Source organism: Gigantopelta aegis, chromosome 6 (assembly GCF_016097555.1).
Source record: "Gigantopelta aegis isolate Gae_Host chromosome 6, Gae_host_genome, whole genome shotgun sequence".
NCBI lineage: Eukaryota > Metazoa > Mollusca > Gastropoda > Neomphalida > Peltospiridae > Gigantopelta > Gigantopelta aegis.
Window position 1 is genome coordinate 24,365,421 of NC_054704.1, and position 72,089 is coordinate 24,437,509.

General features: G+C 38.3%; 2 protein-coding genes across 4 annotated transcripts; both read right to left on the bottom strand.

Moving 5' to 3' along the window:
• Positions 1-25,991: 25,991 nt before the first annotated feature.
• LOC121376092 lies at positions 25,992-38,319 on the bottom strand. 3 transcript variants are annotated; one of them, XM_041503872.1, is made up of 4 exons: positions 37,637-37,669; positions 36,996-37,058; positions 33,444-33,510; positions 25,992-27,890 (listed from the first exon to the last, which is right to left on the bottom strand). In XM_041503872.1, exons 3-4 carry the CDS (start codon positions 33,482-33,484, stop codon positions 27,386-27,388), a joined length of 546 nt encoding a protein of 181 aa, XP_041359806.1. In that variant the 5' UTR covers positions 33,485-33,510; positions 36,996-37,058; positions 37,637-37,669; the 3' UTR covers positions 25,992-27,385. The 3 variants fall into 3 exon arrangements, with proteins under 3 accessions (XP_041359806.1, XP_041359804.1, XP_041359805.1); XM_041503870.1 differs by lacking the exon at positions 33,444-33,510 and having other exon boundaries at positions 37,637-38,317; XM_041503871.1 differs by lacking the exons at positions 33,444-33,510; positions 36,996-37,058 and having other exon boundaries at positions 37,637-38,319.
• Positions 38,320-59,280: 20,961 nt separating this feature from the next.
• On the bottom strand, positions 59,281-69,504 carry LOC121374435 (NF-X1-type zinc finger protein NFXL1-like). Its single transcript, XM_041501536.1, has 2 exons — positions 69,371-69,504; positions 59,281-60,865 (listed from the first exon to the last, which is right to left on the bottom strand). The coding sequence occupies exons 1-2, from the start codon at positions 69,502-69,504 to the stop codon at positions 59,281-59,283; spliced, it is 1,719 nt and encodes a 572-aa protein (XP_041357470.1).
• Positions 69,505-72,089: the final 2,585 nt, after the last annotated feature.

Sequence of the window (72,089 nt, forward strand, 5' to 3'; positions counted from 1 at the left end):
ATATATATATATATAGGCGCGTGCGCCAGCGCGTATGTATTACAATAAGGTAATTTCTAAATTTGTTTATTTTACGTGCGCTGTGCTATCTACTAGTATTTAGAAAACAAACAGTATGTGTAAAAATAGAATGAATGAATGAATGAATGAATGAATGAATGTTTAACGACACCCCAGCACGAAAAATACATCGGCTATTGGATGTCAAACTATGGTAAATGTAAAAATAGAAGTCATGCAGCGGTCTGTCAAAATTGAACTTTTTATTCGTGAATTATCCAGGAATAGCCTGGTATTTGACAATGCAGTCGTGACGAGATACGGAAATTGTATTCTTAGACTAAAGAATGATTGCCTGCGCTCATAATGTAACTTAGCTGGGCATACAAAAATACTTCTATTGTCAAGTTTTTCAAATATATTACAATTCATTTTAACTGGATTTTCATGCTTAAATAATATCCAATTACTGTTCAAGCACGCTGTGATTGACACACGCCCAGCTATAGTGTCTGTCTGTACAGGACGGGCGTTAACCTAGTACTCTGCTGTTAGAGAGTTAGTTAGAATTGTTCTCTGCCGTCAGAGACAAAACTATAACAAAAAATGCGTTGATTTTTGCCTAACACCGAGTAAGCAAAGATTGCCACTGTAATGCAACACTAATCATGTGTTTGGCGTTAAACACCTTTCCATTGATCATTTTCGAGTTCGCCGATAAGAACTATTTCACATATTAATCGCTAATACACATCACAGGCAGATACGAATTTGAATACTGGGCCCTCCTAGGCCAGTAATTATAATATTTTTACGAACACTCCCTCCCCAACGCCATAATTTTAACACGATATAGGTAGTACTAAACCAAATAACTTCCGGCTGGGTCAAAGTTCGAGGTGCACCCAACTTTTGATAGAGAAGTGAACACCACAAGTCCTGTGATTGGTTATAAATGTGAGTGTGTTGGTTGTAAAAAATAATAGTTTCATCTGGGTAAAACAAATATGCAATTTTATTTCATCTAGTACCAATGTGTCAAGTAGCCTTGTGCTTGAAACATGTATGGGGTACCTGTAAAAAAAAGTACTCGAATTTTGTGCGGAACTAGGGTAGACATAGACACTACCCATTATCTCAGAAACAAGCAGCTTGACCCCCAATTTTTTTCTGATTTACTTTAAGTGTGAGAGGTAGTAATATTTATATCCGTGGCTTTTATGTCGATTGATACGCTGCAGGTAGGAGTTTTAGCCACATATGTTACTATTGTCGTCTATGGGATTTGATTTGATAGTATACACCCTGTTGGCTGTACATAGCCAGTTTGCTTGCTAGGACAGTTAGACACTGTACGATGCACACCCAGGCCTGTATGAACGATATCTGGAGGGGGTGAGGGGGCACAACCTCTAGTGGGGGTCACATCCTTCAAAGTTTAGGGGTGGGGGGGAGCACAAGTCATATTTTTACTTTTATGTAGGCCTACATAGAGCAAAAAAAAGAAAAGAAAAAAAGAGAGTACATTGACTCCAGTAAACAACCTCAGTTATGGCAACTTCAAATATAGACCTTTTACTGTGCTAGAATAGATTTGACATGTAAATGAGCCTTCCCCCGCGATAAAACCTTGATACTGTGGAAGAAAAGATATTGCCTCATGGCGACTACTGTAGTAGAATATAATGACCGATTTAATCACCAACATACTGACAAATTAATTTATTTTGTTCATACACAAACAACCACTTTTACATCTTGATTTACTTGTGCCAGGGGTGGGGTGGATAGAGTATCGTATGGAATAAAGATTAGATTCTACTACTTAGAGAAAACATTTAGGGATAGGCGGATGAAGATGAAGTCGGATTAATCTGGAGTAGATTCAACAATTTTGTGAAAATGTGGAATTTCGTGTATTCTATTAATTCCATTAACACAAAAAACAAACACCCCCCCTCCAAAAAAAAAAGAAGAAAAAAGAAAAAAAAAGCCCCACGAATTTTTATTGAAGTGTTTGTTGCCCCCTAAAAGTTTGGGCCCTAAGCCTGGGCCTAGTCCACCTGTGCACTAATACGGCACTGACTATAGGAAGAAAATCAACAGAACCTACGTATTTAACTAAAGCATTGTAGAAAAGGAGCGGTATCTTGTTTTCCCCTGTAGTGTGTGTATTAATGATTAATCTGTGAACTGTTTGTAACAAACGATACCAGAATGATCAGTGTAAAGGTATTTAACGTCTAACATAGGAATGATGTTAGAGCGGGAATCTTTATTTGCTAGGTGGGAGGCAAAAAACCCACGTTTTAAAGTTTGTTTTGTTTAATGACGCCACTAGAGCACATTGATTAATTAATCATTCGCTATTGGATGTCAAACATTTGGTAATTCTGACTCGTAGTCATCAGAGGAAATCCACTAAATTTTCCCATTAACTGCGAGGGATCTTTTACATGCACTTTCCCCACAGACTCTACCACGACCTTTGACTAGTTGTGGTGCACTCGTTGGAACGAGAAAACCCCCCAATCAGTTGAAAAAATCCACCGAGGTGGTTCCATCCTCAATCTAATTAAAATTAGCTCCATTATAACATGTGGATCTAACAGCAGCCTGTTGGAGCTCATGTCCAGTTGACCTTTCATTCGACCAATCAAAACCTTACTTGCAAAATCATGCCAGTGATTTGAAAAGAATTTGAAAACATTCGGGATTATACCGAGGGTATACGAAATGATTCGGGTGAATTACAAAGTATGCCGAAAACTAATTTCAATATAAAATTTTATATAAAACAAAAAACGTGATGGCATAGTCATAAAATCTGTTTATACTAGTATACAATCCAGAGTTTATTACTGCACTTTCCCCCCTGTTTTTTAATGTTGGAATAGACCAACAAGTTCGCCTATTGCATAAATAGTCTCGCCCGATATTTTTAGAATTTGTATGATCCCGAATAACGCTATAAAAAGCGAAGTGTAATTGGTCGATATTTAAATTGTTATTTATAGATGAAATGTCACCTGGACATGGGAGTCCACGCAATGCTGTTAGATATACTGGTATATACCAGTAGAACTAATTTTAATCAGATTGTTCCATCCTGTGATGCAAGCACCTCAGGCGAGCGCTCAACTGACCGAGCTAAATACCGCCCCCGCCCCGCGTGTTCGATATAGAGTTATCTCTGACGGCAAATACTACAGGTAGTACTAAACCAAATAACTTTTGATAGAGCAGTTAATACCACAAGTCCTGCCATTGGTGATACATGTGACATGGTTTCATCTAGACAATATATGTATTCGATTTTATTTCATCTAGTACCACTGTGTCAAATAGCATTTTGCTTGAAACATGTATGGGGTACCTGTAAAACTACAGTTTGTGCGAATCTTGGGATGTTGTAACCACATCCCGTTTTATTGAAAGTGAATCATGAAAGGTTCCACTTTCTTCAATTAATACTTTGAGGGAAGGGTTGTAGTACTCATATTTATAGGTCATTACATAGTTGGTTGATATATTGCTTATGTTGTTTTAACCACATACGTTAACATTGTCGCCTATGGGATTTTATTTGGTATGGTACAACCTATAGCCGTCCTAATGTCTCGGCAACAATGAAATAGTAATAAGTAGAATACTTCAAAGGGTAAAATGTATGACTGTATTAAACCAGAATTTAGTCAAGAAATTTATTCATATTTGCCAAACAATTTGTCACTTCCATTACTTAAATTTTGAACTGCTAATTATTCTTTGTCAGTAGAACGAGGATGATGGAGTAACATCCCTTACCATGAGAGATATTGTACACTATACCAGATTCAGTGTGTAGGAGATGAATACCATGCCCTGTCTGAATGCCCTGCATTTTTGACAGAAAGACAATTATATCTCAAAAAAGAATTTATTATGAGATCAAATTTGTATAAGTTTACTTTGTTATTTAAACAGAAACAGCTGTCACAATTGAGAAAACCTAGCAAACATTCACCGTTGGTGGTCTTTATGTGAATCAAGTTGTTGTGGTTATTGTTTAGCTTTCGAACGGCAGAGTACTCGGGTTACGGCTAATCATTTGTTCATGAGAGTAAAGACAATTTTGTGTTGTTTAACGACATCAGTAGAGCATAATGATTAATTAACTATCGGCTTTTGGAGGTCAGACATTTGTTAATTATGACTCGTAGTCTTCAAAGAAAAAGCTAAATATTTGTGTTGTTTAACGAAACTACTAGAGCATATTGATTACTATATTATCGGCTATTGGATATCAGACATCTTGTGATCCTGAGAAATAATTTACAGAGGAAACGCACTACATTTTCCCAATAGCAGCAAGTGATATTTTATATACTCTTTTCAACAGACATAACAGCACATACCACGGCCTTTGATATACCAAGTCATGCCTTCTTCTTGTCACAGGGTGGTTAATCCTAACAATGAAACAAATAAATAAATAAGTCATGTCTTCAAACGAAACCCACATCATTTCTTTATTAACAGCAAGAGATCTTTTATATGCATTTTCCCACAGACAGGACAACACATACCACGACCTTTGCTCCTAGTAGGGCACTGGTTGGGATAATAAAAATATCCAACCGGTCCACCCAGGAGGTTTGATCCTACGATCCAAAGACCCCAAGCAAGCGCCCTACCAACTGAGCTGAATCCAATACTGTTGAGAGAAACGTCGTAGTAGTAGCCCGTGGGTGGGCCCATTTGGCCTATTTCTCGTTCCAGCCAGTGCACCACGACTGGTATATCAAAGGCCTTGGTATGTACTACCCTGTCTCTGGGATGGTGCATATAAAAGATCCCTTGCTGGTAGTAAAAAAGAGTAGCCCATGAAGTGGCGACAGCGGGTTTCCTCTCTCAATATCTGTGTGGTTCTTAACCATTATGTCTGACGCCATATATCCCGTAAATAAAATGTGTTGAATGCGTCGTTAAATAAAACATTTCTTTCTTTCTTTCGTAGTAGCCATCCATACACATTCCCAGGAGCGGGACGTAGCCCAGTGGTAAAGCGTTCCCTTGATGCGCCGGCGGCTATTTCTCGTTCCAGCCAGTGCTCCAGGACTTGTATATCAAAGGCCGTGGTATATACCATCCTGTCTTTGGCATAGTGCATATAAAAGATCACTTGCTACTATTGGAAAAAAATGTAACGGGTTTCCTCTCGAAGATTATGTCAGAATTACCAAATGTGTGACATCCAGTAGCCGATGATTAATAAATCAATATGCTCTAGTGGCGTCGTTAAACAAAACAAGCTTTTTTTTTTACACATTCCAAACGAATTCCTGAAATAACCTCTAAGTAAGAGTCCATTAACCTACCAGTCGTAATAACTTAACCACCAAGATACCGAAACCGGTGGTTTGAAATACACTTCCACACACCCGACTTAAAGTGTTGTTTTTTAACGACACCATTTAAATATTTGTTAATTACAACACATAGTCTTCAAAGGAAACCGCTTCGGCTGAATTACCAATGATGCCGGAAACCAGAACCGATTCAAGTTCTGGAGTTCCATCTCAACCCAGAAACAAACTCGAAAGTGTGTCATCATGTTTGTTCTAATCCGTTACGGACACTTATAATAATTGAACTTAATTTGAAAGACATTCGTTTTGCATGCTTTCTGTTCCACGTTTTGTGGGTTTTATCAACTGTTTTACTGAGTCTCGTTGTCACAATCATCGATTGTTGTACACATTTTATTTCTAAATACTTGCGTACAAGTAAAGTTAGGTTAGCTAAACAGAATCGTAACCTACTCCAAATCACAAGCACATCTTGAAATGATACTGACCATCAGCGTATGTAATTAGGTTTTCGAAAATCTATTCTCGGTACCGGAAGCACATTAAACTATGGAGGGAAGCGCTTGAGGCAAATGTTTTCCCCTTATATTAACATAAAATTCAGATGTACTGAGAAACCATTCTCTGTTTCCTATAACCATATTTTAATTAAAATTACAATTAACTGAACAACGGTCAAGTTTCTCATTTGGCAAAACTACGTGTACTTAGTTAAGTGTAAAAGCGTTCAAGTGGCGACACCCAAAGGCATTTTATTCCAAATTTTAATATACTTACCTGCGATATTTATATTTTGCACAGGTGTGTACAGTATGTTTTAATTTAAACCTTTGAATTTTTATATTGATAATCACTTCCTTCATGTACTTATCTTTCTTTGATTCCCTATATCCGATGCATTATTTGTGCTGGTTTGAATTGTCATTAAACATTCATTCATTCATTCATTCATTTATTCATTCATTCATTCCCTTGGATATATAATTATGCTAACAACTATATGGTGAGTTTAATAATTTAATTGACTCAAGAAAACTGATGAACCATTCGCTGACTTATGCGTAAAACCTTACCTACCCATGAAACACCGAATAGCAATGCCTATTTATTTTCTATCCTCAAGCATTAATTATTAAAGTTAAATCATTTTACATTAATTACATTCAAAAAGCATTTCCTGTAAATTATCATATTGTAATATAATTCGAACACCTAACAGAAGACCCTCCAAATGCACTCTCATACCCCACATCTTGGGCAATTGGGACATTTTGGGCTTGAACACCCCACCCGTAAACCCTGAACACCATCATCCCCCAAAAAACGAATTTAAATATCGAGTGTGTACTGTAACTGCATAAAACGTGCGTGCGATTTTCCATTCCCCTCCATCACCGAGATTCAGGCTATATCTTTTCGAGTGTCCTCTTTGCATCCCTGGATACGATTAATTGGACGGTTTTCCGCATTCTTTTATGTTTGTAATAATCTCAAGACACGACATCGCCCTGACGTTTCAGAACACTGACTGACAAATTGACTTTCACAGGGAATAAAATTACATTGACTTTCTCTTAGAAATGTCTGTTAATCAAATCATGTCAAATAATACAGTTGAAGAAATTGAACGAGCGTTTTCGTGTTTGCCAATTGCGTCAGGCCCGCCTGCACTCAGTGCATGTTAGTTAAGCGGTAAAACACAAAAATAGGCAAGAATGACACTGTACTCTAACGATCGTGGCTCCTCGTTTGATCTATTGACAGCACTGCCGACGGCTTTCTGTGTACCTCAAATCGCACTTCCCAAAGAATTTTTTTTTTTCGCGGCCAGGACCATTTGACTACCATACACACATTGTGATAAATATTGCGTACAAAAACGAATTCCATAAATACAACGACAATGGAAGCCGCCATTTTTGTCACTTAGTTATATAAGTCGCCATATACCCAGCTTCCGTGTATATAGCCTAGTGCTAATGAGGGCTGGCTATCTACGCGGCGGTCGTATTTTAGCGGGAAAAGCCTAATGGTATCAAAAGAAAGGCCACCTCATCCCCTCTACATCTAATATTAATAATATAAATCGCAAGGCCGTTTTATTAGTTTTTCGTTGTTCTGACCGCTTCACCTCTATTGATTTGTACCGCCAACAACCTGTTTTGTACTTACTCCATACCGCATTTCGTAAGGATCTTTTTGTGCTCAGGTCCAGTCGAGTACCGGACACTCATCGTGCTAAATATTGCGTAGAAATATCAATTCTATAAATACAGCCGTAATGGGGGTCACCATATTTGTTACATATGTGTGTGTGTGTGTGTGTGTGTGTGTATGTGTGTGTGTGTGTGTGTGTGTGTTTGTGTGTGTGTGTGTGTGTGTGTGTGTGTGTGTGTTTGTGTATGTATGTGTGTGTGTTTTGTGTGTGTGTACTTGTGTGTGTGTGTGTGTGTGTGTGTGTGTGTGTGTGTGTGTGTGTGTGTGTGTGTGTGTGTGTATGTATGTGTGTGTGTGTGTGTGTATGTATGTGTGTGTGTGTGTGTGTGTGTGTATGTGTGTGTGTGTGTGTGTGTGTGTGTGTGTATGTATGTGTGTGTGTTTTGTGTGTGTGTGTACTTGTGTGTGTGTTTGTGTGTATGTGCGTGTGTATGTATGTGTGTTTTTGTGTGTACTTGTGTGTGTGTTTGTGTGTGTGTGTGTGTGTGTGTGTGTGTATGTGTGTATGTGTGTGTGTTTTTTGTGTGTGTGATTAATAAATCAATGTGCTCTAGTGGTGTCGTTAAAGGGACAAGCCTAAACTGGATTTTGTCTTCAAATAATTTCGTACGTACGAAAAAAATACATTTTAGGAAATAAAATGAAATTTAACCTGGTAAAAATATTAGAACGATCAGAAACACGTTTAATATACAGCCACGAATAGTTTATGCAGCAAAATAAATTTGATATGTAATTACAATCGTTAAAAAAGTCTCTGTTATCGATGGCATCTTAACAATTGCAGCAAACCCAGGAATGTCCCTTTAAACAAAACAAACTTTAAACTTTAAACGAATGCTTTACCACTGAACTCCTTGCAAAATACTACACGAGTAGCCGTTAGATAACAAAGTTGTTTCATCGAGTTGTAAGATAAAATGTATCTAACGGGCACCTTTGTGTAGTATTCTGTTTGTGTATATATCCTCAAGAAAACATTAAGATTTTAACAATTAACACGATCCTTCCAACTAAGCGAGGTTTTCAAATTAGTTTAATTTTAAACAATTATTATTTTTACGGCACTTTCGTTTGTACAGCTAGCGTGTACGCATCATGAACATGTATCAATATCGTTTGTGTTAATTTCAGTATTAGATTTGGATTTGACATCTACGTCATAATGGTGGGGCAGCCAATCATATGTATTTATACCGATCAAAAACAAGGCATGTTGGATATTGCCGTGTTATGTAATAAATTGCACTAAGTGCTCTATCATATGGGTATGTAAAAACTCATATAGACATTATGCGGTGCGTGCGTGCGTGCGTTCAGATTAAAAAAAATTCGATATACATTAGTTTCAGTGAGAGAGTTTAGACTGGATTTGTGTGTCTACAAAACGCATGCAGCCAGCCGCAATGAAATACACGTGTATGGTGTATATATGCTCAAAACGCAAGCCGCAGACGCATCAGACGCAACAGGCGAACCGCACGCACGCGCCGCTTTCAGTCTATATGAGCCTTAAGAGATAGGTTTCCATCCAAGAAAAAACGCTTGAAATGTAGTTGGAGATTGATACAAAGTAATCCAGTCGAGCACCAAGGTTGTATATACAATAACAGTTCTTAATTTTCATACAACTTTGCGTTAAAATTACATAAAAAGCTTTTAAAAAATATCTTTCCTGTATTACTTGTGTCCATGACTTTAATGTCAATTATGAGAACGCTAGCTTGAATTCTACACTCAATATTAATGATAGTTATCTCTAATATCCTAGTGTATACCGTTACAATAGTTACAACAGACTGCTACTAATATACTTCCATAAATCTAGAAAATCCTGTCTCAAAACCTATGTGGTATTAATCTTATTACAAAAGTACACGTTATAAATCAGAAATGAATCGGTTTCTAGCAAATGTGAAACTTCTGGAGGTGTATTAGCGGTGTTATATTATTTTTCATGGCAATTCTTTATTTACGTCTTGCTTTGTGTACAGATTACAAAAACAAGAATTCAACAACCATAACAACACAATAGCACAGCAATAAAAGTATACAAGCCACTCCTACGAAGGTTACGAGAGACTTTAAAAATTCTAAAAGACTATCAGAAATATAAAAAAGTATCGTATTTACAAAAACTAGAAACTATAAATTATGTATGTCTTTGTATAAACTGTTTTCATTTGAATCATTTAAATAAATACGCATTTTATTGATACTTGCCTCTAACTGACAATCTGCTTAACCCATTTATCAGATATGCGAAAAACAAATTTAGGTAACCCGTTTCCGTTTTGCGTAACCCGTTGTGTCCACGTAACTGATGTTCTTAAAGCGGACCCTAGTTTTAATCCATGAAAAGGGACACTAAGTTTGGTTAGTGTAAAAACCTGTAATACATTTAGATAACGTTACAATAGAGTGAAACAAGAGTCGGTCGTTGAAACGGGGAAAATACCCTTAAAAATAGACCAAAGCTCGTTTTTATAACCGTTACTTCTCAGACGTACGTGCGTTTTCAGAAATATGAAAAATGTATTTTGTGGTACTAACCCCACCACGATGACTAGACACCACATGTCGGATTTACGAAAATGGGTAATCTAAACAATAAAATCTAAGCAATATCTGATTTCAGTTACAACTAGGGACTGCCACTTTAATTTAATGTGTTACCCGATATTAGTTTTAAGAAAATTAACATAGATGGTTTATTCTAAAATTTTATATCATATATATACTCTTCAAAAAAAGTAGGGGAACCTGAAATATTAATGTTAATATCAACTATTAGACCGAACATACGTTTTGACCACAGACATCCTAGTAAAGAACGTTCAGGTCTGTTTATCAACACACCAAAAAACATTCCATAGTTTGCACATGCATCACGTGCGTGGGGTGTTATTCTCAATTTTAACAATTTCCAGGAAGGTCCATTAATCACTGTGGAACATTAATTCTCTCAATCTTTTTCATTCTGTTGATCATACAGTTGTTATTATTTACTTTTTAGTCATTTTTATTGTTTGAATTTGCGATTTACTGATAAGAAAACGTCAACTTTCAAATTTTTGGTGGTCATAAAACCTACTGTAATACTGAACTACCGGCTGTAGTGTTTGCCCAATTAATTCACTATTATCATATAACCATTCCCCCACAGCTAATATACCTTGCAATTTTGGCAACTGTAAATTCTTATTAGAGTTCCCCTACTTTTTTTGAAGAGTATATGTATATATATATATTTATATATAAATGATAGAAGAAAACAAGTGTATAGTATATATGTATTTAAGAAATAATATCCTTTTACATGTTTCAATTATACATATTCAGTGGTATTCCCTATAGCAATTTTGGACTAGATGAAAAATTACATTATTCTGATTCGCCAAACAAACTACATGTACCATTTCCTTCATGTATTGTTCTCCATATTTTGTGGCTCTGAATATAATTGTTTGTACCATCAATGGTGAAAACGCGCATGCTTTTTCTTTTGATGTTTAATTACCCTGCTTTTACAGAGTTTAATAAAATAGGCTTGCATATGGTGAATAAGACAGTCTTCTTTTATACAATTCACTAAATTGTAATTGGACATGGTCAGAACGAAATTGCGTGTGATCTTTGCACAAATGAAGAAGAAATCTAAAGATTCGCCTACACTGCCTGGTTGTAGCTAGTTTATTTCTCTATTGACTCATCTCAGAACGCATGTGTCCATTCAGTACAATATTAGCATGTTAACTAATAATGGGAATGAAAACATAGAACAAGAGAAGAAACACGTAGTTTCGGAGACGTGTACATCCGTAAAGGAAATAATGTATAATGTAGTTTATTTATATTTGCCACAAAGTGAAATCTTACACCAAAATTTGCTGACCATTAGACTTATCACAGAGTTGGTCTTCAAAAGGACTATGTCGTATTTCTGGAATTTAACAATTACCGAGGAATTTGTATTAAAAATAAATAGAAAAGGTCTTACTACACAGATTCTATATACTGACGAAAACCAAGTTAACCGTTAGGCCTATCACAGAGTTGGTCTTCATAAGTACTATTTCGTATTTCTGCAATTTAACAGACACAAGGAAAGTTGCATTAAAAATAAATAGAAAGGTCTCACTACACAGATTCTACATGCTGTTGAAAACCAAATTAAGTTACTTACAATTTCAAATCAAGATTTCTAACAGAACGGTTTCTCGCTGGCATTAGCCCTTTGGACCATTTTCACAAGACTATTTCATGAACATTCTACAGACAAGATCTAAAGGTAGAATGGGTAACGACATAGACCATTTCGAAGATATGTTCACTTTAAAACTGATAATATATTACACATTCATGTATCTTTACTTTACGAATAGTTACATCTTCATTGTTTATCGATCAACAGACTTTTTAACGACTGTAATTACATATCAAATATATTTTTCTGCATAAAATATTAGTGGCTGTAAATTAAACGGGTTTCTGATATTTCTAGTATTTGTACTAGATTAAATTTCACTTTATTTCCTAAAAATCTTTTTTTCGTACGTGCGAAATTATTTGAAGACAAACTCCAGTTTGGGCTTCTTACAAATATTAAAACGACTAGAAACACATTGAATGTACAGACACTGATATTCTAAACAAGAAAATATATTTAATGCGTATTTTTAAACGTTAACAGATTTTATTAGTCGAAAACATCTTACAGTGCAGAAAACTCAGGATAGTCCCTTTAATGGTCACGCACGAACCCATTCACACTAGAACTACAATCTGTCTTTTCCACAGTCATCTGTTCCTAAGTATTTTCATCAACACAGGTAGGAACCTAAATGCAAGGTACGGCGCGCACCATGTTTAATTACGTTGTTGGATTTCATGCTTATCGGGTACGGGATTTAACTCAGTCGGTTGAATGCTCGTCTGAGATGCATGTGTCGCAGGATCGAACCACCTCTGTGGATCCATTCAATTGATTGTGGGGTTTTTTTTCATTACAACCAGTGCATCACAATTGTTTAAAGGCCATGGTATGTGCTTTCCTGTGCATATAAAATATCCCTTGCTGCTAATGAAAACATGTAGGGGTTTCAACTCATGACTATCTGTGAGGATTACCAAATGTTTGATATCGAATAGCCGATGATTAAGTAATTAATGTGCTCTAGTGGTGTCGTTAAACAAAACAAACTTTAACTTTCATGCTTATCAGTTATTCGCCCGAAAATGTTAGATTCTTACTAACCAAGTGTCGATTTGATTCAGAAATTTCGTTTTTCAAAATCAAAGTTGAGTGAAAAATGTCAAGGAAGGCGAAATCTAATTTTTCAAACTAATCGATATTAGACGAGAAGAGCGTTTTGTTCAAAGACGTAGCTCATTGCTTCGCACCCCTCACATACTGAATTGACTGACCCACATCGATGGTGTAGTGGTTAAGCAAAATGACATACGTTTAAAGTTTGTTTTAACGACACCACTAGAGCACACTGATTTATTAATCATCATCTATTGGATGTCAAACATTTGGTAAATCAGACATATTCAAAGGATCTATTATATGCACCATCCCACAGACGGAATAGCACATACCACGGCCTTTGATATACCAGTCGTGGTGCACTGACTGGGATCGATCCCAAACCGACCGCGCATCAGGCGTGCACTTTACCACTGCGCTACGTCCCGCCCCATGACATACGTTTTACCGACTCGATGGGTAGGTGTAAGACCACTACACTGACCTATCTCTTAAGACCACTACACTGACCTATCTCTTAAGACCACTACACTGACCTATCTCTTAAGAGAACTACACTGACCTATCTCTTAAGACCACTACATTGACCTATCTCTTAAGACCACTACATTGACCTATCTCTTAAGACCACTACACTGACCTATCTCTTAAGACCACTACACTGACCTATCTCTTAAGACCATTACACTGACCTATCTCTTAAGAGAACTACACTGACCTATCTCTTAAGACCACTACATTGACCTATCTCTTAAGACCACTACATTGACCTATCTCTTAAGACCACTACACTGACCTATCTCTTAAGACCACTACATTGACCTATCTCTTAAGAGAACTACACTGACCTATCTCTTAAGACCACTACACTGACCTATCTCTTAAGACCACTACACTGACCTATCTCTTAAGACCACTACATTGGCCTATCTCTTAATACCACTACATTGACCTATCTCTTAAGACCACTACACTGACCTATCTCTTAAGACCACTACACTGACCTATCTCTTAAGACCACTACATTGACCTATCTCTTAAGAGAACTAAACTGACCTATCTCTTAAGACCACTACACTGACCTATCTCTCACTAACCACCAACGACTAACCACTAACCCACTGTTCAAGACAGATAGCCCAGATAGTTGATGTGTGTTCCCAGGACAGCGTGCCTGAACGTTAATTGGATAGAAGTTCCAAGAATAAGTGACAATGAAATCACCAAATTCAAGACATGTAGGGACGCGATCACACTCGTACCTCTCTTACAATTAAAGATTTAAACAACAATATAGAACGAACAAAACGATAAAATCGTTGCGAATCACCGTGTAACGAAACAAACACGAAGGTGTATTTCGGCAGTGTTCATTCATGCCCGAAAAACTCAACGTGTGCATGATTTTGGCGTATACCACAGGTCAAATTTTTGAAATTAATATGCACAAAATTTGCTAAAACGTATAACACTAGCAAAGAATTACCAAAACATTTATTGGCCTTTATTTAATTTTGACCGGCCTCGGTGGCGTCATGGTTAGGCCATCGGTCAACAGGCTGGTAGGTACTGGGTTCGGATCCCAGTCGAGGCATGGGATTTTTTAATCCAGATACCGACTCCAAACCCTGAGTGAGTGCTCCGCAAGGCTCAATGGGTAGGTGTAAACCACTTGCACCGACCAGTGATCCATAACTGGTTCAACATGGTTTGTGCAACATGGTTTGTGCTATTCTGCCTGTGGGAAGTGCAAATAAAAGATCCCTTGCTGCTAATCGGAAAGAGTAGCCCATGAAGTGGCGACAGCGGGTTTCCTCTCAAAATCTGTGTGGTCCTTAACCATATGTCTGACGCCATATAACCGTAAATAAAATGTGTTGAGTGAGTCGTTAAATAAAACATTTCTTTCTTTCTTTATTTAATTTTGTTGAGTATATTAATTCTATCGATCTGCATAACGATGTCCTGCCTGTAGGGGAGTATATCAAATAGATCCTTTGAAAGACCTTTTTAAATAAATCCTGTTCGATTGAAATGAGCATCAACTTTTCTCGACTTGACTCAACTCAACTCAGCATAATGCTAGTATCAGACTGTCAACTGACACAACGAAGTTGGCCAACTCGACGGCTGTGTTGTAATTTCTCCAACTCCCGACTTACGATCTGTGCGCTCATATTAACAACTAGCCAGTGCACCATGACTGGTATATCAAAGGCCGTGGTATGTGCTATCCTGTCTTTAGCGGTTTCCTCTCTGTGTCTATGTAAAAATTACCATATGTTTGACATCCGATAGCCGATGATTAATAAATCAATGTGCTTTCGATTAACAACTAATGGGTTATACGACGAGAATCGAGTTGTAAGAGCGCTCATACTAGCAACTGGACAGTCGAAGAAGTCGTGACAACAGAAAGTTAGCCAACGTTCTGGTAGCAGTTGGTAGCCTTATCCTAGCATAACTTAACTAGGACTAATTTAACTCAACTTTGACTTAATAAATATTGACGAGTTCATTAGTTCATAAATCCACCCACCTCAGTTGACCAGCTATTTTGTGGTCAATACAATGTGTAGGAAAATAGAGAAACGACCACAAACCACTTAATTATAGAAACACATAATAACACAGGGCAATGGTTATTAAACAGTCGATCAATGCATATGTGGATAAACACGTAAAACTACGTGCAAATTAAACCTACACTTCCAGCAGACAGTCTAATTTGTTCCGTACTTTATATGCGTCACGCATTGATATGTTGTCGGTTAACCTCAAAATAAAGTAATTATATGCTTGCAGTTTGTTTTGTATTCAAATTAATATGACAGCTATAACGAGTGTAGATAGAACATTACAACAGAATGAAACAATGGAGAAAGCGTACCACTTCGAAATCGTAAAACCTAGCAATGGCATACGATTGATCCATGTAAAGTTCTGTACTGTGATTAGTCAAAAAAAAAAAAAAATCAAAAAAAATCATTTTGAATAAAAAGCAGTTTATTTTATTTAACGACGCCTCTAGAGCACATTGATTTTTATCTTATCATCGGCTATTGGACGTCAAACATATGACCATTATGCAATATTTCTTTATAGAAAACCCGCTGCCGCCACATAGGCTACTCTTTCCGACTAGCAGCAAGGGGTCTTTGATGAACTAGATGTGGACCACTGATTGGAACGCAATTTGAATAATTTGAATAAAATATTAATTTCCTTTACTGAACTTAGTATGGATATTGCCTGTTGACCAATCCTAGATAATTAATTCAGAGAGAGAGAGAGAGAGAGAGAGAGAGAGAGAGAGAGAGAGAGAGAGAGAGAGAGAGAGAGAGAGAGAGAGAGAGAGAGAGAGAGAGAGAGAGAGAGAGAGAGAGAGAGTAAAATTTGCAACGTTTGTCATCGAAATGACATTTGTCAATATTGCGACATTTGTGGGCAATACACACAACGTTTATTATTACTGTTATTTACTCGTGCATGTAATAGATGGTCATCGTGACTCAAAGTTTGTTTTGCAACAGAACCATTACGGTTACGTTTACGAGTGCTCCATTTAAATATACATTTCGAAAATCGCCTTTCAATATTCGTCAAACGTATAAGTTCAAATCTTCGACCTACCTCCATCAAATCTGAAAAGTTCACGTCCGTAAACCAATATATCATTCTTTCACGTAAATCAAATTCAGTTCTTAGAACGAGATTTACAAGAAGATAATATGTCCATTAAAAGTACATGGCCTTGTTATTGGCAGCACGATTTTCAAATAGTAGATTTGCGAACAATTTCTGAATTTGTAAATGTCGGATTGAAACGAAAACATTAATGGCTAATGCCCTGTCTGGTGCTAGAGGGTGTACCGTTGATGTAAGTATCAAATGATCAGTCTTAGCAAGACGTATGTGAGTGAGAGTGGAATCAAATAACGTCAAGTAGTCTGACGAAAAATTACAACAAAAATTGAACGCTGTGGAGCGGTTTGCAGATAAGTGGTAGAACATCCGCCAAAGGCGTTGTGTGTATTAGAATGGAACAGAGTGAGAGAGAGAGAGAGAGAGAGAGAGAGAGAGAGAGAGAGAGAGAGAGAGAGAGAGAGAGAGAGAGAGAGAGAGAGAGAGAGAGAGAGAGAGACTGTGTATGCGTGTGTGTGTGTGTGTGTGGAGAGAGAGAGAGAGAGAGAGAGAGAGAGAGAGAGAGAGAGAGAGAGAGAGAGAGAGAGAGAGAGAGAGAGAGGAATACCGCTGCCGCCACATAAACTACTCCTACCGATAATGCACCAAGGAATCTTCGGTCTTAATCAGAATGTAGAGCAAGAATGCACTTTACAGAGGAACGTATATAACTATTGATCGAACCACCTCGGTGGATCCATTAAACTAAAAACAATTTCTCGTTCCAACCATCAATTATCATTATTGAATTCTATAACTTTTTAGATTTGTTCTAATTGTTTTTGTATTGAATTTTGCAACTATTTTAATATCTTGGGTTCTGTTCTAGTTGATATTGCTCTAATTTTGTTTTCTTCTGTTTGTCTCATTTTAGAATTGGTCACTATTTGTATGCTCTATTTTGTTCATATTATTGGATTCTGTAAGTTACTTCATATTCCAAATATACCGGTCTCGGTGGCGTCGTGGTTAGGCCATCGGTCTACATGCTGGTAGGTACTTGGTTTGGATCCCAGTCGAGGCATGGGATTTTTAATCCAGATACCGACTCCAAACCCCGAAGGAGTGCACCGCAAGGCTCAATGGGTAGGTGTAAACCACTTGCACCAGTGATCCATAACTGGTTCAACAAAGGCCATGGTTTGTGCTATCCTGCCTGTGGGAAGCGCAAATAAAAGATCCCTTGCTGCTAATTGGAAAGAGTAGCCCATGTAGTGGCGACAGCGGGTTCTCTCTCAAAATCTGTGTAGTCCTTAACCATATGTCTGACATCATATCCGTAAATAAAATGTGTTGAGTGCGTCGTTAAATAAAACATTTCTTTCTTTCATATTCCAAATAATTAGGCTTCAAACATGGATCTATGCAAAAACAACAAGCAAACTCTAATCGCGACAGGTACACAACGAAGCTAACTGTATACTGCTACCGTACGGACACACACGGGAGCTGTTTATTGCTACCGTACGGACACACAAAGGAGCTAACTGTATACTGCTCCGTACGGAAACACAAGGGACCTAATTGTATACTGCTACCGTACGGACACACAAGGGAGCTAACTGTATACTGCTCCGTACGGAAACACAAGGGACCTAATTGTATACTGCTACCGTACGGACACGCAAGGGAGCTAACTGTATACTGCTACCGTACGGACACACAAGGGAGCTAACTGTATACTGCTACCGTACAGACACACAAGGAAGCTAACTGTATACTGCTACTGTACGGACACAAAGGGGAACTAACTATATACTGCTACCGTACGGACACAAAAGAGAGCTAACTATATACTGCTGGCGTACAGACACGGGAGCTAACTGTTTACTGCTACCGTACGAACACACAAGGGAGCTAACTGTATACTGCTGAGGTCAAGGTTCATTCGAGGTGATTGGACGTGTTTTTGTGTGCTCCTGAGAAAATCTTATTTTTACCTGTTTACATTATTATATTTCAACCAAAAACGCACTGACACACCGATCACGTTATAAAGGATCATCTACAGCTGACAGGCAAGTTTTTGTGTTATTTTAGTGCCTTATTTTACAAATTTAATAAAACCTGTATAAGATGACAAAGTAAACATCGCCACACCTCATTCCCCCAGCCCAAGCGTAAGCCCAAGCCAAAGACTAAATGGTGAAATGTACTCATGGACTTTGACCACAATTGATTATCGTCATGTACTGTGTGAGTACAATTTAACAATACTTTGTGGAGTTTGAGCGCATAATGTAAGCTGTCGTATTGATATTATATATACTGTGAACAAAATATGTCCAACACTCGGCTGAACTCAAAACGAAACTTATCAAGCGATACCAGTTTTGAAAGTATGGAAAAAGATAAACAAACGACCAAAAGTAAGGTAAAGCCTGAAGCTAAAGCTAAAGAAGTAAAGCTAAAGATGTGAGCTACTCAAGCGGGAGATTATGGAAATCAACCCCAAATTACCGGCTACACTCAGCAAATAGGTGCAACTGGATCTACAAAACTGGATTTACAGTCGGTTATAGAACAGCTGCAAGTGATAAATGAGAAAATTATTACAAAAGAAGATTTGCGCCATGAGCTTGAGACTAACAAAAATGAAATAATTAACTGTCTCAATGAAAAAATCGAAAAGTTAGAATCAAGAGTTTTGACATTAGAAATTGAAAAAGATAAAATTGAAAAAATTGTAAACATACTACAAGCCAAATGCCATACAAACGAAGCACAAGCAAAACTAGCTATGCACAAAACTGAACTCGTCACGAAGAAACTAAACGACTTGGAGCAATACACCAGGAAAGACAGTGCTCGCATGTTTGGGGTAGTCGATACTAATACAAGTGAAACGGCGGAAGAAACGATGGATGCCGTTGTTAAAGTGTTGGCGAAAATAAATGTTCCTGTAACAAAAAATTATATTAGCATTGCTCACCGTATCGGAAAATTTGAGTCGAATAGATCTCGGCCAATCATTGTAAAATTTAAAGCAAGAATTCATAAAATTCAAACCCTGTCCCGAAGAAGAAAACTCAAAGGCAGTGGAATGGGAATTAGTGAGGACCTGACTCAAACAAACCGTCAGTACTTAACGAAACTACAAGAACACGCAGATGTCGAGGCCGCATGGACAAGTGACACCAAGTTTTTTTGTCAAACTGAAACAGAACGGCTATGTGAAAAAGATTGAACCATTTGAATTTCTTGGTGTTAATACTACTGGCAACACAGACACGGAAAACGAAGACGATTACTATTAGTAAAGGACTAATCTCCTCACGCGTTGTTATACCCCACCCTGTCACAGCTGACAATAATCAACAAGTTGTTTCTAGTGGATATCGTCTTCATCGTCATTACAGTCGTCCTCTAGAAAGTTGTCGTCGTTATTTTAATTGCTTACCGTCGTTAAATAAGCGTGAACCTGTGATTACTGTACATACAGAGAGAGAGAAGAGAGAGAGAGAGAGAGAGAGAGAGAGAGAGAGAGAGAGAGAGAGAGAGAGAGAGAGAGAGAGAGAGAGAGAGAGAGAGAGAGAGAGAGAGAGAGAGAGAGATGTTTAGAAGTAACTTGGTATTCGATAGGTTTACAGAAATGTCAATGCTAAATATTCCTAAACACTTTGTGTTCATTGTAGGGTAGCTACTGTATACTTCAGTTTTGTTCCTTATTACTTAGTATCTCCATTTAATATGTACACTAGTAAGTAAACAAAAGTAGTTTTTTCCATTAGTTGTGATTCTTTCCTGTAGAAATAATAAACTGTATAAGTATTTTCTCTATTTTGTCAGGAATATCTATGAAATAAGGTAGTAACAAACATAATAATGAAAACAATAATAAATTCATACGATAGTCACAACGAGCTCGTGCGCAAGTGAGCGTGTGTCTGTCTGTGTGATTGATCTTTATATGTGGGAGCGACTATGAACATTGAAAAATATGTGATTGTTACCGCACTTTTTGTTTTTCTTACAAGTTTGTTAAATGTCTAGGTAAAGCACGTATAACTTGTTTGCAAAGAACAAAGTTCATCGACCTTGATTAGTTAAACTGATACTTAAAGGAAACATGTCACGTAAACCATATTTGGCACCAACCATGTACAATTAATTATAAATTGAATCACCTAAAAAAAAAAATTATAAAAAATTAATTACTTAAAATATCTCCATAAAAGAACCCCAGATACGAGCTCTTAGCGGAAATTGCCGATCTTTAATGAGCAGGGCAATCACGAGGTCCGTGACGTCAGAGACGCGTCGCTTGATCTGACGCCTTACACTTAAAAGCATTAGTCCGTACCACGCATAAAGAATCTAAGACTTGCACAGCTTACCAAAACAATGAGTGTTCGTTCGCAAAACGTTTTGCCGTATCAATATGAGCTGTTAGTAAATGAAGAAAGACACGCATTTACTTACAACAGTGATACTGAAGAAAAAACGGATAGCGAGTCGGAGGGTGGAGAAAATGATGGTGCCAGACCAGACCGGTCGACCAATTTTCCAGCCCGGAGACCCGAAGAAAGTAACCCGGAGACAAAACCAAAACTCGGATGCTAAAACCGAGGTGTATACTGTTCATATTTAGCATAAAGATACACCTCGATATGATGTATTTAAATATGTAAAAAATATAAATGTAGGACAAACATTTTTGGGTGTTGTTTTTTTTAGAAAATATCGCATTTGTGTACATAATGAAATCTGTATGCACAGTGTAAACAAACGCTCTAATTTACGACAAGGCGCTTCACTTTAATAACCTGCTTGTAAAACAACATAAATGACTTGAGAGTATAATCAACTTTTAAACTAAAATATTTTCTATTTGCATCAATAGAACGAAATGGGGTTATAGTATTTTTCTCTCATAAAAAAAAGTAGCATATATTAGGCCTATTGGTGGGTGCGTTAGAGTAAAACGACCCACTTACCCAAGTGATAATTTTCTTTTCTTGGTTACGTAATTGGTCAGTTTTGTAAATTTTAGATGGGAAAGTCTACTTAATCAAGGGTTTTACAGCATTATTTACAGTAATGAAGCAGGGCGGATGATAATGCCATTAACATTGTACTATAGTCGCGACAGGTCACGCCACAATACCCTGTGATCTTTAAAAAACTGGCACGTATTTTGTACGTATGTTAGACCGTGGTAATCACTTACCTGGTCGATACCCTGCAATATACACCTGCCAATCAGGAATCACATGTGCAGGCCACGGAAAGAAAGGACCAATTAACTAAAACGACACTCCGATTCTCAAGTCAGCCGTGGATGAAACATAATAGTTATTTTCGACACCGGACAGGTAGTGGTTTATTTTGTATTGAACTTCGTGTTGCTTTGGGGCTCGGGCGATGAGGGAACGTTTTTGTGACGTATTCCGCCCGAAGATTAAAAACATTATTTAAAATTTTATTGTTTTCTACACGTTTTTTAAAACATATTTTAAATACCATCGTACTGAGATGATCCTCATGCCAAAAATCCCATGTTTGTATATGCCATATTAATTACTTATTGACGTTTCCTTCTTCGGACGGTGAATACAGATTTTGTTAGTAGGCCTACAGCCCTAACATGAAAATCTTTTTTTTTCCAAAAAATAAATAAATAAAAAATTCTACATTTTGTTTTAACATATATAAATACCTCATGCTGAGGTGTATCTGGTGCCAAATATGTACAATGTACACCTCGGCATTCGCAACCGAGTACTGTATTTGTCTCCGGGTAACGTTCGGGCTCCGGGCTGTAAATAGGCTGACACCAAAGTACTATGCGGTTGTTGGTGTCCAATCTTTTCTTTTTGCGATAAAATACACGCGTCTTTCTTCGGATTACAATCCTTTGGAAAACCATAAAAAGACAATCCCGACCGTTTAAGTGAGACACCCAAAGGCTGCGCAGTACGGCACTGTTGGACTGAAAAGATCGTAAGCCCCTTACTCCATATATAAACAGTTAACATCAATGGAAGAGTACAGCGGCTCTGACGTCACTTCCCTTTTTTTCCGAACGCTCACGAAGAAATATGCATAAATCGTACTTTGATACTGATTAGCGTAATTTCTTCATTTTAAGTTAACTACACGTATTTTATTGTTATAAAGTTATTTGTATATTATTTTTATATCATTTTTCTTTTAAAATGAGCTATAATATGATCTCGTGTCATGTTTCCTTTAAATATTTGACCATAGAATGTCGTATTTACTTATTTATTTATTAAAATAATTTTAGTTGTAGATAAATTCGCTTTCCATGCATGCAGTGATATTCATTACTGGTCGAGACACTGTGTAACGAATATATCTTTACCCAGGCAAATAAGACATAAGATTATAGTATACCTAATAATAAAATGTTAGTGTTTAGTTTTGTGTACGAGCGCATGTGTAATGTATGCGCGTATGTGTAAGTGCGCATGTATTTTGTATGTGTATTGTTTATGTGATATGAAGTATCAAATACGAGTATAGAGACATAGATGCATATTATTACACGGAAAATGAAGATGATTAATATACATTGTTATCTATCCTCTCATATTATCTATAGGTAAACCCATTCTTACTTAACATGCTTGGGAGAAGGGGGAAAACCTATGACCTGTATGTTATTTTTAATGCCCAATCTATTAACATTATTACTATTTCTCTTTCATTCTCAGCACTTCTTGTTATATTCTTTTATTTTTAATATCTTTCTTTTACAAATTTCACTAAATCTGGTACAGAGATGGAGTAAACATTTGTCTGATAATTCACCTAAATCAAATCACATTCCATTGAACACACTGTTCACAATGTTTGAAGAAACGAAAGTAGACAAGTTTGCTATTATTTTAAAATGACATGCTTTCAGATAATGACGTTAAACTGTCAGGGACTGAGAGATCCTGAAAAACGGAGTTATGTTTTTAATTATTTAAAATGTAAACAATTTAACATATATTGCTTACAAGATACTCATTTTACTGATGCCATAGAACCATATGTACAAACCCAGTGGGGATACAAATGTTTATTTAACTCACTTACTAGTAACGCAAGAGGGGTGGCAATTCTGCTAAATAACAATTTTCAATATGAACTTCATAAAATCAAATCAGATAATACTGGAAATTTTATTGCTTTGGACACTACTATAGAAGGGGAAAGAGTAACGCTTTTAAACATTTATGGACCAAGTACTGATAAGCCTAGTTTTTCTAGTAAAATACTGTTAAATAATAAACCATTTTTATACAAGAACTTTATTAAGAAAGGTATTATTTTTTATTAGTGATCTGCTTGATGAGCAAGGAAAAGTTTTAAATTTCGAATGTTTCACACAAAAATATAACATAAACACAATTTTTTTAAGTTATGCATCGTTGGCGAATGCTGTAAAAGCTTTTTTACAAATGCAAAACAGTCTCAATATAACAGAATATATTGCAATCAAAATACCAATTCTGCCTTTTAAATTAAAAATGTTGTTAAATAAGAATGCATCAAGTAAGGCTATATACAGCACTTTGAATAATAAAAAAAACCCTCCTAAAGCACAAACAAAATACGCAGATAAAGGTCTAATATTTGATTATCATACATGGACAAAGTATTATCTTGTACCATTTAAATGCGTAAAAGACACTTCATTAATATGGTTTCAATACAGATTGCTACACAGAATTCTTGGTACCAATACATTTCTACATATGATAAATTATATTAATTGAGATAAATGCGTTTTCTGTAATAATCTCCCAGAGCTTTGGGAAAATGTTGAAAAATGGATATTTATAAAAACTGGAATTCGCATTTCATTTACTAAAAATATAGTTATTTTTGGTATGATAGATGATAAAAAGGCAAAAAATATAAACTGGTTAATAATTAATGTTTAATATTATATTTATTCAATGAAGATGATTAAAAGAAATCTATGTATTGATACTATAAAAGTGATTCTACAAAAGAAATTTCATATCGAAAAATATATCTATTATAAAAACTGTGAATATGATAAATTTAACATCGAATGGTCCAATTGGCTTAATCTTTTCAATAAAAAAATACTAGAAACAACTTTGATTTTATCTACAGTAACTAAATGTCTACACAGTTTCAACTTTACAAATAATATTCTTGTAGGTTTTTTTTTATCTCTATTGTTAAATCTCATTACTCCATCTCTATTATGATAGTGTTACAATCACGATATTTCAAACTAACTAATATCTTCTCTCCTTTTTTTTTTTTTTTTTTTTTTTTTTTCCTTTGTTTTTCTCATCGTTGTCCACCTTTGTAATACCACAACCACTTTGTTTTGTTTTGTTTTTTCAACCTTGTTTTCTCTGTACTAGTCCGTCCTCAGAACAAATAAACATAACAAATAGCTTACGGGTGTATAATGAGTCCATTTCAATATCTATATTTATATATAAAAAAATGAATGTACTGTACAATTAAACAAACTGTGTAGATTTTATATATCTATTTAAATGTGTGCATATGTTGAATATATTTGAATATTTTCTATGCATATAAATTCTGTAAGGCATTGAGGCAAGGCACCCCAACCTTGACTTTGCCAAAATGATCTGGGGAAATAAATGTCAAAAAAACAAAAAAAACAAAAACAACCTGTATACTGCTACCGTACGGACACACAAGGGAGCTGTTTACTGCTACCGTACGGACACAAAAGGGAGCTGTTTACTGCTACCGTACGGACACAAAAGGGAGCTAACTGTATACTGCTACTGTACAAACACATAAAAGAGCTAACTGTATACTGCTACCGTACGGACACAATAGGGAGCTAACTATATACAGCTACCGTACGGACACAAAAGAGAGCTAACTATATACTGCTACCGTACGGACACGCACGGGAGCTAACTGTTTACTGCTACCGTACGCAAATACAAGGGAGCTAACTGTATACTGCTACCATACGGACACACAAGGGAGCCGTTTACTGCTACCGTAGGGACACACACACGGGAGCTAACTGTATACTGCTACCGTATGGACACGCAAGGGAGCTAACTGTATACTGCTACCGTATGGACACGCAAGGGAGCTAACTGTATACTGCTACCGTATGGACACGCAAGGGAGCTAACTGTATACTGCTACCGTATGGACACGCAAGGGAGCTAACTGTATACTGCTACCGTATGGACACGCAAGGGAGCTAACTGTATACTGCTACCGTATGGACACGCAAGGGAGCTAACTGTATACTGCTACCATACGGACACGCAAAGGAGCTAACTGTATACTGCTACCGTAAGGACATACAAGGTAGTTAACTGTATACTACTACCGTACGGACATACAAGGGAGCTAACTGTATACGCGATGATTTCTGGAACAGTTCCAAGAATTGAAGTAAAATTGTTAAGAGAAACCGTTACTCCCGAATAAAGTATCGTTAGTGACAAAAATGCAAAAGAGAAACTAAATTTAAGTATTTGTATCATTTTTAATTTATATAATTTTTAAACGATATGAGAACAAGTGTAAGTATCACTATACCAAAGTAATTGAATAATTTTCTTCGAGTAACCCCATCACTTATTAGGTATAGGCCATGGACTACCCCCACCCCAACTCTACTACATTATGTTATTTTAGAAGCACTAATATGTCAGGAACACGAAACTAACTGGCAACAGTGAAACACTTGGGATCGATAAGGGACAAATGACGAGAGAGAGAGAGAGAGAGAGAGAGAGAGAGAGAGAGAGAGAGAGAGAGAGAGAGAGAGAGAGAGAGAGAGGGGGGAGGGAGGGAGGGAGGGAGAGAGAGGGGAGGACAGCTGCCTCCATATAAACTACTCCTACCGATAATGCATCTAGGAATCTTCTATGTGCACTATCTTAAGCAGAATATACAGCAGGAATGCAATTTATAGAGAAAAATATACAAATCGAGCAGGGGTCACAACGAGGCTGTGAAGCTGGCGGTGGTAGTAATACTGCAATGTTTTTTTTTATAGAGACAGACAGAAAGGTCACGAACCAGAAGCATATGAAGCAAAGCGCGCATGCAGAATGATGAGGGTGCTGTTGGAAGCAGTGGAAAACTATTACACACACACACACACACACACACACACACACACACACACACACAGTCACACACACACACACACCGTCACACACACAGTCACACACACACACAGTCATACACACACAGACACAGTCACACACACACACTGTCGCACACACACACACACACACTGTCACACACAGTCACACACACAGTCACACACACACACACACATGTATATATGTAGGACAGAAAGACGGAGATGCGACCGGATGGACTGGTAGGGAAAGCTTTAGTCCCCTCCAGTAGGACCCATTATGGTCTGATGTCAACCAAAACACGACATGTTTAAGGATGCCCTCAAACACAGGTGACAAATGAGTTGTGGATCCCAATTATTTCACCGTTACAATATGTAACCCATGACCTAGTAGGTATATATATATATATATTTGTATTCGTTATATATGTTAAATCATTGGCCTATTACAGTGCATAAGTATGTATTACAGCGCATAATTATGTAGATTAGTTGACCTTTTAATTCACTCAGTGCATAGTAATTCAGGGTCTATGCACAGTTCTGTAATGTTTGATCTCACTGGCTGTTTGGTAAATAACTCATTTCCTATGTACAATTTAGTAAATTAATAGACCTTTTGCTGGGTTCATTGTTTTTTGGTACTTCAGTTTCTATATATGCACAGTTTATTAGGTTACTTGATCTATTATCATCACAGGTGGTTGTTTGATAAAATAATGTTATTTTATTTTATTTTTCCACAAACCAGCAGGCCATTTGACTCTATGGATTAGTTAATCTCTTCCTCAGAGCGCCCAAGCCTTTTGACGATTTTTCGTCCTGGATCGACTTGAACAACCTGTAAGCGTTGTACTCATCTCGCATCACGTCGTCCAGGTAACGCAGGCGCGAGCGCTCGCCGTTCCACCGTATGCCCTGGTGCAAGCCTTCTACGTTGAGGTTTTCTCCCTTGACGGTGAACACCCACATGGTCTTGTGCTCCCTGTCGGTCTCGCCCATGTGTATGTACACGGGGTCGAACAGGAGGGTGTCCAGCACACATCCGAGCTGCGACTCGATGACGTCCTTCACGTCCTCGTGGCTGGCGTTCACACCCTTCAGGGTGAAGCACAGGGCGCCGGGCGTCGGAGGCGGGAGGATTCTGCGCATGCGTATCGTTGGCAGTTTCAAGCTTTTCTTTCGTTCGAGTTTTTTAACTTCCGGTTTTAGGTCTTCGTTGCCTTTACTTTCAAGCTCGTCTGTGGTGCGAGGCAATTCTGCGGAAGATCTGAAAAGAAGTTATGAAAAAATAATAAGTGCTAATAATCTAAGTCGTATTACAATGAATTAAGATAGACGATCACGCCTATGCAATTTTAAAGATTACTCTATAGGTAGTACTAAACCAAATAACATCCGACTGGGTCAGTGTTCGAGGTGCACCTAATTTTTGATAGAACAGTTAATAGCACAAGTCCTGTCATTGGTTATACATATTAGTGTGTTTGTCTGGGCAAAAAATGTATGCACTTTTATTTCTTCTAGTACCACTGTGTTAAGTAGCATTGTGCTTGAAACATGTATGGGGTACCTGTAAAAAAAAGTACTAAAATGTTGTGCGGAACTACGGTAGTCATAGCCGCTACCTGTTATCTCTGAAATGAGCAGTTTAACACCCAACTTTTCTGATTTACTTTAAGAGTGAGGGCTGGTAGTATTTATATCTGTGGTGTACATATCGATTGATACGCTGCAGGTAGGAATTTTAGCCACATATGTTACTATTGCCATCTATGGGATTTGCTTTAGTGGCACACACCCTACATGAATCATGTACTATTAGTGTTTTCCCTAGCTTGTTTTAGAACGGTGCAGCACCATGCCTCAGTAATCTAGCACCATCTTGCCTTAATCAGCACCATGCTGCCCTGAGATTAAACAAGCCTTTTTCATCAATTAATTCTAAAATTGCCTTTATAAAACACCCAAAAAGGTATTATTAATTAATAAAATATGCCTTTTATATCTTTTGACATTCATTTATTAAAGCAAGCACATAAATTCCATTAATGTTTATTTAATGAAAAACAAGTGCCCCCAAAATGGTGAAAATGCCCCAAAAGTGTTTGGTCTACCATGCCTTGCCTAATTTCTAGGGAAACACTAACTGTGTACATCAAACATACTCTGTGTACATCAAGTATATACTATAAACATTTGTTTTGGTGGTACACACCCTATAGCTGTGAGCCAAAGTTACAGTTACGAGTCTTTAGTATTTTATCAAGCCACATTGATTCATAATTAAAAACTGACCTTTTTTTTTAAATGTTCTTAATTGTTTTTTTATTGTCCCCAGACCATTAGACAGTGCCATGGTTGGGGAGCCTTGATACACGGCTTACAATTTATCTTAAAATTAATATTCATACATGTGTAAACATACATACATTATATACAAACATACACACATACATACATACATATACACGCACGCACGTACGCACTCACATTACATTCTATTCTGATATATGCAGGTACAAATCAAAATAAAATAGTACTTCCTTCTATGCACCATGCCTTATGGTCCAGGACTTTAAAAAAGCAAAAGAAAAAAGGGTAACTGACCTTTTTACCCTTCCAACTCCCCCAACACAGATATAAATCAGCGTTTGTAATAAATGTAGTTACTATGTTTTAGTAGACCTGAAAGCTATTGCATTAATACTATAGTGTGCCTGTAGATGATCCTGCTGTCAAGAAAACTAGCGCGGGACATTTCACGATTCGTTTAAAGGGACAGTCCCGAGTTTTCTGCAGTTTTTAAGTTATCGACTAACAGAGACTTTTTAACGACTGTAATTACATATCAAATATATTTTTCTGCATAAACTATTAGTGGCTGAATATTAAACGTGTTTCTGATCGTTCTAGTATTTGTACTAGGTTGAATTTCATTTTATTTCCTAAAATATTTTCTTTTCGTACGTAGGAAATTATTTGAAGACAAAATCCAGTTTGGGCTTCTTACAAATATTAAGACGACCAGAAACACATTGAATATACAGACACTGATATTCTAAACAAGAAAATATATTTAATGCGTATTTTTAGACAATCTAATTAAAATTAGCTCCACTATTACATGTGGATCTAACACCAGCCAGTTGGAGCTCATGTCCACCAATCAAAACCTTACTTGCAGAATCCTGCCATTGATTTAAAAATAATTTGAAAACATTCCTAATTATCCTGAGGGTATACGACATATTTCGTGTGAATTACGAATGCCTTAAAACATGTTTTATTTTATAAAATAAATAATTTGTAATGTAAAACTGAAGACTGATTTAGTTAGGGTTTTTTTATATAAATAAATAAATAATTTTTAATGTAAAATTGAAGACTGATAACCCACCCCGTACGTATTGGTATGGTTCGCTGTACTGCGGCCACTAAACTAGACTCGCCCGATATTTTTAGAATTTATATGCTCCCAAATAACGTTATAAAAGGCGAAGTGTGATTGGTCAATATTTAAATTATTATTTACAGACAAAATGTTACCTGGACATTGGGGACTACGCAGGATTCTGCAAGTAAGGTTTTGATTGGTGGACATGAGCTCCAACTGGCTGGTGTTAGATCCACATGTAATAGTGGAGCTAATTTTAATTAGATTGATTTTTAGACGTTAAACGATTTTATTAGTAGGAAACATCTTACAATGCAGTCCCGTTAAGAATTTAAAGTAAAATACAAAAATGCGTTTCGGATCTTGCTTGGTTACCTCTGTAAGTTGACCTCTGTAATATTTAAATTTATTATCTGTATGGTTCAACATAACCGAGTTAATAATAATCATACGAAGCACACGTGTAATAACAAGTGTAATGACGTAATTTTAGGAAGCGACGTCATATGATTTGTAGTTGGTTGTTATTTATTATTTCTAAATAATAAGCGCGCATGTGGTATGCTGCTACTGATATAACAGCAAAATGAGACTGTTCTTTGATATAAGGACGGATAATTCCCACATTTCTGTGGTCAACCTATATTCGTTTTCTGCATATCGGTTATCAAGCAATTGTACTTTCTAAAAATAGCATTCACTTAGTTCTCTCGAAATTGTAGTATTGGTTTTACAGAATACATGCAAGGGTAAAACTGATGGTGTGGAACCTGAAAGTTATAAAATACGATAGCTTGTTAATTTTGTTTAACGACACCACTAGAACACATTGATTTACTAATCATCGGCTATTGGATAGGGAACTTTTATATGCACAATCTCACAGACAGAATAGCACATACCACTGCTGGAACGAGAAATAGCCTAATGGGCCAATCGACGGGTATCGATCAAACAAACGCTTTACCACTGGGCTACGTTCCGCCCTAATAACGACAGAGGACATGCAGATGTTAATGCAGTCAAGAAAACAAACAGGTACGTTAAGCGAACGTTGGACGGCTACTTAAGACGTGTTAAGATACAAAAAACTAATCCAATTGTTAATTATGATTATTATGGCTGGGCACCTGGCATGGAAGCAATCACGTCTTTGCATAACATTCTTTGCACTTTGCCTTGTGCAGAGATACAGTTTTGATATGGCAATACGATTTTGTCATTCATATTTGAGAATGCATATTGCAGGATCTTCTACAACTCCTCAAGATATTCTTACGATTTCTTTGGTTTGCGGTTAATTTCTTGAATCGGATAAGACTAGGTTTCAGTTGTAAAAGTCTCAAAGTGACAGATCCTAGGTTTTAAATAGTACGACGTATGAAATCAAACATTACTTATAATTGTATTGATTATATTATCCGAATTTTTTCTGGTCATCCAGGTATACCTCAAAATGCATTTTTGTCATAATTTTAAAAACGCACGTTCATCCGAGAGGTAATGGTTATCAAGACAAGTCCTAGTTGTTTTTAGACGGCATTTCACCGTTTAAATATCACAGACAGTAGCTTCTCATTGTTATAACCTGTTTGTAGATTAACAAAACTTAGTGTTCATTTTTACAGTCTAAAACTACTATTTTAACGAGGGCCTTTAACTAATCTTACGAAATGAGCGATTCCGCAACGACAACTCGTCCGTCGGCGACTAGAAATAAGATCGTCCGAGACAGATGAGTTGAGCTAAAACAGCTACCTTGACTCAATATCAGTCTAGCATTTTAGCATAGAAGGATTACTTTAGACATTAATTTTGTCATAAAATCATGCCAGGTGAGTGAGAAACGAGTTTCGTTAATCAGGAGCCCTGTCGCAATGGCGAACACCCAGAAATTATCTCCCCCTTAAAGGTCGCGTCGTCACTATACACCCTAGAGTCTCGCTTTAAACAGCTGTTCAGTAGTGTGATTTGAAGCCACTGGTCGTATAAAATTACTTGTCCACCTCTGTACGAAAAAAAAAAGTGGTCATTTTTTTTCAGACGATGATGCATTGCACAAAGAATGTCTGGACTGCATAACGGATCTAAGTATATGACAAAATACAACAACAACAAAAAACAAACAAAACAAACAGTGAATCGCTGAAAAACGAGGAGTTATGTATGTCATTGCCAAAAACCTATCCATTCTCGGTGTGTGGATTTAAAACAAAATTAATTATTTATATATTATTTGAATAAAATCTAGGCTGGTTGAAATATTATATTTTCTTCCTTTTATGTATGCTATGTGAACGTTTGTTTATTTGTGTGTTTTGTTCACTGTTTTGGTGAGGGGGAGGTTTAGGTGAGTTCGTCCTACCCCCCATGGCATTGATCATGTTTGTTGTCGATTATTTAATTAATTAATTAATTTATTTTTAATCAATAATTTCACAGACTAAAAGAAAACATGTTTTAGAAACAACCCTTTTTTTTATTTATGTACAGGGCCAGCGGAGTGTATTGGAAAGTGGGGATGGGGTGGGGGTACTTATAGTGTGCTGTTTGTTAAAAGGTTGTGGTGTGTGTGAGATAGAGAGAGACAGACAGAGAGAGAGAGAGAGAGAGAGAGAGAGAGAGAGAGAGAGAGAGAGAGAGAGAGAGAGAGAGAGAGAGAGAGAGAGAGAGAGAGAGAGAGAGAGAGTGTATACATGTATTTGAGGGCCCGAACCTGTTGGTGGGGGTTCGGAGGCATGCTCACCCAGAATAAGTTTAAATTTAAATATCAGATGTTAACATAGGACCTATGACATCTCCAGACTTTTGAGAACAGTAACAGGAAAAAAGAGGAGACCATGGCCCTATCGGCCCTCACCTCTTCCACAGCCCCTAATACACAAATTGAAGAAGAAGAAAATAATAGTTTGAGACATGCAAATAGCATACATACAATATAAACAGAATAGTGAGATGTGGAGTGCTCATTGAGGTGTAAAAAACAATTGTTTCTTGAAACCGACCCTACCTAAAAAACAAAGGCTTACCCTTATTATTTTCCCCCATTTGTTTTAAGTTAAAAAGAGTACAGATGTAGTTTAAAGTTTAGACTGGGCCTACCTAATATTTTTTAGTCATGTTCCCAGAATTTTTTTTAGGTACAAGGCAGAATAAAATTATCTTTTCTTCATTTGTTAAACTACATTTGATTATTCCTTTGTTAATCTATCTATAGGGGGCCTATTAGTTGGGTATCTCTTTTGTAAGCTGTAATATGTATGTAGGATGCATTTTATTTTTATACTAAGCATATCTGAAATTACTGACAAAAATACTACCAAAGGATGCTGTGATGGTGGTTTAAATAAATAACTCCAATGAAAGTGAAAATGCTGAAATTAAAGTAATTGGTAGGAGTAGCCTGTGTGGTGGCCATGGGTTTACCTTCTTGGTGAGTCAGTATCTATGCCAAGTGTCAAAACCATGGGTCAAAATTATGAAGGCTGTTTTTCTGAAACACAGATGTTTAACACCAAATTTAAAATGTGCTGAGATGTTGTAAAAAAAATATTAATTTCTTTTCATTATTGGTTATTCTAAAGAGACTGTGGAGCTTGTTTTGCAATGTGATATTTGATTAAATGCTTGAGGCATAACAGAATAAACTGTTTTGTTTTTGCTACTGACCCAAAAACAAACTAACCATAACAAAATACTTTCCAAATTATAATCTAGAATTTATTTACATAAATATCCTGAAACTGGAAATTTTAATATTTGTTCAAAAAATAATAAATAAATTAAAAAAATTTCAGATGGTGTGTGTGTGTGTGTGTGTGTGTGTGTGTGTGTGTGTGTCTCTTTTTATTCTTTGTCCTTTTTTTCATTATTGCCTAACTGGACTATTTTGGACAAATGTAGCAAAATCCCAACATTTTATTCTCCAGTGACTGTTTAAGCCTATAACAGTTTATAATACTTTCACTTTTTGGGGGAGTATTCTGACTACATTGTGATCAATTCTAGCATGGCATTGAAAACCCCCACACAGTTGCACTGAAAATATAAATACCAGATAGGTATTGTTTATGTACAGTTTATCAAATACATGTACATGCTAAGCAAGTAACTCATACATTGAACATGAAACAAGCCATGTGTGAATACATCTCTTGAAATTAATGTAATTAGTGTTAATTGGTGTTGTACCTATATTCACTTTAAACCATTAGTAAACCATAAATTAAGTGTACTTTTATATATAGTCATAATTATTTCTTGCTGCATCTGGTTTTAGAAATCCACATTTGTAAAATAGCAGTATTTTGTTTCTTTAATTTATAATTTATTACTCTTGCAGCCTTTGGAGAGAAAAAATAGTATAACTCTAAAGCAGTTTTCAATTGCTGTTAATTTCATTATCAGTGGAAATCATGGAAAGTCATGGATTTTCTTGGTAAATAAGTGTATGAACCATGATAAAGATTATTTACATTGGACTTAATATAAGTACTGAAAAGTATAAAATTTAGATACTGGTAGGTCAAATAGATTTATGTTAAAACAGGCTCAGTGAAATCAGAATTCCTATCAGATTATGTCATTTTGTACACACAAATTAAATTATTTACATTAACAAATTATAAATATTGAAAAATAATACCACTATCATTTCTAATTTCATGTAAATGTGTATGAAAAAGCATTGTTATATTTCTACTTACATGTGAAGAATTTTTTTAAATTAAGAACAAAAAAACTATATATTTAATATTTTAAATTTCCTATTTATTTTTCATCATTTGAAAATTTAATATTTATTTCTGTAATTATATATGTATGTTATTGATTTTTTTAAATTTATTACATGTATACATATAAACATTTTTAATTTTTTTTTTATTTTTACATATATATATATATATATATATATATATATATATATATATATATATATATAATATATATATATATATATATATATATATATATATATATATTATATATTTATTTATTTATTTATTTATTATGTATTTTATTTATTTATTTTGTTTGGTTGGGTTGGGTTGGGTTGGGTTGGGTTGGGTTGGGTTTTTAAAAAAAATTTCATTGAAATAATTTATTAAAAATAATTGTTGACAAATTTGGTTGAATTTACTCTACTCTGCAAACGAATAATTTGTGGTTTTAAACACGTATATCTTCATATTAAATCGCGATAACAAACATTGAATAGTAAATGAATGAATGATTGTTTAACGACACCCCAGCACGAAAAATACATCGGCTACTGGGTGTCAAACTATGGTAAACAAATAACATTGAATAGAACCCGGAAGTAAACTGCGAAGAATGGAACGTGGCGTTTTACAAATTAAAACTTTATTAAATGTTGTTACCATTTTTTTTATTGCAAACACTCAAGTATTATCAGTCAAATATGTACACATTTAAGGTTTTGGCATGGTAGATATATGATAGAAAGTTGTAAGAACGGTAGGGAGTAGCCTACGTGGTTGGAGAAAACACACGATTTAGCTGGACATTATTTTGATCTTTTTTTTTTCCATTTTTTTTTTTACTACCAACTGCGGAATTTCGTAGATTTTTATTATTTACTTTAATTTTTAGCCGTTCTACGCTTTAGTCGCATATATGCTCACAATTTGGTCGGGAATAATAGAGTGGATATACCGATCGATGCTTTACGACAATACAAATTTAGAAAAAAGAATGGTGTATAGTGCACGAGCGCCACCTGTCGGAAAGTCTCTGATTGTTCGACATTGGAGAAACAAGGATTGGTACGTTGTTCTAGATTTTAAGATGTTGACAGTTCCGAAAATGTTTCATCGAAGGCGAAAAACAGAAGAGGAGAATGTCAACCAAAGTGTGATGCTTCCACGATGAATACACGAAAGCCAAAGGTAATGTTAATTGGACAAAGGTGCTGATGTTGTATATTAAAAGTTTAAAAAAAAGAGTTTGATTTGCTTAACAACACCACTAGAGCACATTGATTAATTAATAATCGGCTATCAGATGTCAAACATTTGGTAATTCTGACTCGTAGTCATCAGTGGAAACCCGATACATTTTTCCTTCTGCACTTTCCTACATCAGGAAAGCACATACCACGGCCATTGACCAGTTGCAGTGCACCGGTTGGAACGAGAAAACCCCCAATCAGTTGAATGGATCCACCGAGGTGGTTCAATCCTGCGACGCAAGCACCTCAAGCGATCACTCAACCGTACATTTAGTAATTGGACCATTACTGGATCTATTCCACCAACAGACAATTGTAGTGACATATGTTTTTGAAGTTGCTAATGCAATATTTCCATCGACGCCATTTTATGTATAAAGAAAGAAAGGAAATGTTTTATTTAACGACGCACTCAACACATTTATTTACGGTTATATGGCGTCGGACACATGGTTAAGAACCACGAAAATACTGAGAAAACCCGCTGTCGCCACTTCATAGGCTACTCTTTTCGATTAGCAGTAAGGGATCTTTTATATGCACCATCCCACAGACAAGATAGTACATACGACGGCCTTTGTCACACTAGTTGTGGAGCACTAGCTGGAACGAGAAATAACCCAATGGGCTCGCCGACGGGAATGGATCCTAGATCGATCGCGCATCAGGCGAGCGCTGTACCACTGAGCGACGTCCCGTCCCCTCCATATTATGTATACTTCATGGATATAAATACGACTAACCCTACAGAAACTGGCGTCTACGCTGCTTGTTTTGTATATCACTGGAGACGTCTTTTCCTATCTGAATTCTGCACATGATAAGCCATCGTACATGACATCTTGCAAATAAATTCTAGGAATTTACTGGCCAGATGAAACACTTTTTTGACGACAAGATATGTCACAAATCTCGCCAATAATATCTATACACCGATTTGGTTGGTGGTTTTCATACTAAAACTATAATTTAATAAGATTTTATTACATAAGAAAAATCTGGCATACTTGCGACTGGATCTAGTGTGAGTGACTGCGACGTTTTTTTTATAGTCTGAATACCAAGGAAGACTGAAACAAGAAACGATAGTCAAATATTTTACATGTACACACACACGCACGCACGCACGCACGCACGCACGCACGCACACACATGTATGTGTGATAACTGACGCACATTAACATGATGAGCATTATTATGGTGATGGTAGTTTGCTTCTGTTTTTGTTTTGTTGTTATTGTTGCTGCTGTTATTTGTGGTTTTGTTGCTTCTTTTTTTTTGGGGGGGGGGGGGGGGGGTAGGGGGTTGAACGTATATGTTTACCGGTCTTATTTGTACAGTAGTTCAGCCATTGTACTTGAGGTTCTAGCCACTAGTTCTAGCCACTTGAGATACACCCAGCGTAAATTTATCCATTTTAAATATTACCTATAATAAATTAATGCCTCGTGTTGGATGCATAAAATCGTGATTAAATGATGATGTCTTTAAAACAGTAGTATTATCTCCAGCCTGATTCGCATAACTCAATCAAAGGATTGACAAGAGAGGAGTATGCCATCATTTTTTAGACAGAGAACCGGACATAACACTCATACAATATATTCATTAACATACGTGTGTATAAAATGTGTTAAATATAATATACCTTTTAGATGCACTCTTTTTTCTTGGGCGGTCCAATTTTGGCGCCGATTTGTAATCGCTAACTGGGAACTTTTCACTGGTAGGCCTAACTGGAGCACTACTGGCCTGTTTTATACCACTGTTCGTTCGGGAACGTGGCGCCTTGGGAATGATGGGGTTTTCTGAACTGAGGTCAGCACGTAGAGGGGCCATACTTTGTAGCCCCTTGAACGAAGAAACACTGAAACCCAAATCCAGCAAATTCCAAAAGTTATCCGCTTTTACGCTTTGGGATCGGCCATCGATCTTTCTAATAAGGACATCTTCTATAAGCGGGATATCATCGGACCCTGATACTGTGTGTGTATGTCTATTCACTAGATCTTCCGTTTGACTTCTGTTGTACAGGCTTGGCAATGGTTCTTTTCGCTTTACTGGAGTTAGGCTACATGGTTGGTCGACACGGGTTGAATATGGGGGCAGATTGCCGGTTACGTCCACTTTTGAAATTTCTAGCGGGATATTTTCACCCGGTATCCGGTATTTGTAGAAATGTATAAAGTTGCCGTTGTCGGTTTTAAGTAGAATCAGAGATTGGCTAGAAGTCGGCATCTGGACATTTACTTAATTTGCAACTACTAAAAAAGTTGAAAGTCTCCAAACAATAATTATTTACTGACGTCATATTCATGTAACGTCATACGTAGGCTAAATGACGTCATGCTATGTTACGATTGCTATAAATATTTTGGCCCGTTATTTATTACTTTTATCGTGGGTCAAGTACATGACAAGGCTGCGGGCGGGACGTAGCCCAGTGGTACAGCACTTGCTCGATACGCGGTCGGTGTGGGATCGATCCCCATCGGTGGGCCCATTGGGCTATTTCTCGTTCCAGCCAGTGCACCACAACTGGTATATCAAAGGCCGTGGTATGTACTACCCTGTCTGTGGAATGATGCATATAAAAGATCCCTTGCTGCTAATCGAAAAGAGTAGACCATGAAGTGGCGGCAGCGGGTTTCCTCTCTCAATATCTGTATGGTCCTTAACCATGTCTGACGCCATATAAATGTAAATAAAATGTGCTGAGTGTGTCGTTAACTTAAACCTTTCTTTCGTTCTTTCATAATGTTCTTCAACATATTAAGTTAATGTATATTGCTTCGCTGTTAATTTCATGTACATTTACTACATGGACTTTGTTGAGGGAACACATGTTACTTACGTGTGAATCGTCTTCTACTCGTAAACAAACATGAACCACGCGCCCGTGCAAAGAGATGTTTCTGACCTACATGCACGTCACACGTATGAGGCTCGTTACGCAGGAGCTCACGTGGAGAAATCCTAAACTCTCTATTATTACCAGTCCTGCCATTGGTGTTAAGTGTAACATGTATAGTGTCTATTTTTTGTGCAACATTTTTTATTTATTTAAAACATGCTTGTGCCCAAAGGTCACTGAGCCTAATGTAAATAAAGCATATATTTATCTGTTTTAACTGAATGTCACACGCGGGTGAAGAAATCAGATACTGCTATAAGATACAGCACGTATGTCATTATTTACATGATGTTCAACCCACGGTATTTTCACAGGTCCACAAATTGTCCTGTGTACATCTAGATTTTTTAAAATTTCTCAGTTATACGTCATCGATCCACATATTTCACGATCCGTTATGACCTGAAAGTCACCCTGGAGCAACTGGAATCACGAAGTGAAATTGCTTTTTGTCTGATGATATTCAATGAAATAAAAATTATGTCAGGATCTGCGACCACTAATGCTAGGCTTCGACTACCAACTGCCAGCAGAAAGTTGGCCAACTCGACGCTTGCGTTGCAATTTCCCCCATTCCCGACTTGGACGGGTGTGCTCAGATTAACAACTAATGGGTTCGACGAGAATCGAGTTATAAGAACATTAAGACTAGCAACTGGATAGTTGTTGAAGTCGTGACAGCAGAACGGTGGCCAGCTTTCTGGTAGCAGTCGGTAGTCGTCTTCTGATTCTGCGATCTCAAAGCCATGCTTAGACTTTCAGTCCTGGAGCCAATTTCACTAAACATCGTAAGCTACGTTTTGCACGTAAACGTAAATCTACGACTGAAGAGCATTTCACAAAGTTTAAACATAAGTTACGAGTAAAGTTAGACGTAAATCTAAGAGTGCCCTCGACCACAACTAGTCGCACACATAAATTGCTACATCCACTTCAATAATTCATAAAATGGTAACACTTTTGCTTTTGTAAAGTGTTTAACAAATTAACTCCCTTTATTAATCCAGTGATAGCCAATTTTGTTACCTATGTCATTTGATCCACTCAGGGCGAGATTTAGCTCAATTGGTTGAGGTGCCAGCGTCACAGGATCGAACCACATCGGTGGGTCCATTCAACTGATTTGTTTTTCTTCTGGTTCTAACCAGTGCATCACAGCTGGTCAAAGGTCGTGGTATGTGCTTTCCTGTCTGTGGAAAAGCGGATATAAAAGATCCCTTGCTGAATTAAGAAACAAATGTAGCGGGTTTCCTCTAAAAACTACTTGTCAGAATTACCAAATGTTTGATATCGAATAGCCGATGAATAATAAATCAATGTGTTTTAGTGGTGTCGTTAAACAAAAATAGGCTGATAGCGTTCTGTTAAGACGAGTCTGCATATTTTTTGATATATGCAAATGTATGCAGCAAAAAAACAGACGATATTTTCCCTAGTACCTATTTCCTGTACCAGCTCCCATTAAACGCAGGGCCATACCGTGGTCTGGACATGGGTGTGTGGTAAACTGCCCTGAAAACGCGTCTCTTCTTGTCTTCATTACGAATATTTCGGACCTCGGCTCATTTGCCTTGCTCAGCTTGCTCCTATTACAATTCTGTTACACCTTCTCCCCTTTACAAATGTCTAGATCCGCCCCTGCTATCAAATGTATTATTTTAAAACTTATATTTGACGTACTGTACCATATTTTACTTTCATCTTTTTAAAATTCAACATCATATTTTCTCTGAAATTTAGAAATAAAAGATATATCCATGCACAAATGACTGCCTGGTCAACTGACTATTATTTTTTTTTTTGGGGGGGGGGGGGGGTGAAAGTTGTCTAGACCAAAAAACAACAAAAAAACAAACCACCCCACCCAAAATACACCCGAACAGTGGCGTAGCATGGGAAGGGCCACCGGGGCGGTTGCCCTGGGCGCAAAATTCTGGACTGGTGGAAGGGACTCGGGTAGTGCTAACGGTCCACTGGTTAGTGGGCGCAATACTTGCCTTGCCCCGGGCGCTGGCAACCTATGCTACGCCACTGCACACAAAAGTCATCTTGCATTTTGCCTACACAAACAATAAGCTCGTTTATGACCTGGGAAAATTTTAGTTGCGGATCCATGGGGTGAACATGACTTTTTTTTTTTTTAATGCAGACCCTTTATGCAGTATATCTACTACTTTGTTGGAAAACACGAATAGAAATCACCATATTTTTTTTATTTTTTTTAAAGTGCATATCGACTTGTCCAAGTCAGGCCAGTAGGAACCGGAGGGGGCCTGGGGATACGTCCCCCCCCCCCCCCCACACACACACACACACTCTTGTGAGACTTTTTTTTTTATCACATTAATTTTTACCATTGTAACCCAAAATCTGATACAGAGTTTGTACCCGATCTATCAGTGCTCCCTCCTCCCCCCCCCCCCCCCCCACACACTCCCAAAGCAAATATAGGGAATTGACCCACAATATAGTGTTTTTAACTACATAGGTTAACATTATCGCCTATAGGAGTTTATTTGGTACAGTACAACCGTGTGTTGGTATACCGGAAACGGTGGTTTCCAAACTTTATCTAGTTTATTCGTTCTTTCTTTTAAAAGTTATGTTTTGTTTTGTTTAACGACAGTACTAGAGCACATTGATTTATTAATAATCGGCTTTAGATGTCAAATTTATGCTAAATGAACTGCAAAAGAAAGCAGGCGTAGATTTACGTGCAAAGTAAGTTAGTAGTATTTCTACGACTGCCTTCGTGAAATGGAGTAAACGTACACGTAGAGGTAGACGTACGACAGGTGTAAGTTTTACACGTAAACGTAAATTTACGATGTTTAGTGAAATAGGCTCCAGGTCCCACTAGGAAGTGTGCTGTCCGTCGAAAGGACGTAGCCAGTCCCCAAAGTTTTTCTTTGAGGTGCACAGGACACCGCCAGGTTTCTTGTCTTAGAGTGTTGTGTGGTGGGCAGAACTGAAGGATGTGTTCCGGTGTTTGGGCACCTTTGTCACATGGACATTAATCAGAGTGGGCAGGTTTGAGTCTATAGAGGTGGGAAAGTAGGCGGCAATGCCCAATTCTCACTTGCTGTGTCCTCTCCAGGGTTTCAACGTAATCCTCTCCCCACCCACCATCCCCCCCCCCCCACCCACACTTCCATTCTTGCCTTCCAGATGGTATTAAAGTTGTTCTTTATGATGGTTTTCACCTCTGAGCATGATGTAGGATTGGATATCTGCTGGAGTCTGCTTCCCGTTTTTGATAGCCTGTCTGCTTCTTCGTTACCTGGCACGCCACAGTGGGATGGTATCCACCGAAGGATCAAGTTTGTTCTTGTGCTAAGGTCTTGAAGTTCACTCTTGATACCCAAATTAATCTTTGGAGATGTTGGTAGTCTGAGCCTAACATAACGTCGCCATATTTTTACAATACTTAGAATGCAAACTGACCTGAAAATAGTTGGCCAATTGTCATTATGTTATTATTAATCCGGTCATATAAATATTCATTTTACCTGATATTTAAACAAATGGCAATCGTTATAAAGCGCTAAAGCCTGTTAAGACAGATGGCTTTCAAAAAGGAAGCGAATGTTGTTGTTGTTGTTGATTAAAAAAAATTGATGTTGTTTTTTGTTTTTGCTTCAGTTTGTGTTTGTGTTTGTTTGTGTTTCAGTTTGTGTTTGTGTTTGTTTGTGTTTCAGTTTGTGTTTGTGTTTGTTTTTGTTTCAGTTTGTGTTTATCTTTGTGTTTGTTTGTGTTTGTGTTTGTGTTTCTATTTCTGTTTGTGTTTGTGTTTGTTTTGTTTTTGTTTTGTTTTGTTTTGTTCTGTTTTGTTCTGTTCTGTTCTGTTTTCTAAGTAAAGTTCAATGTAAAAATGCTTAACCAAATACTGCCCGAATGCTCAATCCGGGGAAAATAAATTCTACAAATGCATACAAAGGTTGGTATGTAAACGATGATAAGCACTTTCTTTAGCAGTACAACGTCGAGAGACGAAAGAAAAAACATATCAGGCACTTGTCTTAGTTAACTATTAGTAAGCCGTTGCATGTGCTATCTTGTCCGTCAAATTCTAATTGCTGCTAATCTGTAATTATAGTAATCATATGGCAGAAGCGGAATTTTGTCCATGACTTTTTTTTTAAACCATATGTCGCAAACACCATCCACTAATTAAATAATGTGCTGGGGTGTCGTTAAACAGTAATTCCTTTCCCTTCGTGTTAAAGTCCTAATCAAAATAAAAACTATGTGGGGCTTTTATGTTTTTATTTTATTATTATAATTATTATAATTATTTTTTTATTATTATTATTTAAAACAATTTGCGAAGTCGTTTTTTTTGTATCGTCAACGTCTCTAACTGCGTTATGCTTCCAACTCCGTTCACTTTGTTTTCTCGTGCACGGTTCGTGCACTTAACATTTGTTTTGTTGACGTCTGCTTGTCGTTCATTTGTGAGGTTTTATTTCCGTAAATATCGTATTCGTGTTTTTGTCGTTACGTGAACGCAGTTTGGGACGTCGATGGTATATGATTTATGAAAATGTCTGGAATGAAAACCTAAAAATAGTGTTAGAAGTATGTTAAACGTCAAGAAGGTGTGATTTGTAGAGGAAGTTGATTTTGTGTTGGACTAGTAGGCTAGCTTTCAAGCTGTGTTTCTAGGGTTTTACACATCCAGTGTTACCTGATGGCAAAATTTCATTTAACACTAGAAGGAAGCAACCGACCCACGATCAGTTTACCCTATTTCCATACGTAAATATACCAATAGAAAGAAGGGATTACATGGAAATTGGAGACCAAATTTAATTCACTGTTAACATAGCAATGTTTGTAATTGTAAATGTCTTAAATGTGGGACTGAATGTCGATAATGTCAAACTGACTGCCAGTAACACGGGTCAACTTCTGATACCATGGATTGAGTGTTTTTGATGCGATCATTATTTGCTGTAACTAAGCTCGTAGGAACCGAGGGGACTGGGATGGCACACGCATCCACTCGAGGGCGAAAATGTAAATTTGTTTGTCCTCTATATAAATAAACAATCTAATTAAAATTAGCTCCACTATTACATGTGGATCTAACAGCAGCCCGTTGGAGTTCATGTCCAGTTGACCTTTCATTCGACCAATCAAAACCTTACTTTGCAAAATCATGCCAGTGATTTGAGTGCGACTGCGAATACTTTTTACATGCTCATATAGGCCTACCACTAGAGTTTCGAGCATTTCCGTCCCGGGGCCTGTCTCTGGATAGCCAGGGGCTTGTCCCGGGACAGAAAAAAAAATTAAGCGGACAATTTTGAAATTTAGATCCACAAATTAAATAGTGGGCCTTTAAAGTTTTGATGCGCATCTCTAATTAATATAATTAATAGAGAAAATTCTACTCATTAAATTTGGTCGCTAGATTAGATCGGGTGGTCAAGAAGAGATTAGATAAGATCGGTGGCCTGACTTGAGATGTAAGGGAGGGGGGAGGGGGAGGGTAGAGTTGAAAATAGGCAGAATTTTGAAAATAGCAATTAGTAAAAAAGTTAATAGAATTTTTAAAAAAAGAAGCCAAAAATAAAAATAATTAACTGCTCAGTCGAATATTTATATAATTTGGAGCATTTTAGAAAGATAGTCCAAAAATAAATAAGAGAAAGAAGAGAGGATCGGACTATTTAATAATATTTTAAAAAGAAAGTAATTTCGACATAAACTTTTGAACGAAGGTCTAAAAGTTTAAAGTCCGATCTATATGTCCACGTAAGTGGCCTCGTTAAGGCCGTTAGGGTGCACATCTTGTAGGGACGAGATGGGTTGCATCCCGTCAAGAAAACCCTTAGATTGACAGTCAATAGACGTTGAAGGTGTAGTGCTGTGCTGAAATACAGATCTTGAGAAGCCGGATCCGTCTGAACGAGAGAGAGAATCAAACTAGGGTATAGTCCAGTCGTCATGGGTTGGTATAGTGGTGCGGACGGGCCCGACTCCGGAGGATACGAGATGGTATCACAATAAAACAAAGTAAAGTCTAGAAAAGAGTAGTAGGGGCCGACCCCGCTTCCTATTGCTTCTTAGAGTGGGGCGGTCAATATTCCAGTGCTGCTAGGACAGGCTCGGACATGTAGAAACTAAACGCGAACAACCGTGGCGTTCTGCAGAATGGCCGTCATACGAGTCAACATAGTCAAATGGAGAAATGACGTGGAAGCGAGGAATCTCGCTAAAAGCGAATCCAACCTACTGGTGGTGCAGACTGTCGAAACGAGAAGCGTTCCAGCGTTCAATCAGTTCCAATGGCCGCATACATCCCAGTAGAAAACTTCACTTCGCTGACAAAAACAACGAAGTGAAGGATCCCCAAGTCGAGCCGCGAAAGCACGTGCAGTGTGCACAAGCGAAACAAACACATCTTACCGCGTCGAGCTCCAGTCTGGGAATTTGAAAACATTCGGGATTATGTCGAGGGTATACGAAATTATTCGGGTGAATTACGAAGTATGCCGGAAATTAATTTCAATATAAAATTGTATATAAAATTCGTTTCAAGACGGGAAAAAAACCCCGTGATGGTATAGCCATAAAATCTGTTTATGCTAGTATACAATCCAGAGTTTATTACTACACTTTTCCCCCTGTTTTTTCAATGTTGAAATAGACCAACAAGTTCGCCTATTGCATAAATAGTCTCGCCCGATATTTTTAGAATATGTATGCTCCCGACTAACGTTATAAAAGGCGAAGTGTAATTGGCCGATATTTAAATTGTTATTTATAGATGAAATGTCACCTGGACATGGGAGTCATACAATGCTGTTAGATCTACTGGTAGACCCAGTAGAGCTAATTTTAATCAGATTGCTAAATAAAGGTAAAACTATTACTTGTGCACCTCACTAGTGGCTGTGAAGCACTGACTAGAGATTGTGCCCTCCCCCCTCCCGCACATTTACACCACACACATTTACAAAAACACACACACAAACACACATACACACACAGACGCACTCACACATAACCACACACAAACACAGAAATACACACTCACAGAGAGAGAGAGAGAGAGAGAGAGAGAGAGAGAGAGAGAGAGAGAGAGAGAGAGAGAGAGAGAGAGAGAGAGAGAGAGACAGAGAGAGAGAGCCACAGAGAGAGAGAGAGAGAGAGAGAGAGAGAGAGAGAGAGCCACACACACATATACACTCTCTCTCGCACACACACAGACACACACACACACACACACACACAGACACACACAGAGAGAGAGAGAGAGAGACACACACACACACACACCACACACACACACACACACACACTCCAGGTATCATTCCTACAGACCTGGTTACTATATGTGTGATCCATTTATTTATTTCCCTGAGTATATGACTATGACCTTGAACTAATGTTGAGTACCAAAAAAAAAAGATGTACCAGTCGTGGTGTCGGCTATTAGATGTCAAACATTTGGTAATTGTGACTCGTAGTTATCAGAGGAAACCTGCTACATTGTTCCTAATGCAGGAAGGGATCTTTTATATGCACTTTCTCGTAGACAGGAAAACCAATATCACGGCATTTGTCCAGTTGTGGTGCACTGGTTTAACGAAAAAAAACCCAATCAGTTGAATGGATTCACTGAAGAGTTTCGATTCTGCGACGCAAGCACCTCAGGCGAGCACTCAACCGACTGAGCTAACCCCCGGCCCTTATTGAGTACGAATGCGAGTGCGAGTGCGAATAATTTTTACATGCTCATATACCACTAGAGTTTCGAGCATGTCCGTCCCGGGGCCTGTCTCTGGATAGCTAGGGGCTTGTCCCGGGACAGAAAAAAATTAAGCGGACAATTTTGAAATTTACATCCAAAAATTAAATAATGGGCCTTTAAAATTTTGATGCGCATCTCTAATCAATGTAATTAATAAAGAAAATTCTACTCATTAAATTTGTTCACTAGATTAGATCGAGTGGTCAAAAGAAATTATATAAGATCGGTGGCCTGACTCGGGATGGAGCGGGGGGGGGGGGGGGGGGGGGGGTAGAGTTGAAAATGGGCAGAATTTTGAAAATAGCAATTAGTAAAAAAAAGTTAATAAAAAAAGAAGCCAAAAATAAAAAGAATTGACTGCTCGGTCAAATATTTATATAATTTGGAGCATTTTAGAAGGACAGTCCAAAAATAAATAAGAGAAAGGTGAGAGGATCGGACTATTTAATAATATTAAAACAAGAAAGTAATTTCGACACAAACGTTTGAACGACGGTCAAAAAGTTTAAAGTCCGATCTATATGTCCACGTGAGTGGCCTCGTTACGGCCGTTAGGGTGCACAGCTTGTAGGGACGAGATGGGTTGCATCCCGTCAAGAAAACCCCCAGATTGACAGTCAATACACGTTGAAGGTGTAGTGCTGTGCTGAAATACAGATCTTGAGAAGCCGGATCCGTCTGAACGAGAGAGAGAATCAGACTAGGGTATAGTCCAGTCGTCATGGGTTGGTATAATGGTGCGGACGGGCCCGACTCCGGAGGATACGAGATGGTATCACAATAAAACAAAGTAAAGTCTGTACGAATGCACGGATATATGAAGAGCTTCCAACGTGTTGCTACTAATAACGTAACGCGTCTTCACGCTGGAATGGAGCGAGATCAAGCTCAGTCGGTAGGTCGCTAGTCTGAAAGAATCCGGTAGAAAGTAAACATTGGGTTGTGTTTTTGTTTTTTTTTTTTTTTTATTTTGTTGTGGGTTGTGGTTTTGTTTTGTTTTTTGTTGGGTTTATTTTTTTTTCTTTTCATTTGTGGTTTTTGTGTGTGTGTTTGCGTTTTCTTTCATTTTGTTGTGTTTTTGTTGTAGGTTGTGGTTTGTTGTGGGGGTTTTTTTGTTGTTGTTTTTTTGGTGTGGTTTTTTTAATTTGTTGATTTAATATAAATCATCAAACTAAAGTTCTACTGTTTTGCTTTACGTAGTAATTTTTATTTTTGGTCATATTTTTCAAGGTAAGGGGCGCGCAAAGGTTGGAAGGGATCTGACCTAGCTGACTCAAGTATGAAATTCACTATTCTTGTAAACGGTGACATGAGACGACCTTCACACACAAACTATTTCAGTGTACGGGTATGTTTTAACTTCTGTTACTCGCGAACGCCAAACACGTTGATATTGTTTAAGATGCTTGAAACCGTAGTGGTATATAAGCATGTAAATAAATATTGGTAAAATATTGTTTAAGTATGCAGCATAAAAAGAAACTCCGAAAGATGTCAGATGTCAGATTGAATTTATGTTTTAACCAATGCTCCATACAGGTATATCAAATGCCGTAGTGTGTGCTGTCCTGTCTGTGTGAAAATTCATAAAGATCCACTGCTACTAAAAACACCCCCCACCTCCCCCCCCCACCCCCCAAAAAAAACAAAAACCTCCATAAGAAAACAAAATAGCAAACAAATATGTAGCTCGTTTCCTTTAAATACTGCATCACGACTGGTATATCGAAAGCCGTGGCATGTGCTGTCTTGTCTATGGGAAAGTGCATATAAAAGATCTGCTGCTAATGGAAACATGTAACGGGTTTCCTCTAAGACTATATGTCCAAAATTATCAAATGTATGATATCCAATAGCCGATGATTAATTAATAAATGTGTTCTACTAGTGTAAAACAAAGCAAACGTTCTCTGGGTAATTTGTTGTATTTGGCATGACGTACAGATTTCAGTTTGTCACCGTGGACTAAAGTCACAGTTTAAGACATTTAATGATGTTGGCGCATCGAAAACACGCTCATTTCATTCTAACGTTCATTTCATTTAACTCATTTGTAGTTAATTTCGTGCTTATAACCAATTAAGGGTCAAGCACGCTGTCCTGGGCACACACGAACATACACACAGCTATTTAGACTGTCTGTCCAGGACAGCGTGCTTGTAGTTAGTGAGAGAGAAATCGGTGTAGTGGCCTTAAACCTGACCATTGAGTCGTTAAACTTGCTCTGGGTGAAAGCCGATATCGGGCTGCGTACCTACCAGCCTTATGTCCGATGGCTTAACTAATGAGGCCGGTAACTCGATTTAAATCCGTTATGGTTCAACCACATTATCCTGAGCTATGGACTGTCTATCCTGGTACTGAGTTAATGATTAGTGAGAGAAAAATCGGTGTAGAGGCACTGGCCTAACCAGGATTTTATATTAGGAGGGGGGGGGGGGGGGGGGGGGGGGGGGGGGGGGGGGGGGAGAGGGGGGGACCCACACTATGTATGGTACATATGTATGTATGAATGAATGCTGTGACTTCGAACCTAGGTAACGATCGCCCGCAAATGCAATGACTAACCATGTACGGTATGTATTGATGTATGAATATCTATATATTGTATGTATGTCGAGGTTGACTGTTACATACATAGATATTAACGCACTGGCGCAGGGGATAATTAAATCCTTTCTGGCCTCACAAATTGTCCCATGCCGTTGCTGGGACTCGAACCTGTGGTACCGATTCGCCCGCAAATTGCAAGACTAACCATGATACGCTCTGAGCTATCGAAGCTTCCATAAAAAAGGAAGCTCTTTTAACTGAACCATATGCATGGGGCCTACAATCTACGCAGTCGATCCCGCTTACCTGCATGAAACAGTGGGCAGACCTTGCACTGGCTAGTATGTGTTGATGTATGAATATCTATATATTGTATGTATGTCGAGGTTGACTATTATGTACATAGATATTAACGCACTGGCGCAGGGGATAATTAAATCCTTTCTGGCCTCACAAGTTGTCCCATGCCGTTGCTGGGACTCGAACCTGTGGCACCGATTCGCCCGCAAATTGCAAGACTAACCATGATACGCTCTGAGCTATCAAAGCTTCCATAAAAAAGGAAGCTCTTTTAACTCAACCATATGCATGGGGTCTACAATCTACGCGGTCGATCCCGCTTACGTGCATGAAACAGTGGGCAGACCGGGCACTGGCTAGTATGTATTGATGTATGAATGTCTATATATTGTATGTATATCGAGGTTGACTATTACATACATAGATATTAACGCACTGGCGCAGGGGATAATTAAATCCCTTCTGACCTCACAAATTGTCCCATGCCTGTGCTGGGACTCGAACCTGTGGCACCGATTCGCCCGCAAATTGCAAGACTAACCATGATACGCCCTGTGCTATCGAAGCGTCCATAAAAAAGGAAGCTCTTTTAACTCAACCATATGCATGGGGCCTACAATCTACGCGGTCGATCCCGCTTACGTGCATGAAACAGTGGGCAGACCTGGCACTAGCTAGTATGTATTGATGTATGAATATCTATATATTGTATGTATATCGAGGTTGACTATTACATACATAGATATTAACGCACTGGCGCAGGGGATAATTAAATCCCTTCTGGCCTCACAAATTGTCCTATGCCGTTGCTGGGACTCGAACCTGTGGCACCGATTCGCCCGCAAATTGCAAGACTAACCATGATACGCTCTGAGCTATCGAAGCTTCTATAAAAAAGGAAGCTCTTTTAACTCAACCATATGCATGGGGCCTACAATCTACGCGGTCGATCCCGCTTACGTGCATGAAACAGTGGGCAGACCTGGCACTGGCTAGTATGTATTGATGTATGAATATCTATGTATTGTATGTATGTCGAGGTTGACTATTACATACATAGATATTAACACACTGGCGCAGGGGATAATTAAATCCTTTTTGGCCTCACAAATTGTCCCATGCCGTTGCTGGGACTCGAACCTGTGGCACCGATTCGCCCGCAAATTGCAAGACTAACCATGATACGCTCTGAGCTATCGAAGCTTCTATAAAAAAGGAAGCTCTTTTAACTCAACCATATGCATGGGGCCTACAATCTACGCGGTCGATCCCGCTTACGTGCATGAAACAGTGGGCAGACCTGGCACTGGCTAGTATGTATTGATGTATGAATATCTATGTATTGTATGTATGTCGAGGTTGACTATTACATACATAGATATTAACACACTGGCGCAGGGGATAATTAAATCCTTTTTGGGCCTCACAAATTGTCCCATGCCGTTGCTGGGACTCGAACTGTGGCAACCGATTCGCCCGCAAATTGCAAGACTAACCATGATACGCTCTGAGCTATCGAAGCTTCTATAAAAAAGGAAGCTCTTTTAACTCAACCATATGCATGGGGCCTACAATCTACGCGGTCGATCCCGCTTACGTGCATGAAACAGTGGGCAGACCTGGCACTGGCTAGTATGTATTGATGTATGAATATCTATGTATTGTATGTATGTCGAGGTTGACTATTACATACATAGATATTAACACACTGGCGCAGGGGATAATTAAATCCTTTCTGGCCTCACAAATTGTCCCATGCCGTTGCTGGGACTCGAACCTGTGGCACCGATTCGCCCGCAAATTGCAGGACTAACCATGATACGCTCTGAGCTATCGAAGCTTCCATAAAAAAGGAAGCTCTTTTAACTCAACCATATGCATGGCGCCTACAATCTACGCGGTCGATCCCGCTTACGTGCATTAACGCACTGGCACAGGGGATAATTAAATCCTTTCTGGCCTCACAAATTACCCCATGCCGTTGCTGGGACCCGAACCTGTGGCACCGAATCGCCCGCAAATTGCGAAACTAACCACGATGCGCTCTGTATGTATGTATGTATGTATGATTTTATCAAATTTAATACAGTTTAAAAAAAAAAAGGTTTGATTGGGGTTCATGGCCCCCATCCCCTCCCACCCCTCTGGCTACACCTCTCCAGTGTCCCACTAAAACTCACTTTCGGTAGAAGCCGATATTGAAATGCGAACCCAATACTTACTAGCCTTAAAATAGCACGTGGTGCTGTTTTGTTGTCATAAAAATATATCGTCTGGCCAGTAAATTACTGTAGTTTAATGTGAATACGTACTATTTAAAAAAAAAAAAAAAATAGTATCAATGTACCAGGCACTATTGTGCGTGAAACCAGGGCCGTAGCTAGCAAGAGGGCAAGGGGGGGGGGGGGGGGGGGGGGGGGGGGCAGCTGCCGAAAAAATTCGGAAAGCATTATAAAAACTTAAGAAAAGGAGTTTTAGACTATTAACTACTCAGTTGCCCCCCCCCCCCCCCAAAAAAAAAAAAAAACCCCACAAAAAAACCCCAAAAACAATCCAAAAAAAATTAAAAAAATCATTCAATACAAATCCTAGCTACGGCCCTGGAAACATGTGCTGGATTCCACTAAAAATAGTTTGAAGTTTGTTTTGTGTGTGTGCACAAAGTAGGCAAAGATGCCCGCCCCCTTCCCCGTTATATCTGAAGATAGCAGCTTAACCCGAACTATGTTCTTACTTGCTTTAAAGGTGAGGGGTATATACTATGTTGAATGACAACGCTGCGTGTAATAGTTTCAGACACATAATATGCTATTATGCCGTCTGTGGGATTTGATTTGGCGGTATACACCCTTAAAGTCTGATAGCTCGACCTTTGCACCACCAAAAAGAAAATAAAAGAAGAAAGAAGACATTTTAAACAATTATGGTTATATAGCGTCAGACATATGGTTAAGGACCACATATATAATGAGAGAGGAAACCCTCTGCCGCCACTCCATGGATCTTTTGAATTAGGAGCAAGGCATCTTTTATATGCACCATCCTATTGCGAGGAGAGTTCATACTACGGCTTTCGTTAACCAGACTGCAACAATAAGTAGCCTAATGGGCCCACTGACGGACATCGATCCTAATTCGATCGCGTATCACATTTGATTAGCCTTTTACCACAGGGCTACGCCCCCCCCCCCCCCCCCCCCCCCCCCCCGCACCACCGAATCCGGTACTAAATGTACACCAATATCCATTTATTTATGATATTTTTGGTCTGGTCATCAAGCATCCATTCATGGCTCTTACAATCAATCACAATATCACCCACGTGTGAACCGAACTGCCTGGTTAGTAACGCGATGTTGATGTCGAGACTTCCGAATATGCAAACCTTTAAGGAGAATGTCTCTGTTTGCTTGTCTCGAGAGTTCCGCTCTCTCACTAGACAAACAGCCCACTGCGGGGTCAATGTGTTACGGATGACACAGCAATATTCCAGTAACAAAAACAATGACATCTTCCCGATCCGTGGCTTACGCAAAAAAGGTCACATGCCGCTGGCGTTTATCCACACAAAATAGATATAAAACAAGATTTAAAAAATAAATATACATATATATATATATATTTTTAAAGTGTCTCTTTCTTCGAAATTATTAATTAATTAAAATAATACGGATTATGTAGAGAAAAAACCCATCTGCGTTTTAAAAAAAAATTAAAATTTTGTTTCAACACAAAACTAAAAAAGCTGAAAGAAGCAATGGACGGTAAAAATGTTTTGTTTTTTCCACACTGATGCAAACAAAAGCAACTAGTGTGCTTTTACCCTTTTCTATCTGCAAGTGATAGTTTCTGGAACAATTCTTTACACTGCGATATCAGCTTTATATTTTGATAACAAATCGAAATCATGGTTATGTGATATTAATTATATATTTATATATACTGATAAAATCACTAAGGGAACACGTAAATGGTATTATCAGATATTGATGGCTGTCAGAATTCTCATCCAGAGAATCAGGAGGTTAACTGTGTTACTAAAGCTGCGTTCACACTAACACTTTAAACTATATAGTTTAACTAAACTGGTATGAGGGGCGGGACGTAGCCCAGTGGTAAAGCGTTCACTTGATGCGCTGTCGGTCTAGGATCGATCCCCGTGGGTGGACCCATTGGGTTATTTCTCGTTCCATCCAGTGATCCACAACTGGTGTAACAAAGGCCGTGGTATGCACTATCCTGTTTGTGGGATGGTGCATATAAAAAATCCCTTGCTGCTAATCGAAAAGAGTAGCCCATGAAGTGGCGATAGCGGGTTTCCTCTTACATATCTGTGTGGTCCTTAACCATATGTCTGACGCCATATAACCGTAAATACAATGTGTTGAGTGCGTCGTTAAATAAAACATTTCCTTCCTTCCTTCCTAAACTGGTATATCTAAACCAGTTTAAAATGTAAGTGTGAACGCGATCTTTTACACTATAGCGGTATAGCTAAAACACTTCGGTATGTGGTTTAGTTAAACTGGTATATCTAAACCAGTTTAAAATGTAAGTGTGAACGCGATCTTTTACACTATAGCGGTATAGCTAAAACACTTCGGTATGTGGTTTAGTTAAACTGGTATACCTAAACCAGTTTAAAATGTAAGTGTGAACGCGATCTTTTAGACTATAGCGGTATAGCTAAAACACTTCGGTATGTGGTTTAGTTAAACTGGTATATCTAAACCAGTTTAAAATGTAAGTGTGAACGCGATCTTTTACACTATAGCGGTATAGCTAAAACACTTCGGTATGTGCTATAACTAAAACAGTTTAAATGTAAGTGTGAACGCAAACTGTTTTTGTTAAACTGTTATACGGCGGAAGTGACAGTGACGTCACAGTCAGACTAAGCAGTATGTGCGGATAACTGGTTTAGCTATTGCATGTGTGAACGCTCGTCATTTCCAACCAAAAGTGTTTTAGCTAAACCAGTTTAGTTAAACCAATTTGATTTGTGTAAGTGTGAAGACGGCTTAACATTTAATCCCACATTGCATCTCTGTATTTTATGCAGACATAACTACTCTGTTAGCGAATTCCATTTGGTCTCAAACACCATGCCCCGGGCTGGGCCACTGGCATCCAGAGACCGAGCCCGGGGTGGTCATGCTCGAAGCCGTAGTGGTATAGGAGCTTGTTAAAAACATTACGCTACGCTCAAACACCACGTGTTGCCTTATTTCAAAGTTACAGTTTTGTTTTGTTTAACGACACCACTATATCACATTGATTAACTAATCATCGGCTATTGGATACAGGAAAGAACATACCACGGCATTTGACCAGTTGTGGTGCACTGGTTGGAACAAGACAAATCCAGCCAGTTGAATGGATCCACTGTGGTGGGTCGATCCTGCCATGCAAGCACTTCAAGCGAGAACTTAACCAACTGAGCTAAATCCCGTCATGACGATTGGAAATTGCCCATTAACATAATATTTGATACAGTATATCAGCAAAAGCCTAATAACGAAAGATCTTATAATAGAGTTGTGACGGTATGCAGTCATGACTTACTGTCAGGTGCTTTATAGAGGGAAGCTGGCGTTGACAACAACATATGGTTCCAATTTCGTCTGTAGAAAGAATCCTACTTTATAGCGCGCTAAGACGGGCGCCCAAAATGGCCGTCTGTATGCCCACACTGATGTAGCTCGAGTGTCCTCTAGCTGTGGTCTATACTTTTGATTACAAAGATATTTCTCTAGCTGTGGACAAAGTATAAACCACAACTAGAGGACACACGAGCTAACACTGATGTGCTTTGAATATTTCAATCAGGAACTGTATTCTACAGAAATGATGCTCAACTTATTTATAGGGAGAAGCCCTCTTAGCAACGATAACAGCAGCAGCAGCAGCAGCAACAACAAACATTTTAGCAGTAGCAGCGGCACCACCACCACCACCAGCAGCAGCACCAACATCACCACCACAACCACCACCACCACCACCAACAACAACAACAACTGCATGCTCCAAACGTTTGTCGTGAGGACCGTAAAACACGTTCTGTTTTCGGAGAATTCTGGTTTATAGAAAGTCCGGTTTTCAAAGGTTTCATTGGTTTAATTTCTGAGAAGACCGAGGTTTTTGTTAACGAGTAGCCGGCTCACCCCTTCAGTGACATTTCTAATCTGTCACATTCTGAGTGGAAGGCCTAGGTTTTAGTTAACGAGTAGCCGGCTCACCCCTTCAGTCACATTTCTAATCTGTCACATTCACAGATTGCGTACAACTGTCGTCCTCGCTGGATTCAGGTTTCCCCGTGCCAATCGTACGACCATTACAGGCCAGTCCTGCCTATCAGCGAGTAAATAAAAGATCCTTAGCTCCTTTTCCGTTAGTGGGGGCAGTGAATATCTTCCTTTCTGTCTGTCTCTCTCGGCCTATCTAAATATTTTTGTTCGTTTTACAACTGTGGGAACACCCTTTTGCATGTCTTTCGACAAAAGAGGCAACTAGTTGTCCCTCCTTCCCTTCTTCCCTTTCTCTTTCTCTATATGTCTATTGCAGTTTTTGTAATAGGAGTAGTAGCTAGCTCTCATCTCTCCTCCTAAAAATGCACAGTAAGTTAAGTTATCTACAAACCTGTAACTGAGAAATACCCTTAAAAATAGACTAAAACTCGACTGTATAACTGTTAAAATATGAAAAAAGCATTTTGTGATATCAACAAACACCAGGATGACCAGAAGCACTTCGGATGTACGAAAATTGATAATCTAAAGAATAAAATCTAACTAAAGAACGATTTAAAGTTAAAAAACCGACTATAACAGTGAAAATATGTCTATAACAGTGAAAATACGTCTATGTCCGACGCCATATAACCGTAAATAAAATGTGTCACGTGTGTCATTAAAAAAACCCATTCCTTCATTCCTTCCTCAGTTGACATCTTTGAATATGAAATCACCGGATGAAAAAGCCAATTTGCGATCCAGAGATATGAAACTTAACATTCTAATGACTCGTTTAATTGATAATCATCTTACTTAATTATCAAAATATACACAACACAACACACCTCATTAACACAACATTGTGACCACGATGTTACCAAGTCTTATTATCACTGCTATTAATTTTCTTTAAATCAATACCGACACTTCCTGTGAAAATGTCAGAGGGAGATAATGATGTCGATTAAAGAACTTTCCTTTACAGATATATTTATTGTCTTAATATTATGCAACAAATGATATGGGTCAATCTACGTTAGGATATTTTTGTTTTTCTAAAAATAAATTCAGGACCTGGTGATTTTTTCTTTGTATTATAAAGTACACAAACGGTAATACACGACATTTAAACATTAGGAATGGTTAATATTTTGTATCGGATTATCCTACTGTATTTAGATGTATTGGCATAAAATGTCATTGATTTTGCCAACACAATTCGTATCCGAGCTGTATTTCAAGAGAAAAATATAACATGATGAGATTTGCACAACCATGTTCTCTTTTTGTTTTAAATATGGAAGATTGAAAAAACCTTTCGAAAATAAATCGTTAATTTAAGTCTTACAGTGCTGATTTGACTACTGTTACAGCGCTGTAAGGCTATGCATATTATATTTCATATAGGTATTTAAGTCGTTTGACATAGAATATGAGTTTTTATTAATTACAATATCTAAAGCATAATCCATGACAAAATTGCATCATTTAATAAAGTATTATAATTACAAACTTTCCGAATTTATACGATTTACTGTATTCTGATTGGCTGACGTCACTAAAAAAACCAAGCGTTATCCTTCCATAAACCTCATAAAAATACGGAAGACCAAGATCGATTGGAACTATTTTTAGCTGGATGGGCGAGAAGCCCAATGACTCAGTTCGGTGATCGTTTTAAAAATAGAACAAGGAAGTGACCTGTTTTCTCGATTAAAAAAATAAGGGAAACTGGATGAGATATTCATGTTATAAAAAAAAAAAATTACAATATATTTTTTATTTGTTTTTATTCTGTTAAAAAAACACCCCCAAAACATCCAATAGTATGTATACATGTATTCCTACGCTTATTTACAGAACATGGCTGACGGTAAGAACGAAAGAAATTATTTTTGAGTGTTTTAAGGTACACTTCTTGTACTGTTTGTAATTATAAGAATTGTTTCTCATTTTTTAGGAATTTATCGATGTATAAAAGTCACAAATGTAGTATAAAATCGCGTCGCTACGCTACGCGATTTTATACCATTTGTGACTTTTATACATCGATAAATTCCTAAAAAATTAAAACAATTCTTATATAAAGTTCATATTTGTTGTTTGTTATTGTTTGTTGTTAGACTGCTAAGTTCAAAGGTGTCGAAGATTATCTTTTTTGATATGATTGTTATTATTTTTTCTCCTTTTTTGTTATCTCGACTATTTTTCTACGACCTCTTTACCTCTGTTACTATGTGTTTCAAGTAGAAACAATTGATTAGGGATGTGGCGACAATATTAGACTGAGTATATTGTCAATCTTTGCAAATCACTTTAATAAAATACTATACTATAATAAAATGGAATAGTTGGATAGGGATTGTTTTAATCTTTAAAAAGGTTAATACACTGGTGGCACCTAAGTCTGCACACCTAAGCATTTGTGTTATATTTTAAAGTTAAAATCTTTCTTTAAAAATATTTGTTTCACTACCACAGTACAATGGAACAATAAACGTGTTACTACTGAAAGTTATTTTAATTATTTTAATTATTTACCTGTATTTACTGGCCTGCATGACGGCATATAAGCAGCACATATTAAAACAACCACTTCTGTCGCTAATTTTCACAGAAACAACAACAGATAATGGATCCGACATTTTGTAAGTTCTAAACAAGAAACACTTCCTGTTATAGGAAAGTTTGATTATGTAAATGAGATAAATACAAATGGTGTTCCATGCTCCTTAATTTGGATAATTCAAAATAATAATATTAAAAGAGTCAATGTCAAACTGTATGATCATTATTCAACAAAAGTTGTCTGTTGTTAACTGTAATAATAAGCACAAATAGTGTTCGTTAGAAATATAGGACAATCTATGATACTTTTGAAACAGACTATAGCTTAAAATAGGCCAGGCTGTAACTTGTAAGCTTTATATCGGCATGGACAGCCATGTTTGTTATGTTGTGTCATTCGGAGGGAAATTTAAAGTATGCTTGGATCTTTTAAGTTAACAGATAAAATAAAAGATTGATTTCATTTATTGATTAAGATATGTATTGAAGTTTCTATGTAAACGTGTGTAAGTTAATATACAATGTTGATCATTACAGCGGTGACAGACATGTGTTGACAGGTGATACACAAACACGTTGATCGAGGCTGGCAAAAGTATACTTTTAGTGCATTAATTCAGAGGGGTTTTTTTTTCAATTAAATTGTTATCTACCAGTTTTATACATATATTCACAATCAAGATGTGTTGTTTTAACAATGGTTTTATGAATAAATTAACATTGTTTGTTTACAAACATACCGCAACACTTGTTTCAAGACGAAATGTAACGTAAATAACGTGCACAGACTTTTATGCCGCGCAGACTAAAGTGACAAGAGTGATAACATATGGCAGCCCATTTGAAAGCAGTACACGTTTGAAATGTTTCTCTCTCTCTCTCTCTCTCTCTCTCTCTCTCTCTCTCTCTCTCTCTCTCTCTCTCTCTCTCTCTCTCTCTCTCTCTCTCTCTCTCTCTCTCTCTCAGTATGCGTTACAGTACCTCCGCTTGTTGCAGTATGCGTTACAGTGCCGCCGCTTGTTGCAGTATGCCTTACAGTGCCTCCGCTTGTTGCAATATGCGTCACAGTGCCTTCGCTTGTTGCAGTATGCGTCACAATGCCCCCGCTTGTTGCAGTATGCGTCACAGTGCCTCCGCTTGTTGCAGTATGCGTCACAGTGCCTCCGCTTGTTGCAGTATGCGTTACAGTGCCTCCGCTTGTTGCAGTATGCGTCACAATGCCCCCGCTTGTTGCAGTATGCGTCACAGTGCCTCCGCTTGTTGCAGTGTACGTTACAGGGCCCCCGCTTGTTGCAGTGTACGTTACAGTGACCCCGCTTGTTGCAGTATGCGTTACAGTGCTCCCGCTTGTTGCAGTATGCGTCACAATGCCCCCGCTTGTTGCAGTATGCGTTACAGTGCCTCCGCTTGTTGCAGTGTACGTTACAGGGCCCCCGCTTGTTGCAGTGTACGTTACGGTGACCCCGCTTGTTGCAGTATGTGTTACAGTGACCCCGCTTGTTGCAGTATGCGTTACAGTGCCCCCGCTTGTTGCAGTATGCGTCACAATGCCCCCGCTTGTTGCAGTATGCGTCACAGTGCCTCCGCTTGTTGCAGTGTACGTTACAGGACCCCCGCTTGTTGCAGTGTACGTTACAGTGACCCCGCTTGTTGCAGTGTACGTTACAGTGACCCCGCTTGTTGCAGTATGTGTTACAGTGCCCCCGCTTGTTGCAGTATGCGTCACAGTGCCTCCGCTTGTTGCAGTGTACGTTACAGGGCCCCCGCTTGTTGCAGTGTACGTTACGGTGACCCCGCTTGTTGCAGTATGTGTTACAGTGACCCCGCTTGTTGCAGTATGCGTTACAGTGCCCCCGCTTGTTGCAGTATGCGTCACAGTGCCCCCGCTTGTTGCAGTATGCGTCACAGTGCCTCCGCTTGTTGCAGTGTACGTTACAGGACCCCCGCTTGTTGCAGTGTACGTTACAGTGACCCCGCTTGTTGCAGTGTACGTTACAGTGACCCCGCTTGTTGCAGTATGTGTTACAGTGCCTCCGCTTGTTGCAGTATGCGTTACAGTGCCCCCGCTTGTTGCAGTATGCGTCACAATGCCCCCGCTTGTTGCAGTATGCGTCACAGTGCCTCCGCTTGTTGCAGTGTACGTTACAGGGCCCCCGCTTGTTGCAGTGTACGTTACAGTGACCCCGCTTTTTGCAGTATGTGTTACAGTGACCCCGCTTGTTGCAGTATGCGTTACAGTGCCCCCGCTTGTTGCAGTATGCGTCACAATGCCCCCGCTTGTTGCAGTATGCGTCACAGTGCCTCCGCTTGTTGTAGTGTACGTTACAGGGCCCCCGCTTGTTGCAGTGTACGTTACAGTGACCCCGCTTGTTGCAGTGTACGTTACAGTGACCCCGCGTGTTGCAGTATGTGTCACAGTGTCCCCGCTTGTTGCAGTGTACGTTACAGTGCCCCCGCAAGTTGCAGCATGCGTTACAGTGCCCCCGCTTGTTGCAGTATGCGCCACAGTGCCTCCGCTTGTTGTAGTATGCGTTACAGTGACCACCGCTTGTTGCAGTATGCGTCACAGTGCCTCAGCCTGTTGCAGTGTACGTTACAGTGCCGCCGCTTGTTGCAATGCATGTTACAGTGCCCCCGCTTGTTGCAGTGTACGTCACAGTGCCTCCGCTTGTTACAGTGTACGTCACCGTGCCTCCGCTTGTTGCAGTGTACGTTACAGTGCCCCCGCTTGTTGCAGTGCACGTTACAGTGACCCCGCGTGTTGCAGTGTACGTTACAGTGACCCCGCGTGTTGCAGTATGCATCACAGTACCTCCGCTTGTTGCAATGTACGTTACAGCGCCCTCGCAAGTTGCAGTATGTGTTACAGTGACGCCGCTTGTTGCAGTATGCGTTACGGTGACGCCGCTTGTTGCAGTATGCGTTACGGTGACCCCGCTTGTTGCAGTATTCGTCACAGTGCCCCCGCTTGTTGCACTATGCGTCACAGTGCCTCCGCTTGTTGCAGTGTACGTTACAGTGCCCTTGCTTGTTGCAGTGTACGTTGCAGTGACCCCGCTTGTTGCAGTGTACGTTACAGTGACCCCGCGTGTTGCGGTGTACGTTACAGTGACCCCGCTTGTTGTAGTGTACGTTACAGTGACCCCGCTTGTTGCAGTGTACCTTACAGTGCCCCCGCAAGTTGCAGTTTGCGTTACAGTGACCCCGCTTGTTGCAGTGTACGTTACAGTGCCCCCGCAAGTTGCAGTATGCGTTACAGTGCCTCCGCTTGTTGCAGTGTGCGTTACAATGTCCCCGCTTGTTGCAGTATGCGTTACAGTGCCCCGCTTATTGCAGTGTATGTTACAGTTCCCCGCTTGTTGCAGTATGCGTTACAGTTCCCCGCTTGTTGCAGTATGCGTTACAGTGCCCCTGCTATTGGAGTGTATGTTACCGTGACCTCGCTTATTGCAGTTAACTTTACAGTGACTGAGATCCATCTTGTATAGACTGACACGTGGTAATTGGGTCTTTATTGGATATCAAGATTCAGTAAGTGTACTGCACAGAGCGTCAATCGGGATTTCTACGAATCTCAAATGCGCGATAGAGCGATAGATAGAAAATGAATTAAAACTGTTCCACTTGTCTCCGATTGACGTCAGTACAAAGTTACTAACACAGAGAGAATGAATGGTTGAACACCGCATTACGTTGTTCATTAGCAGCTACCGTGTGTCAGGCGGGGTGGCCAGGGCAATACGCATGCTGTCTCTCAGAAAATTCGAAAAGTTTTCTGGTCTTACCAGATACCCTATATTAAGCGGCCTTGGTGTTTTTTTCTCTTTCTAATCAGCTCTTCGTTATGTTTGGTTAGGTACGGCCCTCACAATGTAAAAATCCGCGGTTCCATCAAACAGCAAAAAGTCTGACTTTTTTGTTTGTTTTGGTTTTTGTTTTCGTTTGGGTTTTTTGTGTGTGTTGTTGTTGTTGTTATTGTTGTTGTTGTTATTGTTTTATTGGTTTGTTTATTTGTTTCTTTGTTTGTTGCTGGTTTTCTTTTTTTCCATTGAGAATAATTGCTTAGTACGAGTGTCAGTTAATGAAGTTCGACCATAAGACTTTTTACATATCAAAAATCCACAATCCAGCATGGAGATTGATCCCATTTGCACAGCATTGAAGGGGATGGAGGTGGTGTGGGTAGGTACGAAAAGCAGAAGGCATATATGGTTTTATGTTTCTCAACAGCAAGCTAATTCATTCTTGTTTTAAAATGTGGCTGAATAGTAAAGCTATTTGTGTTTTAAGACTACTCACACTCTACAAGCTATGATAGAAACGAAGCGACTAGTACAATTCTGATCTCCTAAGACTAATTCAAAGTTCTCGACAACCAAATTACATACTAGTGATCGTTGACCAAAATGGAATCTTGAGATCTCACTTTAAAGGGACATTCCTGAGTTTGCTGCATTGTAAGATGTTTCCGACTAATAAAATATTTCTACGATTAAACTTACATATTAAATATATTTTCTGGTTTAGAATATCAGTGTATGTATGTTCAATATGTCTCTGATCGTCTTGTAAGAATCCCAAACTGGATTTGGTCTTCAAATAATTTCGTACGTACGAAATAAAAAGCAATTTTAGGAAATAAAATAAAATTTAACTTAGTACAAATATTAGAACGATCAGAAACACGTTTAATATACAGCCACTAATATTTTATGCAGAAAAAGATAGTGTATTTGATATGTAATTACAGTCGTTAAAAAGTATTTTTTAGTCGATCACATCTTAAAATCCTTTTAAATGAACAATTGTGCTACATTGCTACTAATGTAAAATACAAACACAACTAGTGTTTTAATAAATCGTTTATTTTTGCCATCATCTGGATCATCAACTGCCTTGTCTTGCTACAACATGTAAACCATGAAGACCATGTAAAACAAAAAAAACTAAAATAAAAGATAAACAAACAAACACATTATTTAACACGAAAACATCATATCATTTTCGAGAGATAATTTGGCAAACAGTGAAATTTTACGAAAACACATTTTGACAGTGATTCGTGAGTGCATTTCATCACAACTACATGTATATTAATTCGAATGAGTTCCGTCTTGTGTTAGTTTTGTTTTAGTAAACTAGACTGGGAGTGGCAGTCCTCCTTGAGCAGTGCAGGAAGAATGCATTGTCCGGTAAAGATCTCCTTAGGAGTGGCTGTCCTCTTATATACGAGGCACTAGACAGAGATTCATGGAATCAACAACTATTTGTCAAATTCCCATTCGACTCGGCATTGTGCAGAGATACGGTCTTGTACATGGGTAAGGATTTTGTCGTTTAGATTTGTCTAGGTTAGGAACAGCGACTAAACGTTATTGAAGACGGAAGGAAGGAAATGTTTTATTTAACGACGCACTCAGCACATTTTATTTACGGTTATATGGCGTCAGACATGGTTAAGGAGCACACAGATATTGAGAGAGGAAACCCGCTGTCGTTACTTCAAGGGCTACTCTTTTCGATTAGCAGCAAGGGATCTTTTATATGCACCATCCTACAAGCAGGATAGTACATACCACGGCCTTTGTTACACCAGTTGTGGAGCACTGGCTGGAACGAGAAACAGCGAACGCTTTACCACTGGGCTACGTCCCGCCCCCCGTTATTGAAGAATGGTGTATTCTTAATGGTGAAAGTTTATTCTGTTTAACGACACCCCTAGAGCACATCGATTCATTAATCATCGGCTATTGGATGCCAAACATTCGTCAATTTTGACATGTAGTTTTGGAGAAGAAACCCTCTACATTTCCCCCATTAGTAACAAGGGATCTTTTATATGCACCATACCGCGGCCTTTGGTATACCAATCGTGGTGCACTGGCTCGAACGAGAAATAGCCCAATAGGTCCACCTAAACTGACCACACAACAGGCGAGCGCTTTACCACTGGACTACGTCCGGCCCCCACTGTTAATGATGAATTAAGACGTAATTAGAATACACGTGGATCAAACAACCTGCCTCCGCAGTATACATATTATTTTTATCGATTTGTTAAAACAAACGTCTTTGTCTTGAAAACATCCATTTTAAGAATCTCTATAAAGTTTAAAAGATGATAAAACTCGCCGTTTAGTCTGTATATCACAGACTTCTTCGAGAGTATGCAGGAAGCAGAAACCGGGCACGGTTATCGATTCGGCAAAAGAAAGAGAGAGAGCCAATTTATGACACCCACCTACACAAAGAGAAAAAAAAACTGTTTATTACACAAACTCAAACAGCGACTGAATGAAGCTACCTATCGTACAAATTCAAAATGTTTCCCCTGAGTGATTTTCACATGGTATTAAACTGTAGTTATCTTGGTCTGCGATTGATTGATCTGTTGTTACTTAATAAATAACACACCGAAGATCACAGTGTAAATAGTGTAAATATACTCTTCAAAAAAAGTAGGGGAACCTGAAATATTAATGTTAATATCAACTATTAGACCGAACATATGTTTTGTCCACAGACATCTTAGTAAAGAACGTTGAGGTCTGTTTATCAACACACCGAAACACATTCCATAGTTTGCACATGCATCACGCAGTTGCCCCGTACACGTGCTTGGGGTGTCATTCTCAATTTTGACAATTTCCAGGAAGGTCCATTAATTACTGTGGAAAATCTTTTTGTCAATCTTTTCCATTCTGTTGATTATACAGTTGTTGTTGTTTTGTTTTAAGCCATTTTTATTGTTTGAATTTGCGATTTACTGATAAAAAAACGTAAACTTTCAAATTTCACTTCTGACCCCAATCGTCCATCAAGATCTTTGGTGGTCATAAAACCTACTGTAATACTGAACTACCGGTTGTAATGTTTACACAACTAATTCACTATTATCATATAACCATTCCCTACAACTAATATACCTTACAATTTTGGCAACTGTAAATTGTTATTAGAGTTCCCCTACTTTTTTGAAGAATATAGGTTTCAGACCAGTAGGTACTGGGTTCGAATCCCAGTATAGAATCAAAAACCCTGGAAAGGAAACTGGGATGCAAGTTGATACCTACCAGCCTTAAGGGTGTATTTTCAAAGTTGCAATGCTATAATTCACTATTTGTGATACATACTTAGACATTAGTCAATCTCACATAATCTTTGTGTAATTATATCAAGAGTACCAGAATTCTAATATGGTGGTTTTCTCCAAAAACTTTGGCGATAAATATAACGTAAACAAAAAAATCTTCAACGCGTATCTGTTAAAATAACAGCAATTGTCTTTGGTAAATGTAGAGTTAAACAGTTAAATTTTTTTTTCTGTAACAACACCACTAGAGCACATTAATTAATTAATAATCGGCTATTGAATGTCAAACATTTGGTATTTCTGACTCGTAGTCATAGGAGGGAACCCGCTACATTTGTTCTAATGCAGCAATGGATCTTTTATATGCACTTTCCCACAGACAGGAAAGCACATATCACGGCCTTTGACCAGTTGTGGTGCACTGGATGGAACGAGAAAAACCCCATTCAGTTGAATGGATCCACCGAAGTGGTTCGATCCTGCGACGCAAGCACCTCAAGCGAGCACTCAAACGACTGAGCTAAATGACGCCCCCTCATTGTAGAGATGCAATTCAAATTCAAACAGTGATGGTACTTGTTAACCTGCAAGACACACTTATTAGAGTTTATAAAATTATAAATAGTTGTAAATGAAATTATTTCCATGTAATTTGCTATGGGCTTACACATAGTTGAACACTTTTAAAAAAATGTATGTTACAGTATAGGTAGGACTAAACCAAATAACTTCCGACTGGGTCAAAGTTCGAGGTGCACCCAACTTTTGATAGAAAAGTTAACATCACACGTTCTGTCATTGGTGATGAATTTGAGTGTATTGGTTGTAAAAAAAAAAGATAGTTTCATCTGGGCAAAAATTGTACGCAATTTTAGTTCATCTAGTACCACTGTGTCAAGTGGCCTTGTGCTTGAAAGATGTATGGGGTACCTGTGAAAAATAGGTACTCAAATTTTGTGCGGAACTAGGGTAATCATAGAAGTTACCGTTATCTCAGAAATTAGCAGCTTGACCCCCAATTTTTTTCTGATTCACTTCAAGTGTAAGGGGTGGTAGTATTTATATCTGTGGCGTTTATGTCGAGTTTATGTCGACTGATACGCTACAGGTAGGGTTTTTAGCCACATATGTTACTATTGTCGTCTGTGATATTTTATGTGGTAGTATACACCCATTAGGTAAGTTTGAGACTTTTAAAGCCCGTTGAATCTAATGACTAAACCATTCTGTTCGGCTCCGCAGCTGCACAAGTCCGTATTTTAAGTGCTGTCTGTGGAATTTGATGCTGACAAAACATCCCTATCTGCTTATCGACAGGACAAAGATTAAAGATTGTTTCGTTTAACTACACTACCAGAGCACATTGATTACTTAATAATCGGCTATTGAATGTGAAACATTTGGTAATGTTTGATACGTACTATTCAGAGGACACCCGTTTTGCAGCAAATGATATTTTATATGAACTTTCCTACAGAAAGGACAACACTTACCACAGTCTTTGATATACCAGTCTTGGGGCACTGGTTGGAACGGAACAAAAACCCAATCAGAGAATGGGTCCACTGAGGGGGTTCGATCCTACGACCCAATCAGCCCAGGTGAGCGCTCCACGGATTAATCTAGATCCTGTGCCATCTATCGAAAGAAAGAAAGAAATGTTTTATTTAACGACGCACTCAACACATTACATTGTATTTACGGTTATACGGCGTCAGACATATGGTTAAGGACCACACAGATATTGAGAGAGGAAACACGCTGTCGCCACTTCATGGGCTACTCTTTTCGATTAGCAGCAAGGTATCTTTTATATGCACCATCCCACAGACAGGGTAGTACATACCACGTGGTGCTCTGGCTGGAACGATCCATCTATCGATGACACGGAATAGCGTATTCAATAATGCGTGAATGAAAGCACAAAAATATAAACATTGACCACTTCCCAGCCTCCCCAAATAATAAGAAATTGTATTCTTTATAATTACGTCTCCTTTCTATCTAGCTGAGAAAACCATATAAACTATGTCATTGTTATAACACACGTCTTTTCATTTGCGTGGATTTTGACGCGGCGCGGGCGCGGTACTAAAAACGAATGCACAAAAAAAAAAAAATTCTGTGGTTATCAGTAGAAGGTATCAATTATAAAAAAAAACAGAACCCGGCTCAGATTTCATTTTTTTTTCACCCCCCCCCCACCCCTCCCCCCGATATTTTTGACTGGACACGGCCCTAATTATCACCAGGGACGTACTCTTGCGGGTAAAATGATTTTGGCATATCAAAGCATATTGCTTACCCACAAGTTGGAGCAGTAACCTTACTGCGAGAACATTGTGTAAGGTGTTACCAGATGAACAATTTAGTCATGAACACCTCACGAAAAAGGCCACGAATTGTGCACCTAGAAAACTACGTCGACCTTTGCGAACACGTGCCGGCCACATTTCGATATTTTCTTAGTAAACACGGGTTGATTATGTCCTTACGTTTTGAGACGATAATGATGCATAGCTGGAAGGATGTTCCCGTCTAAAACTCGAACTCAGTTCCTGTCAAGGTAATCACTTGTCTTTATTTATAACTGACCTAATTTTTCTATTAATATTATTAAAGGGACATTCCTGAGTTTGCTGCATTGTAAGATGTTTCCGACTAATACAATATTTCTACGATTAAACTTACATATTAAATATATTTTCTTGTTTGGAATATCAGTGTCTGTATAATCGATGTGTTTCTGGTCATCTCAATATTTGTAAGAAGCCCAAACTGGATTTTGTCTTTAAATAATTTCGTACGTACGAAAAAATAGTTTTTAGGAAATAAAATGAAATTTAACCTAGTACAAATATTAGAACCGTCAGAAACACGTTTAATATACAGTCACTAATATTTTATGCAGAAAAATATATTTGATATGTAATTACAATGGTTAAAAAGTCTCTGTTAGTCGATAACATCTTAAAAATTGCAGCAAATGCAAGAATGTCCCTTTAACTGATATACTTACAATTAAAGCTGCAATCTCGAGTATTTAATTTTAAAAAAATCATTTAAAGTACACAATCCATTTTTTTAATGTCGCTCGTCATTCTTCGATATCATTCGGCTATATTCGCTAACGCACGTCACATGCAAATCTACATGTATTATTTTACATTTTGAAGCCTGCCGCCATTCCATTGTTTTGTGTTAAAGTATTAAAAGCCATGGCAAAAGAGTTCTATGATCTATGAAAACAGCTGGCAATAACTGGTGATAGGTATAAAATAGCTGTGTTTGCATTTTGTATTAGTACTAGTAAATGATGTTATGATATGGCGAGATTTTCTCTTTAAGCATTGCGCAATGTGTTCGGTTGCGCAAGAAAAAACAACACGTGAACGTATAACAGCATAAATGATTCTAATGAGATTTGTAACCGAATCAAAGAAAAGCAATTACAAGTAATCATAATAAACGTTTTATCAACTGGAGCAATAAAAGTACTTTTAAGCTGAACCCGGATGTTGATAAGCACATACTGACGTAAAATGAATTTAATACCAGCATAACGCGCATAGAAAAATAAACAAACAGATATTAAAAATAAAATTAATTAAAAGTGTTATTACTGACAAGTTACAAATGCGATTATTTATATAATAAATAATAATAAGTTCATTTATATAGTGCTAAACTCCACACTAATGTATGCTCAATGACATGGTTAAAACAATAACATAGTAAAACAGTTGGTAGGATAACACTAAAATAACAAATAAATGAGTTATTATAAATGCTTAAGAGGGGGGGGGGGGGGGGGGGGGGGGCGGAGATAAAAAGTCAAACTGGATAATTAAAAGTACTGGATAAACAAATATCTTTTAAGAAGTTTTTTTAAACGATATAAAATCTGTGGCATTTTTAAGAGTGTCTGGCAGGTCATTCAATTTCTTCACAGCACTCACACTAAAGGAACGGGAGTCAAAAGACTTAAGCTTCCATCCTGGAACAGCCAGTGGGTTTTGCTGGCTAGAACGAAGATACCTAGATCGTTGATAGACCTGTAGGAGCTGACACAGATAAACAGAAGCAGTTCCATGGACTCACTGGGAACTGAAACTCTATTAACATGCCCGTGTCCACTAAAGGTTCAAGCACTCCATCCCGGACTTAGTCTCTGACTTCGACATTGGCCATCTCCAGGACGGAGAGGGATTATTTATATGTCGTAGATGGCTTTGAAAACCGTAGAACCTCTAGCAAAATTTTACAGCTTCAGCTTCCAAATAAAATCTACTTTAGACTAGCCCATCAAAACTTTGCGCCATTTATATCAAATTGTTTAGTTTTTTTTTTTTTTAATGTTATATATTATATTTATAGGCGCAGTATAAAATTAATTCCCCCTCCCTCCCCCATTTAATTTTTGGACTGCAATCAAAATTTCAGTACTATCCTGTCTGTGAGATGGCGCATATAAAAGATCCCTTGCTGCTAATCTAAAAGAGTAGCCCATGAAGTGGCGACAGCGTGTTTCCTCTCTCAATATCTGTGTGGTCCTTAACAATATGTCTGACGCTATATAACCATAAATAAAATGTGTTGAGTACGTCGTTAAATAAAACATTTCCTTTCTTCCTTCAGTCAACATTTCATAATTATCTATTAAGTAATTAAGTCTTGTCCCGAGTCAGGTCCCCGATCATATCGGAGGTCGGACTCGGGGTGGGCGTGTTGGAAACCCTAGTGAACATGAAAAACTAGTTACCTACCTACATACCTACCTATCAAAGGTGAGGGGGCGAATCTAGTTCAGTCGTTAAAGCGCTCACCTACGATGTTTGATCCGAATCCAATCGGTTGACCTATTCTTTTCTGATTGTTTTTCCCCGTCCCAGCCAGTGCCACACGACTGACATATCAAAAATCGTGGTATATAATGTTCTGTCTGTGTGTGAAACAAAACATCTTATCGTGAATTCCACCATGACGGAATTACAGTGAACACTGCTCTCCTATGATAACAATGGATTATCTGTCGTTTTTGTCGATCTCAAATTTGATGGGGATTACAAATGTGATAAAAAGACGCATTAAATTTTGTATAAACCTATGGCCGATAATTATTTGTAAAGGAGAGTTGTTTTATTCGGCATGTATTGAGATTGGGTGAAGACCACGTGTCACAAGACCAAATGTTTGACATGTAGTAATAGTGCAAGGCCACTGTCAAGGGAGTGCACTTTTAAAGCAAGCTGTTGCAGCGCACGACCGAACTGGGTACAGGTGCCGGCCTCGGCCGTCTCCTCCGTCCAGGACAGGGAAGGGGTAGGGTGGATTGGAGGTGGGGGGAAGGGACCGCCTGTACTGCAGGTACAAGGGAGCACCAGCAGTCCGACCGGGGCCGGTAACAGGCGGAGGGTGGTATGGTGCTATGGAATTTGAAATATATCGTAGGATTAAGCCAAAGAGAAATGGTGCGCATTGTTGTGAAAGAAGCTAGGCGCAATTTTGAACGGTCCGTCAAAAAGTAAAAGGGGAGCTACGTATAGTTTTGGAAGATTAGTGTGCCGAGAGTAGCTCGAGATTTTACTGACCTGCATGGGGCAATATAGGGTGATGGGTAACCCTTACACAGGTTCTCGCCATAATAACAGTAGTCCAGGAGCCCAGAGAGGTTTAATTAGCATTGCGAGTACAAAAGGCCTGAGGCCTGGAATATGTAGGTGTGGGCTGTGGGACCCCCAAACGGCCATTCTTAAGTGTCATCTCCTGTACCAATCCGAGGAGCCGCCCCTCAAAATACCCCAAATTTTAAGTTTAATTAGCATGGTTGAGTACACCAATCAAACCTACACCAAAATGTTCTCTGTTGATGTACTAATTAAGTTCCACCATTCTTAAGTGTCAGCTCCTGTACTTAGTCCACTTAAGAATGCCCCTAATTAGCACTAATTAGAAGTTTAATTAGCATGGTTGAGTACATCAACGAAACTGATGCCAAAATATTCTTTAGGATACCCTGACTAACGATCAGTGATTCTTAAGTGTCAAAACCTGTACCGAATCCACTTAAGAACGGGTCAAAGGTCACAATCCACCCAATTTCAGGTTAATTAGCACGATCGAGTACATCAACGAAACTAACGTTAACATTTTCTCTGTTGATGTACTAATTAAGATCTACCATTCTTAAGTGTCATCTCCTGTACTTAGTCCACTTAAGAACGCCCCTAATTAGCACTAATTAGAAGTTTAATTAGCATGGTTGAGTACATCAACAAAACTGATGCCAAAATATTCTTTAGGGTACCCTGACTACGGATCAGTGATTCTTAAGTGTCAAAACCTGCACTGAATCCACTTAAGAACGGGTCAAAGGACAAAATCCATCCAATTTCAGGTTTAATTAGCACGATCGGGTACATCAACGAAATTAACGTTAAAATGTTCTCTGTTGATGTACAAATTAAGATCCTCCACCATTCTTAAGTGTCAACTCCTGTACTTAATCCACTTAAGACTGCCACTAATTAGCGCTAATTAGAAGATTAATTAGCATGACTGAGTACATCAACGAAACTGATGCCAAAATATTCCTTAGGGTACCCCCACTAAGGATCAATGATTTTTAAATATCAACCTCTGTACTGAATTCACTTAAGGTCAAAGGTAACAATTTGG

Excerpts from the sequence above, each read along its gene's own strand:
- LOC121376092 (XM_041503870.1), bottom strand. The coding sequence starts at position 38,226 with ATGCCGACTTCTAGCCAATCTCTGATTCTACTTAAAACCGACAACGGC. Across the intron at positions 37,059-37,636 it reads AAAAAGAGTGCATCTAAAAG|TCTTCCTTGGTATTCAGACT; the intron begins GTATATTATATT and ends TTCTTGTTTCAG. Across the intron at positions 27,891-36,995 it reads CACACTAGATCCAGTCGCAA|ATCTTCCGCAGAATTGCCTC; the intron begins GTATGCCAGATT and ends ACTTCTTTTCAG.
- LOC121374435 (XM_041501536.1), bottom strand. The coding sequence starts at position 69,504 with ATGGAACTGCTTCTGTTTATCTGTGTCAGCTCCTACAGGTCTATCAAC. Across the intron at positions 60,866-69,370 it reads TTGACTCCCGTTCCTTTAGT|CGGTGGTCACTGTAACGCAT; the intron begins GTGAGTGCTGTG and ends TACTGCAACAAG.